Raw genomic sequence first — 63,802 nt, 5'->3', positions numbered from 1 at the left:
ATATATAACAATGTCCAGTCCATTAATATTTGACAAATTCAAAAAATGTTCATTACTTATTCTATTTAAAACAAGTAGTTCCTTTTTAAACGTAGATTCAATAATATCCCTTTTATCTTATTATATCCATATTCTCTTTTTTCTTTTCATAATAGATTCAATAATCTACCTTTTGTCATTTTTATATCTTCCCCTTTCTCTTTTTAGAGTAGATTCAATGATCTACCCATTTATCCTATTATTTCTTTATCTTTTTTCTCAGAGTAGATTCAATAATCTACCTCATATCTATATTCTCTTTTTTCTTTTTTAAATAAAAACTCTGAATCTAATCTCCTTGTTCACCTTTTATCCTGACCATTAACAATTAACAACGTGTAACCAACCATCATAAATAATGACAATATCCATAACTTATTAAACAACCAAAACCTCCCATCCCAGATCTTGGGAATGTGGGCGTCTTTTTCTTAAAATTATTCCCTGCTTTCTGGAGACGAAGATATCTTTAGAGAATCCTGAAAATAAATTTTTTGGGTTAATTGTCAAGTCCTGGGAGAAGTAGCTGTATCATTTGCTGTCCAGTCTCTGCATAATGGGAAAGTGCAGGGCTTGTCTCAAGTCCTTGCTTGAGTTGTCTGTGAATCTGGATCATCTCAGCTAGCCATGTCGAAATTGTCTTGATCAGTTTGTCCAAAGCCAATCTTTCTGTGGTATTAATCAGCTTAATGACTTTACCAAGTCCATGTGGAATCATCTTTGTGGGGTCCCGTCATCCTTTTGAAGATTTCAAAGTTGCTGTTAGGAGTGGTCAGGGTTCCCTGCAGATTTTTTTTTTTTTTTTTTTTTTTTTTTTTTTGGTGGTGCTTTCTCTGTGGTTTGAAGTAATCACAGTCTGATAAATGTCTGTCTCTCGAACCATGAACATTCCTCCCTAGAAGAGAAAATCTTCACAGCAATTTCTCCCACCATTTGTCTTGCCAAACTTTTCCAAATTGACCTTTGCCAATGCTTTCATGTCCTGGCAATTGTTCTCTGAGCAAGCAGCAGTAAACCCTTCATCCCAGGTAACAGCATCACCGCAGTCACTAACACGATGAAAAGGAGCCAGCAACTCAGAGGAGCAGCTGCTGCCTCCATGGTCCCACTGCCACCATTTGTGGCTCGGCCCCAGCCACAGCTTTTCCTTAGCAAGGCTCCCAGGCTGGCCTCAAATTTGGGATCTTCCTGCCTCTTCTTCCTTCAGCAAATCATACCAGCGTGCTCCACCACAACCAGCTGAAGGTAACTCGGATCTGACCTGGGGCATGCAAGGTCACAGGCAAGCAGCTTTTTTATGAATTCATGCCACAAACGTTGGGCACCAGATGTAGCACAAATTGTTAGAAGGTCTTATTAATAAAACAAACCCAGCTATTGGTGTAAATTCTGAAAGATCAGAGAAACAGAACAAGGCACAGCTACCTCACCTTGCCAATTCCTCAGCTGATCCTATTTCCTCAGATTGGATGCCTCTCAGCTGAACTGTGCTGCTCAAAAGCCTAAAGCTTAACCAGGCCTATTTCCTCATCCTCACACCTTAAATACCCTTCTGCTTCCTGCCATCACTTCCTGGAATTAAAGGCTCTTGTTACCACACCTGGCTGTTTCCAGTGTGGCTTTGAACTCACAGAGATCCATATGGATTTCTGCCTCTGGAATGCTAGGATTAAAGATGTGTGTGCCACCATTTTCTGGTCTCTATAACTAGTGGCTATTCTGTTCTCTGACCCCAGATAAGTTTATTAGGGTGCACAATATTTTGGGGAACACAATATCACCACAAGCGGTGTATTGTTTTCTGTGTATATACATCAACCTTCTGGGTAACTCTGCCATTCAAGTTCATGAGTCAGTAAACTAAAGGAAGAGCTGTGTGGTTTTTTCAGCTAGTTATAAAGAGAAGATATCAAGTAAAATTAAAATTGACCATGTTTTATGTGCCTCATTTTTCAATTCTTAATTTTAAAATAAAAAAGTCTCTAGTAGTAGTAAGTAGTTGTAGTGGTAAATGGTTTAAATGCAAATTTTGGTCTTGCCTTCTTGAATCCTGCATTTTATAAACTATATATTTTTAAGGATTTATTATTTTTATTTTTAAATATGTGTATGTGTTTGGGTATTTGCATATGAGTTTTGGTGTCTGTGGAGACCAGTGACATCCAAGCTGACCTCCACAGTTACAGGTAGCTGTGAGTCACTTGACATGGAACCTAGGAACTGAACTTAGGTCTTCTGCAAGAACAAAACATGTTCTTAATCATTGAGCCATTTTCCGGGCCCCGTGAATTATAAATTTTTAATAGGTCTGAAATTTTACTTGTAGTCATAAAACTCAGCTATGTAAGAGTTAATGAAGTTTTTGAAAAGTATATATTATTGGGTAGGGAAATGACTCAGTGGGTAGGAGTGGTTGCTCAACAAGCATATGGACCTGCATTTGAATTCTCAACATCCATGTAAAAAGTCAGGCATGCACAGCATTGTGTGCCTGTAACCCCTGTATTTGGAAGAAGAAATAAGCAGATCCTGGGAGCTCACTAGCCAGCCAGCCAAGTTACAAGGTGAGCTTCCAGGTCAGTGAGAGCATGTATCAAGGCAGTAAAGCAGAGGTGGACAGAGAAAGGTATCCAATACCCTGTTCCAACAGCCATAAGAGCACATGCCTGTATACTCAAGTGCATACACCACACACACACACACACACACACACACACACACACACACACACACCACAGCAAACACAAAAATTTTGAAAAACAAGGTGTCTATTGTAGAAATTGTAACATACAAATGAATTCCCAGTAAATCCACCAGCATTGGCTTTTGTTCTTTTCATCTTAACTTAATGATATTAATTTCTTGCCTCTCTCCTTTTCTTCCTTTCTTCTTTCCTTCCTTTTACCTTCATTCTTTCCTCCTTTCTGTTTTTCCTTCTTTGACTCTCATTTCCAAACCATCTGAAAATACAAATACACACATGCACACTGACACACACTAAATTATTGCAAAAAGAAACAAAACAAAATAACAACAAAAACTATAAATCTGTTCCAAGGGCTGATATAAATGTGAATCAATGAGAAAATTATATCATTAATTGAAATAATATGATATAAATATATATGTATGTGTGGAAATGTTTTTGTGTGCATATATAATTACATCTCAGTGTTGGTGGGACCCCACTTGGGAAACCACAATCCACAGATATTCATCTCATACAAAATGACATAGTATTTGCACATAAGTTCACATCTCTAGGTCACTTAATACCCAATAAATGCTATATAAACAGCTATCATTAACCTCAGGGAATGTTGATTTAAAAAATCTGTGCATATTCAGTACGGTTGAATTCTTTTCTGAATATTGACTTTTTGTCAATTTGCTGATTAATTCATGAATTCGCACAAAAACTCACTTTAGAAGGATGTTACTAATCTGTTGTTTTCTCAAATACAATCCATGTATCACTGCCATTTGAGGAGTGTGTGTGTGTGGGAGAGAGAGAGAGAGACAGACAGACAGAGAGAGAGAGAGAGAGAGAGAGAGAGAGAGAGAGAGAGAGAGATCAAATCAAAATGTCCTTAAGCGTATAGACAACATAAGAGCTGTGAGGATTTTTGGTCAACAAAAAGCCAATATCCACAATATCAATATTCACACCCCAGCACACAGAGACTACCTACCACAGGATAGACCATTAAGAAACAATGTTGGTATCTCAGAGTCGTTTTGATTTTCATTTCCCTGATGACTAATTATTGCTGCTCTCAGTGTCTGTGCTACTGGTGTTATAGTTAGGAAGTGGTCTCCTATGCCAATGCATTCTAGGCTACTTCCTACTTTCTCCTCTATCAAGATCATGACAGGGAAATAAAAAGAGAGAGAGAGAGAAAGAGAGAGAGAGAGAGAGAGAGAGAGAGAGAGAGAGAGAGAGAGAAGAAAAACTGAACCAAGTTCATAGGAACTCACGAACTTTAGATCAACAGCTGTGGAACCTGCATGGGACCAGAACAAGGCCCCCTGCATATGGGAGACAGTTGTGTAGCTGGGTCTGTTTGAGGGGCCCCTGGCAGTGGAATCAGAATCTATCCCTGGTGCATGAACTGGCTTTCTGGATCCCATTACCTATGGTTGAACACCTTGCTCACCCTTGAGGCAAGAGGGTAGGGGGCTTGGTCCTGCTTCGATTGAATGTACCAGGCTTTGCTGTCCTTCCCATTGGAGAACTTACCCTTTGGAGGAGGGATGGTTATGCAGGGTTGTGGGGAGAGGGAGAAGGGATGAGAGGGGATTCTGTGGTTAGCATGTAAATTGAATAGAAAAAAATTTTAAATAAAAAAAGAAACTTTGGTGGATAAATTAGCTTGTTTCAGTGTTTCAGTGATTTCACTGAGCTGAACACGTTTTTTTAGAAACCAGAGAGTAAAGTGACCATTTCATGATCATCATGACAAAGGGCTGTAAAGTTCCTTTAAAGAATTGTTTGGTATAAATAATACAAAAGACTCATTTCCTGCTAAAGTAAAAAGAATTGTTTGGTGTAAATAATACTAAAGACACATTTCTTTAGTGGTGGAAAAATCTGATTCCAGCAATTCAACAGGAATCAAAGGAACCATCCATCTGATAGATTAACAGCCGAGAGTAAAAACAAACATAAAATAAAATAATGGACTTGACCAGTAACCGTGCGCTTTATTGGAGAAGTGAGAGTACAGATACCCTTGGCCACAGGAAAGAAAACACTGGCTGAGATCAAAGCCCAGGTGATGGTTTCGCTTTTCACTTCTTAACATGTGATGTCAGGAGTGAAACACTCCCTCTTTCAGGCAGAGCCCAAGTCGTGGGTGAGAGAAGAGGTGTCTGCCACCATGGTTGAAGAAAGCCAATAGAATCCAGAGAGTAAGTGGAGCCACAGGAAATTGCTGTCTTGGGGTCCTGATGCTACTTGCTCTTGAGTGGGCACTTCCGCTGGCATGGTGGAAGAGCACATTGTACAAGTAGGCAGGGAGCAGGTTGACATGGATCAGGGCACCTCAGGGAAAGACACAGCTCAGGTGAAAGGTGGAGCCCCTGATGCCGCTGTGGTGAGCAGGAACCAAGACTTTGTAGTTCAGGATAAGACTCTGGGCACCCTGGTAGAGGACAGGGCTCTGGACACCTCACCGGTGGGCAAAGGTCAAGACACTCTAGTGGAAGGCATTGTTCAGGATATGGCAGTGGTGAGCAGGGCTCTGGGCAATCTAGTGGAGGACAGGGCTCTGGACATCTTGGTAAAAGGCAGGGCTCTGGATACTGTGGTAGAAGGCAAGGTTTGGGGGACCTTGGTGGCAGGCAGGTCTCAAGACACTGTGGTGAAGGACAGTGCTCAGAACACTGCAGTGGTGGGCATGACTCTGGAGATTGCAGTGGTAGGCAGGGCTCTGGACAATGCAGAGTTGGACAAGGATCAGGACACTGAAGTGCAAGACAGGGTTCTGGGCATCTTGGCAGAGCACAGAGCTCTGAATACTGAGATTGTGGACAAGGCTCAGAACACAGGAGTGGAAGACAGGATTCTGGGCACTTCAATGGAGGACAGGGCTCTGGGGACCTCAGTGGTTGGCAGGACTCAAGGCACTGGGGTGGCGCGCAGGGCACTGGACTCCTCTGTGGAGGGCAGGGCTCTGGTGACTCAAAACACTGCAGTTGAGGGCAATGCTCAGGACACAGGGGTTGGGGGCAGGGCGTTGGGGACATGGTTGGTTGGTAAGGCTCAAGACACTGCGGTTGAGGGCAGTGGTCAGGACAAAAGGGTGGTGAATGGGGCTCTGGGGACCTTGGTGGTTGGCAGGAATCATGACACCGTGATTGAGGGCCATGATTGATACACAGAGGTGGAGGGCAGGGCTCTGGGGATGTTGGAGGTTGGCAAGTCTCAAGACACTGTGGTTGAGGGCAGTACTCAGGACGAACAGATGGAGGGCAAGGTTCTGAGCACTTCAGTGGGGATCTCAGCGATTGGCAGGACTGAGGGCACTGTGGTCGACGGCAGTGCTCAGTACCCAGGGGTAGAGGGCAGGACACTGGGGGCCTCTGTGGTTGGCTGGACTCCAGACATTGTTGTTGAATGCAGTGCTCAGAACACTGGGTTTCTGAAGAGGAGAGCTCTGCACATCTCAATGAAGAGCAGGGCTCTGTACATCTCAATGAAGAGCAGGGCTCTGTACATCTCAATGAAGAACAGGGCTCTGTACATCTCAATGAAGAACAGGGCTCTGTACATCTCAATGAAGAGCAGGGCTCTGTACATCTCAATGAAGAACAGGGCTCTGGGCACCTTGGTGGTGGGCAGGGATCTGAGTACCTCAGTGGAGGGCAGGGTTCTGGGCACCTCAGTGGAGGGCAGGGCTCTGGGCACCTATTTATAAGCACAGGAGGTAGCTGGCAGGGCTGCTTGCATCGCTGTCCTTGGTAAGACATCTCTCAGAGGTCTCAGAGAATCTGAAAAACAAACCAACTATACTGTTCACAAGAGGTGGTCCTGCAAGCAGAACAGTTAGCTAGGACATCAATCCTGCAGTTTCCAGGCTGTTTCTTAACAGTCTATTCATCAGGCTTTTGTTAGTTAACACCTATCCTTCTGGTTTCTTTCTCTTTTTTGTGGTTTTTCGAGACAGGGTTTCTCTAGGGATTTTTGTTTGTTTGTTTTTCTGTGTAGCTTTGGAGCCTGTCCAAGAACTCACTCTGTAGAACGGGCTGACCTGGAACTCACAGGGATCTGCCTGCCTCTGCCTCCCAAGTGCTGGGATTAAAGGCGTGTGCCACCACCGCCCACTCCCTCTAGTTTTTCTTGTCTCATGATTTCCTGTGAGACAACAAAGGTGCTTTGTATTACAATTCTAGACAATCCTGAAACAAATATGAAGTTGTAGCACAAAGCCATGAATACCTTTTAATTGAACTGACTATGCCGCTGTCCAGGTATCACCTGAGTCTTTGTGTTAGGTGCCAAGGCCAGTGTCAGGAGACACTTAAAAAAATATGTAAAACTCAGACATAGCTGGGAAGGTTTCTGTAACCAGAAATGGTGCTTCCATTCCTCCCTGGCTTCACAAGGGTCTGGTCAGGCTATTAACAAACTCAGATATATTGAGTTGTCCTTCAAAGATCCAAACCCAGAGATCCAACACTGAGGGGGTTGTGTCTGGAATGGGTATGGAACTATTCAAAACGCTGTCACTTTGACGTGTCTCTAAAACCTTCCCCTCATCACCTTCAAGGTCATCTGCAAAATGCAGGTAAATTTATAGAAGAACCTCGTTATCTTCTTTCCTCTACCCACACATTAACAGGATGAATAGTCATCAATGCCCCCAATTTAAAACCCACCATTACCCAAAGACAAAGAAAAGCCTCTGCAGTTTGTACTCACCAGAGTCTCCAACGCAAATCTGCACCTGAGTGGTAAGAGGATAATGTCAGGGTAGTGGAGAGCTCTTTTATAAGGCCCAGGTGACCCAATCAGCAGGAACAGCCCAGGACTTAGAAGATGTGTTTATTTCCCAACCCAAAATACCATCTTCTTGCAATCTCAAAAATGACTTGCCACATTCATACTGATAACAAGAAACTTCCTTGTCTTACCTTCCTCAGGGGACATGTACAGTGATTTCCTTGAGACATTGCACCGGGTTCCCTAAGCCAATGCCAGGTGACATCAGAGAGCATGTGAAGTTCTGTGACAACTGGAACAGTTTCTACAGTTAGAAATGTTTTTTTCCTTTCTCCCCTGTACATGGCTTCTCAAGGGTCCTATAAGAAAGACCATTCAAAGACTATTCAAATTCTTGTGCCCAATATCTGCTTTTGATCTCTCTAAGGACAGAAACCTACAGACTTAGCTGTATTTTAACTTCAGTTACACTTTTTTGTTACTACCAATATTCCCCTTGTCTTGGCCTATTGATCGCTATATTTTTCTGGAAAGTTCATTGACTTGTGCCACAAAGTCTCAGTTTCCCTCAGGCTCATTGATCCTCAGTTAGTGAGCATCTGTTAAGTTCCATTAATGGACTTCAATGGGGCAACCTCAGCCCTCAGTATTGAAGGCCTCAGTCAACTCAGAGCTCCCAAGCTCCATGTTTTCAGATTTAAACAATGACTTCATTTAGGTTTTTTGTTTGTTTGTTTGTTTGTTTGTTTGTTTGTTTTGGGGGGGTTGTTTGTTTGGTTGGTTTTGGTTTTCAAGACAGGGTTTCTCTGTATAGCTTTGCGCCTTTCCTGAAACTCACTTGGTAGCCCAGGCTGGCCTCAAACTCACAGAGGTCCGCCTGCCTCTGCCTCCAAGTGCTGGGATTAAAGGCGTGGGCCACCACTGCCCAGCTAACAACTTTTTTATTTTTGTTCCTCTCCCCCCCCCACCCCAGGAGCTGAGGACCGAACCCAGGGCCTTATGCTTGCTACGCAAGCGCTCCTCCACTGAGCTAAATCTCCAACTCCAATGACCTCATTTTTATTGTCTTTGTGACCATGAATGACTTTGATCTACAAGAAACCCAAATTCATTTTCTTGCATATTCTTCAAAAGAACCTCTAGGTCTCAGCCGCATCATTTGAAAGCTGTAACTACAGCATGCTCCCTTCTTCTACATGAGCTGAATAAACTGACTCCTTAACAGCTTCCCTCCTTTGGAAATGTCATTTGGTAAAAGTTTAGCCTGCCTTTCACACTCAAACAATGAAGTTCTTCAAGCAATTTATCACATGTTAGTTGATGAGCATTTTACATAAATTCTAATATGATTATCACAGAACCTGTTATAACTTCTGAGTGTAACTTATTAAACTATGTAATATTAAGCTCCTTTAAGAGCAGTTCACACTGTTGTACAGCAGGGACTACTTATTACTCTCTCAAAGCTCTGCTGAAAAAAAATCAAAGAAACACATAACAGAACGCACAGTATGTCTTCCAGAAAAGTGAACTAAGAAGAAGAAGAAGAAGAAGAAGAAGAAGAAGAAGAAGAAGAAGAAGAAGAAGAAGAAGAAGAAGAAGAAGAAGAAGAAGAAGAAGGAGAAGGAGAGCTAATAACTAATCAAAACTAATTCATGATCTCAGAAATGTGAAACAGTCCCTGAAGAATGGCATTGTTTAGAATAAGTCCTTGCTCTGTCGTCTTCTTTCTCCTGAGTGAGGCCCCTCTGTGTGAAAGAATGAGTCTGATAAAACCTGCAGGGCCTGAATCTTTTTCCTGAGACAGCACAGAAAGACATCCCGCCTTGAACACTTTACTCAAGAATGCTGTGCAGAATCTGTAATCAGGCTCATGTGCTACAGAAATGTAACCCATGGCCTAACCTGGGGAGCTGAAGAATCAGGAACTTCCTTGGGTTGAGCCTGCCACTGACATTTTAGAGGGAGGACACAAGCTAGGGTGCTCCTCCCTTGCACTGAATCTCAGCAGGTTGGTTTAAGTCATGTCCAGAAACTGACAATCCAGAGGGGTGCCACAGGGGACAGGGATGGTCTTGGAGTGGTTGAGATAATAAGCAGCATTGTTCTATGTTGCTATCCTGCAGTTGGAACCTGCTGCAACAAGGAAACAGAGAAGATGCACAGGGCTTAGAAGAATTCTCACAACAAAGTTTTAGACCTGCTGTTTTTGCTTCAGGAATCTCTAGGAGATTCTAAATTTAGTTTTACCAAAAGCATGGTTTGGATTATTATTTATAATTCATTAACTAAAGGAAGATCCTATATTCTTAGGAAAAATGGTGTATAAAATTTTCAACTTTTCAAAGAGGGTCTACTATTTCATAATCTACATAGAAAATAACTGAAGAAGATTAACTCATAATATTCCTAATAAATACTTAAAATATTCCCTGCAAAACAAATCTTTAAAGTTGATGATCATTTACTAGAAGTCACTGATAGTGGCTGACCCTGTAGCAAATTAAAGCAGTCTTAAGTGATCAGAGTGGAAAAAAGCCAACTTCCACTAAGTGACTTTTTTTTCTTTAATTTCTTTTCTTTCTTAAGATTACTTTTGAACTTTTATTTCTAAGGTGCTTTCTTTTGCTAATTCAAAATGCTTAAATACCCAGAAACACAGAGACATTGAAATAAATAAATCTATAAATATTTCATTATCAGGACCATATAATACAAACACAATGACTAAGTTTAATCCATACTCTATTTTAACTAGAGTTGTAATTTTGAGAGAATTCCTTGAGAGTTCTCACTTTCCTAATGAGAGCATGCCTATCATAGTACTATGCGGACAAAATGTTCAGTGTGGAGCAAGTAAGATAACTGACATAACATTTAGCAAAATAACTTATGAAAGTCAGATATGAGGCTCAGGGATCGACTGGCCTGCTCCCAAAGTTCCTATTTTGCCTAAACACTTTTTGAAGGAAAGATAAAGTTGTTGCATGGGAATCACAAAAAAAAATTAAAAGAAAGGAACGTAGAGGAGCAGGAAGGGGAGGTGGAAAGAATAAGGAGGGGGAAATGGTGGTTTCCAGTGGTCATTTTTAGTCTACTTGCTTAGCATTTTTAGCCTGATTTCATGGTGAAAATAAAATTATCCCCATGTTAACCAACAATAAATCAACATTTTCTTATGAAAAATAATCTCTTTAAGTTACAGAGGATATAAAATTAACAATGGAAATGAACAGAAGTGATGAAGCATGTGTCTTCATCTTATTCCTCATCTTAGAAGATTTCAATTTCCCACTGAAGAGCCCATTGTAAGCTCTAAATAAGTTGTAGCTGTCTTTATCATGTTGAAATACATTTCTATACTTTATGTTTTAAATTTTTATTAAAATTGTTATTGTCACAGGCATTTTGCATTCATTGAAATGATTGTGTGGCCTTTATCCACGCTTCTGTTCATATGCAATACCATATCTATAGATTTATCTATCTGTGTTGACCCATTCTTGCATCCTAGGAATAATTACTACATACTAATATATATGATCCTTTTAATGTATGTTGAAGTGAGTTCACTAGATTTTTATTAAGAATTTTTAAGTTATAGTCAAATATTCATTATCATGAATATTAACTTTTGTGTTTTACATCAGCTCAATGCTGGAAGAGGCCAGTTACATTCACTACTCTTAAGTTTTTCCGAAGCATTTACAAGGATTGACAGTAAGACTTTGCCTGTTTGTTAAAGCTCACCACTACAGGCTTGAAAACCTGGTCTTCTTTTCTTTGAAAAAAATTAACCTCTTTGATTATTCATATGAACAATCTTCTATTTCTCCAAGATTCAGTCACAGTAGGTTGCATGCTTTAGTAATTTATTGTTTGTTTTGTCTAATTCAGTGGTATAGAAGTGTCCATAGTTGTCTTAAAAATCCTCTTTTTATTATTGTGATGTGAGTCATAATGTCATCTCATTCATTTTTTATTTTATTAAGTTGCTTCTCTTTTTTCCTTTATTTCGTTCTAAGTTTGTGGTTGTACTTATTTTAATCAACATTTGATTTTGTTGGTTTTTATATTTTTCCTAGTCTCTATTTCAAATATATCAAATTATAAACATTAAATATATACACTTCTTTGTGTAGCAATTGTGTAACAGTATAATTGCTTTGAAAATTACTGAGGGCAAGTCATCCTGGTATGGTCATTATGCAGGTCTTAGGTAGGCAACCTTATTGTTGAAATTCAGGAATCAGTTTTCTTCAAATAACTCCCCTGAGAGATTTTCTGCTCCCAAGTAGTCAGCACTAAGTGTGTGTGTGTGTGTGTGTGTGTGTGTGTGCAACAATACTAATTTTAAAAGGAAGGGTCTTAAATTTGAGAGGGAGCTTTGGAGGAATTGGAGGGGGAGAGAGACAGTTAGAAATAATATAAATTGGATATTCACATAAAAGTAGTATGAGAGCTGGTTCAGTGGTCAGGAGTGCATATTGCTCCTGTAGAGCTCTCAAGTTCAAAGGTCAACACCTATGTCAGGAGGCCCATACCCACCTGTACCTTCAGATAGAGAGAATCAGATCCCTTCTTCTGGCCCCTGTGTGTGCACGTGCACACACACAGACACACACACACACACACACACACACACACACACACACACACACACAACAATAAAATGAAACCTGTAAAAAACAATATGGTTGGGACTGGAGAGATGACTCAGTTGTTAAGAGCACTGGCTTTTCTTCCAGATAACCCAGGTCAATTCCCAGTACCTATGTGATAGCTTACAACCATCTGTAACTCCAGTTCTAAGGAATCTGATATCCTCTTCTGATCTCTGAGGGCACTGGGCACACATGTGGTGAACATAAATACATGTAAGCCAAACACTGATACACATAAAATAATAACTTAAGTTAAAAAGAAGTGTAATACATACCCAGGAATTTGTCATTTTGTTGTCATTGTTCAACTTTTAATGTGATGCATATACTAAGACAAATACTACATGATAATGATGCTGTCATATAAACACCAGACAACGGGATACTCCTTGGATCATCTTTCTTGCAGTAATAAAATACAAAATAACACAAATATAAGTGAGAGAATTAAGATTCTCCAAAGTGTTTAACTTGACTCAAATTTTATAAATTAACAGAGCTATAGGGGTCTCTCCCCCATATAACTCTTTCCCAGGCTCAGGGTAAGAATCTACAACCAGCTGAGGATCTAAAGTTAGGAATATCAACTAAATCTAGCTACACTGAGTGCTTTTATTCTTCTAAGTCAATTCTACAAGTGCTGTGGGAGTATTGAGATATATATATATATATATATATATATATATATATATATATATATATATATATATATCCTTAGAAGCAGTAATTCTTTGGCAATGCGATGTGAGGCTTGAAGTTTTCAGGATTGTAGAGAGAGGTGATAAAATCCACACATAGAGCAATAATTGTCAGCTTCCATTTACAACCCGAAGGGGGGAGGTGACTAATGGGAGTTCTCTGGTAGGGTCAACTAAGGGCTAAAATTATTAGGGGATTCTAAAAAGGAGTTTATGTGCTCAGACTATAAACTTAGAAATGGCTAGGTAAGTAGGTTAGGATTCTGTATGTCAGTATAAGTCACAAGTAAAGAAAAACTGTCTTTTTTCCTTTGGCACCACTTTTGGCTCAGCTTATCCTGGCTGCACCACTTTCTGGCAGGGTGGGGGAAGTTTAGTTGGTTGCTAGGCAACCTGTGTCACAACATATAGCATTTAGTTAGTAAAAGCACTTTCAACTCTGAGTTAATCACTAAAGGGGGACTCTTTAGAACTAGGGATAACGTCTGAGCTGAGATAAAAGAGGGAGAATTAAAGTTTAATTTGCATAAAAAAAACAAAGCTCAGCACCTATCATCTGCCTGGCCTTGCTGTAGTCTCTTCTTTAGCAAGTTCGTGTTTAAATTATCATTTATTTGATGAGTGAAGTTTTTAACTTGCTTTGCTGTGTGAAATTTCAAAGGGATGCTTTTTCAGGCTGGAACAATAAATGTCCTGTGCAGTTTAATTCTGGGCTGTGTGTATCCATCTAGCTAGGTTTGCAGTTTGTTTCTTCTAAAGACAACTCTTGTACGTAAGTACAGACATTAAACTCATGTGTATTTGAGAAAAAGAGAGAGAGAGAGAGTCCATGGCTCTTCCAGGTATTAGCTTTGCCAGTGTTAGCTGAATTCCTACTTCATATTTATTTGGCTCACGGCAATAAATTAAATAAAAAGCAGTATAACTATGTATTATTTAAAAGAACTAAAGAGAAACTCAGAAATAATGGAGAAGGTCCCTGCCTCATTTTCTTAATGAAAACAGTCTAATCCAGAGAAATATGAAGCATATAACATTCTACAATTCTGTCTGGGAACTCAATCTTACAAATCCAGTGAATCTGGTGTGGTTTTCTATTATAATGTATTTATTTAGATAAGAGCCACTAGGTAATTGTTCCTTAGTGATAAGGAACTCCTTAGTTTACTGACTATGAGCTGGCTGAATACACTACCTGAGTCCTTGACCATTTGTTCTGTCCACAGTAATTTTTGATAAAACTCTGTCTGTGTGATATTCTTCATATGTTTCACACAGGCATTTGATAAGATATCTGTGAAGTGCATTCAGATATAATTCTGGTTTTCAGATTTCACTGTGGCTTTAACTTGAGCTTATTTCCTGCTCTCCCTTACAGGCCTAGAATATCAGTGACACAAGACTCACAGTCTGTGTCCTCCATGCTGGGGCCCATACTTCTCCCTCAGGAGGTAGACACCAGTGTCCCAAATTGTCTTTCATCTGTCATAACATGAGCACTCAACAGGAAGATATGGTGGATATCTACCAAAGACCGAACAGCATGGCTACAAGGATGACTTGAACACAAGGTAAAATCTGCTTTGTCCCAATTAAACTAAAACTCCAAGCTAATGCTCAAGGCAATGAAGCTTCCAGAAGCACAGAGGAAATTCTTCCCTGAAATAGACCAGGGTAAGGATTTGTTCAACCATCTTCTGCTTTTACCTAAGGTAAAAATGATCATGAATACAAGTAATAGGAAATTGAACACAAGTGAATCTGAAGTAGAAGAATAGAAAATAGTTTTCTTTTTATTTTTGAGAATTTCATGTGTATATACAATGAAATATGATCATATCTGCTCCTTTGCCTACACCCAACTCCTTGGCTGTTGATAGCTGCCGGGGGAGGAACAAATATTTTTCATGGTATAGATCCCTAGTGAAAAAGGCTGGGGATGGGAATAACTTGATGTGTTATTTCAAGTTAAGCCATGGTTTTAAAAACAAAACAAAACAAAACACCTGTCAGCAGATATGACTTCTAGAAGACCAATCATCAAATTTGCATACCTTCAAAATGCCTAGAGAAACTATTTCTCATTGTTTTATGTGTAGCTAAACTTCTAATCAACTATGACACATGTTGCTTATAACAAATAAGCTCATGTCTAGAAATGCAAAGATCCAGTTTCATCTTCTCCCATGTAGCTTCTTGTTTAGCTCCAGCAAACAAAGGCAAAGCCCCTAAAAGATAAATGCAGAGACTTGAGATGGAAAACACTTGACACTGATTAAGAGAATAAGAGCCTTAAGTTGACAACTATTGGGTATCAGCCAGACTCCACTGCAACATGTTTGGAGGACTACGAAAGGGTTATTTCCACAAAGAAACATACAATATGGAAAATACAAGAGGTTAGTGTGCTTTAAGATTCAGTCAGGGGTAAGCTAGTAAATGACTCCCAAAATGCTGGAAAAGAACTGCCTGTATAGACATCATTATTTACAAGTCAGCCACAGAGAGAATACAGTTCACTCATGCCCTGACTTGTGATATTGGCCAACAGTCTGCTCTCGTGGGCCTGAAAGAGTCGGTTCCAGCATTTCTCTTGGTGTAATGAGAATGTGGTTTAATTCTCAAAAGGAAACAGAGAATAAGGAAGAAGAGAAGGAAGCAAGGTTGGGAAGAAGTAAAAAAAAAAAAAAAAACACAGCCTGCGATGCCTAAAGACAAACCCTATATCGTAGAGACCTAAATTAAACATTAATTTCTGCTAAAGTCATTTTTCAGTAGCCAGATCAAAACACTAAATTCATAGTTTAAAAAACAATATTAACAAACTACCCAGTTAAGCTCTGAAAACTGGTTATATACTAGATAATATGTGACACTATGCTTTTGGGGAGCCAGACATAATTTTAAGTGATTAGGTGTGCTTATAAATTTAATACTCAAAAAAGAATTCTGAAAAAAAAAAAAGACTTACTCTTATTATTCCCTGCTTAAATACAAGGAAACAGAACCACTGGGAGGATAAATAATTTAAATTCACAGTTTTTGTTTGCTGATTCTTTTATTCTTTAATGAGCCCATGTATTTATATAATGTATTTTGATTATTTTCATGCAAACCCACTACTCCTTCTAATTTTCCCCAGTTTCTGCTGAACTCCCTTTTTCTTCCCAAATAGTCCCCTTCCATTTTCATGTCTTGTTTGTTTGAGTTTTATGGCCCACTGAATTTAATTGGAGGTCTTTATGGGAACATTCGTGAGGGTTAATTACTGAAGCATGAACTTATCCGGGGCTACACCAGTGAAGAAAATGACTCCCATTCTCTAGCAACCGTTAACTGTTAATAGTCCTCATCTAGCAGTGAGGCCTCATGAGCTCATCTTTCATCCAAGATAGGATATTGATAACTTCATCTTGGGCAGATGTTGTAGAGATGATCACAGCTGTTGTCAGTTCACAGGTACAAGGGTCTTGTGTCCAGAGGCTTTCATAGCTCTCCCCCCACCCCGCTATCCTTCCCCTCCCTTTTTCTACAGTGTTTCCTTTTCTTTGGAGGGTAATTTAGATGCCCCATTTATGTCTGACCGTTCAACAGTCATTTACCCTCAGCACACTGACTGGTTAGGAGCTCCTGCATGGACAGTCGCCCACTACGAAAAGAAGTTTCTCTAATAAAGGCTGAGGACAATACTTTCTATGGATATAAAGATAAACATTTAGAAGGCAAATTGACATCATGACTATTTAGTAAAACAACAGAAATAGATCCCCCCAGAGGGCATCTGACCTCCCCAGCCACCGGCTTTTGATAAGGATTTACAGTATTAGACAAGACTTCCCTCCCATAGTACAGTCTCAAATTCAATCAGAAAAGTTTGGTTTACCACCATTAGCAGCCATACCACTGTTAAACCAGTGGATACATCTTACCTGTCAGGTTAGTATTGTGGCTTTTAGGATTCACATCTGGGTAAGACCAGATGACTTATCTCCCTCAGTAGCCATCTTCTAATACCATGAAGTACAGTTTTAAGAAACCTGTGTAGCCATGCAGAGAAATCCTGAAGGTAGGCTTCAAGGCTCAGCATCACAAAAACTCCACTGTAGGTCTCATTAACATAATTGTCTCCATTAGGGTTCAAATCTTCAGTTAACATATGCACAAATTATATTAGTTTAATACAGATGTGGTACAAAAGGCAAGTGTCGCTAATCTTCACTGTTTAACAGTAAAGGATGTCACCTGATTTGTGAAAGAAAGGGCCAAGGAACTAATATCCTTATACACCTATCATGTGGTGGAATGCCAAGGAAACTACTACAAAGGAAGTCTACTATAATACTTAAATCAAGGACAATTATATAGCTGAAAACACAATCATAAAATTTAGAGACGAGAAATGAGTAATGAGATTGGGCAAAGGAATTTTCACAGCAGAGAGGAAAGTTATTTTCTTTAAATCTGATGAGACAATAAATCACAAACTCTGAGGAAATTAGATACCATTGTAGAGTAGAATAATTAGAGGAAGAAATCTCTGCCTAACCACAAAACCCAAGCACACACAGGCCCACCTATGCACTGGTGCCGTGGTCTCCACATCTCAGAGCCTGCTCTCTCCCTCTGCTCATTCCTCGTTAATCCAGCTACCCAGATCCCTGGCATATTTTTGCCAGTTTGTAAGCAAACTGTGTCTCACAAAGAGCTGTCTTCCACTTGCTGATTCTTCTGCTCCACACCCAACTTAATACCCCTTCATGGCAATCTGCCTTTAGCCCCTAAACTCTGCCCAAAGAACTCTGAAGTCTACAACAGAGTTTAGTGAACTAACCCTGCCATTTCCGATTTTCATTTTTCTAGATTTTTTTTCTTCTGAAATTCCTATGCCTCTTACTCTCTCTACTTGCTGGGATCCACACCATCCACTACTATCCTGCTAATACTCCCAGCTGTTCTTCTCTATGTGTCAAATGAAGTGATTGGTCCCTGCCTCTGGAATCTTACCAGCTTTTATTTCTGAGTCAGAATTGCAATCAATCCAACAGTTTCAATAACCAGAAGAGTCTCACTAACTGGCACATCTACATTTGAATTCCAAAATTCACTTCAAACATATTCTCTTGTCCTCTAAACATCTATGACCTTTATTCTCCAAGCATCACCATTGCTGCTCCCCTTTTCCACAAACCATTTGCTTTCATGTATGGTCTATCTGGTTCTCTGTCAATCACCCAGGTCTGTGAGTTTCCCTTATTCATTTCTCTTCAGTACTTGTTCCTATCCAATCAAACATCTTACCAGGCTAGTTTGACAGCCTAAGTATTTCTGAAATACATTCTCATTTCTTCATGCTGACTACTACTAGTGATAGTTCAAGGCTATCACTCCTCTTCCTCAGTTACCATAGCTTCCTAATGTATCATTTTTTCTACAATCTTGTTTGATTCAGAGCCAGCTTTTTTCTTCATAGCAGTCTGGGAGCTCCTTTAAAAAGCCACATCAGGCTCCTTTACATACACACATGCAGTAAATGGCTGACAAGGACGAGTTCCGGTCACAGGTACATCCTGCCTTTCAGCCCCATATGTATTACACCATGCTTGTGGTTGCATTAGTCGGTACATTACAGTGGTTGCATAATGTCCAGCTCCTGTGTTCTCTTTGTCACAAACCACATTTTTTTTCTTTTCTCAGTCAATTTCTTTACCATAACTGTGACAGTCCATCTTCTTAGTGCTCTTGACTGTCTTACGTCTGCACAATTCTCAACAAAGGCACCACTCAGTGACAAAGCCATCACGCGGTGAAACCCCTTCTGGACTCCTCCTGCCAGGAGAGAAGCAGTCAGGAATCCCACAAAACCCTCTGAGCTCTGCGTCTCATGCCTGAGGAGTTTCCCCTCATCTGTTTCTCACTCAAACTCCAGCTTCCTTGATAGTAGCACTGTGTCTTTACCATTCTGAGTGGGGCTGGGGTCCTGGAAGGTGGCAGGTGGTGGGGAAACAGCTGTTTAATAACTGGGTTTAGTCTCCTAAATGCTGTTTTCCCATTCAAGCTTCAAAAAAAAATCTTACAAGTCTTGGGGAAGAACATTTTGCTAAATCTGTGCTAGAAAAACACATGTGAAATATGCCTTGAGAGTCTCTCTGTCCTCCCTTACCCAGGCCCCAGCCCCTCACTTGACACACAGGGAAGCTTCTTGTTTTATTGAACTAGATAAGGAACAGATTAAAAGACTGCTTAAAATACAACATGGATTCAAACTAAAAAAGTGCAAGAACTCAATTGGTGTGGCGTAGTCGAAGAAGTGGAAATGTGAATTATGAAGCATGGGAGTCAACTGGCATAAAACAATGAGTGATTCTGAAGCATTTAAATAAACAATTTGGAGAAGATCTGAGAGGAGAAGACAAAAAGGGAAGGAGAGGGGGGTCCCAGGGAGATGCTTTGCAAAGATGACTGATACCTCTCCATTATGTAGCACTGGCTATTCTGGAACTTGCTATGTAGACTAGGCTGGCTTCAAACTTACAGAGTTCTGTCCACCTCTGACTCCCAAGTGCTGGGATTAAAGACCTGTGCTACCACACTAGTAATGTGCACTTTAAGCTTCTTTGCTCCAACAGAATCACAATGTGCCTTTATTCACAGACTATCAGTAAATTCTTGCTTACTTTTCTTTACCTCTCCACATATAAGGTAAGAAAATAACACTGAGCTTCATCCAAAGTGTATATTACAAATGATTTCTCAGTGTTTAGCACCATCTAGTACTTTGATTTCCTTGTTATACTCATCAGCAAATGTTGATTGTTCAGGCTTATATGTTTCCTGTGATGTTTTTATACAAGCATATAGCATGCTGTGAGAATGTGCATCCTTGACCTTCTCTGGGTCTGTCTCCACTCCTTCACCAAATCTCCTTCCCTTTCCTAATAATCTGCCATCTACTATCACATCATATTTTTTCACCTTTTCAAGTTTTAGTTTCCATACATGAGAGACAATTTTTGGTACTTGTCTATCTGCATCAAGTTCACATTTCTTACTGTAATGGTCTCCAAATCTGTTTCCCTGAAAATTTCATGAATTAATTCTTCTCTGCAGATGAATGAAACCCGTGTATACATACCACAATTTTTTATCAACATTTATAAATGACACATAACAATAAGTTTCATTATGGAGTTTTCATACATGTATATAATTTATTTTAATCGCTTGCCTCCATTACCCTCTCTTGCCCCCTCCCTGTCCCACTGATCCCCTTCCTCTTTCCAACTAATCTAATCTCCATTCCACTACTTTTATGGTAATTTTGATGATTTGATGAGTTTAATTAGTGATGTCTTCCTCCATAATGGGTGAGGGGCTGTTTATAGGAGCATGGTGCCATAACAGTGTCTACACCGTAGAAGAAAATGTTTGTCCCTCCTCCAGCACTATTCACTGCTTAAACATCTTCAGGGAGGGATGGGCCTCATGAGTTTGCCGCCGCATCCCTCCTTCATAACAGAGTGCTGGAGGACCCTATAGAGTGTGAGTCTCGTGCAGTAATCACAGCTGTGAGATCGTTGACTGCAATTGCAATCGCATACCTAGAGGAAAGTATTCCACAACAGTAGCGAAAGGAATATGGTATTGGCAAAAAAAAAAAAAAGTACCATCTAGGCCAGTTTAGTAGAAGAGAGGATCCATAGAGAAGCACTAATATCAAGCAGCTGATTGTCCACAAAGGTAAGAAAGCAAACATTGGAGAAAAGTCAGTCTCTTCAACCCCCTGCCTTCCTCTGGCTTTTATACCAAATTCTTTCTGTTACTTTTCTACAGTGTTATCTGAACACTAGGGCTGGAGTAGGCATTGATATAAGTGTCCCGTTTAGGACTAAGCATCCAACAGTACTTATTCTCAGCACTCTCATCAATTATAAGTCTTTGCATATACATCACGGTCTCTTTATCCATTCATCTATTGATTCTTAGGTTGATTCTGTTCATTGGCCATTGTGAATTATGCTGTAACAAACACGGCATACAAGTATCTCTTCTGAATACTGATTTCATTTCTTTTAGATAAATACCCAAGAGTAGGGTAACTGGAATACCTGATAGCCCAAATATTAGTTTTTGATGACTGTCTACACTTCAGTTTAATGAAAATACTATCTTATATCCACACTGATAATGTGTAAGAGTTTCTTTTTCTAGACATCCTCTTTAACATTTGTTTGGTTTTTTTCTTCTTTTTTTGTTAGTCATTCTTTCTGAAATTCTCAAAGAAATCCAGTTTCCTTTTGCATTTCTTTGATGACTAATGATATTTTGAATAATTTTTCCTGTAATTTAAGCCCTTTTTTTAGAAATGTGTGTTCAATTCATTTGCCTGTATTTTCTCTGTGTGGTTTTGATGTTAAGATTTTTATTTGTTTATACATACTTTTTCCCACTAATAGCTGATGGATCATCTCTCTCACTCTGTTAGTTCGTTTCTCTTGCTGTCCAAATCTTTTAACTCGATGCAGTCTCATTTGCTAAATGCCCTGTCTGTTGGGCTGTTGGAGTCCTATAGACTAAACTTTCCCTGTGTTAACATCCTTAAGCGTTTCTATGTTTTCTTCTAGTAGTTTCAAAGTTTGAGTCCTCATTAAAGTATCTGATTTTTTTTTTGCTTTTTTTAATTATATTTGTGTTTTAATTTTACACATCAGCCATAGGTTTCCCTGTCCTCCCCCCTCCCGCCCCCCCCCCCACTTTTCCCCCATCCCCTTCCCTCCATTCCCATCTCCTCCAGGGCCAAGACTCCCCTGGGGATTCATTTAAACCTGGTGGATTCAGTACAGGCAGACCCAGTCCCCTCCTTCCAGGTATTTTAAGTTGAGTTTTATGTACAACAAGAGAACAATTTGTTGAAGAAATTGGCTTTTCTCAAACACATGCTTTCTCACCTCCGTGGGCAAGCAGCTTGCTATAGATGTGTGTACTTTGGAGGCTCCTCTGATCAATTCAATGTTCTTTTTGTTACTATAGAGACAGGATAGAAAAATAGGGAAAACTGGGGGAGAGGTGAGAATGGAGATTGCCTCACCCTGTGATCCAGTAGAAGGCTCATGGCAGCAGAGAGGAAGAATTCCACTTGCACAATTGACAGCTGCTTAAGGCCTTCCTTCCCAACTGTAAACATATAATTTTCTAGGAATCTCACCAGAAACTTCGTTTGCAGGAAGTGGACATGTACCAAAGCTTTTGTGCAAAGCCAGTGGCTTCTGGTTTTACTTTATCACATTATAATTCCATCCAGGGCACCTCCAGAGCCACTGTATAATCTCGCTCGTTAAAATGGAGGGAGAAGAAAAGCGAAGGTTTCTTAGCAGTGTTTTTGGGGTGTAACTTGAGAGCTTTCATAAATGGAATATATGGCTAATATTAAAAGACAGTTGCAACTCTCCCATGAAGAGCCTATATCCACATTTGCATAGGTCTCATTTCCACAACCCCTAGAGAAGTCCACATTCATTCTCAATGGTATTCTCTTCTCTCCCATGAGTGTTGCTCCTTCTCCTCACTGTCATACTAAGACCTATGTTATTAATTTACCTTTTTGACAGTGTCACATTTGTCTACAGTGCAATGTGATCACATTCACCTTCCCACACTACCCTCTTCCATCCCTTCCCCACTCCCGTCAATTCTCTTCCCTCTTCCCTCTTCCCTCTTCCCTCTTCCCTCTTCCCTCTTCCCAGCTAGTAACCCTCTTACCCTTGTGTAGTTTTCCTCTTTTTGGTTCAGAATCCATGCAGGCAGTCACAGTGACTGTGTGCTCTCGATTACAATAGACATGTCATATCATGACACCACCGCCCAGCATTCTTTGGTTCCACTGTCTGACCATCCCCTCTTTTGTTATGTCCCCTGGGCTTCAGAGGGGATGGCATCCGTGTCTCTTTTGGAGCCAAGCACGTAACAGTCACTCTCTCAGCACTTTAGCAAGTTATGAGTCTCTAGTTTGATGCCTCCACTGTCCAAAGAGCTTTCTCTGAAAGGACCCCTGAATCAACTAAGCAAGGCCCATTTGAACTCATGGAGACTGGAGCAGCAAGCACAGGCCTGCATGGGTCTACATCAAGTCCTCTGCATGTGTACTATAGCTTTTAAGTTAGTATTTTTACAGGACTCCTGACCATGAGAACAATTGGGTCTCTGATGCATGTGTCTGCTCTAGAGACTTTTCTTCTCCTGTTGGGTTGCCATGTCCAACTTCAATATGATGAGTTTTGCTTCATCTTATTATATTTTATTTTTTCATGTTTGGTTGTTATTTCTTAGATGCCTGTTCCTTTCTAATGAGAGACATGAAGGGGATGAATGAGAGGGGAGGAGTGATGGAGAGGAACTGGGAGGAGTAGAGGGAAGGGAAAGTGTAATCAGGATTTATTATATGAGAAAAGAATCTATTGTTCAATAAAGAAAAAATGAAAAAAGGGGCTTCTTTAATAAAGCCTGGGAGCTGTACTAATCTATGGCCATAAACATAAAGGTTTAGAAAATAGTGTAACTACATGTCCATTTGGTTCAACATCAATAGTAGAGTCCTCCACAGAACCTTTGACCTCCCTTGCCATAGTCTTTTGGCAGTGCCAGGCTTGTATTCCCTCTCATACCATGGGTCTCAAACCCAATCCAGAAGCAGTTGGTTTCCCCCAGAACATCCACACCACTACTATACCAGTCAGCATATCTTTCCAGGCAGTTCAGTATTATTGTACACAGAGTCTTCAGTTAGATGTGATCACTGATCACTCTTCGTTTCCAATAGCATTCATGGTAACTTTTGGCATGCTAATTGAGTATGTGTGGAGGAAGTGGACAAAGCAGGAATTTGGATATGATTTATTTCTTCCTATTGCCTACATCCTCTGCTTACAATTTAAACTACTATATTGAATATCTGGTTCCTAATCAGAGAGTAAATGGTTTCTGTCTGTCCCCTCTCTGGATGATGATGGTCATGAGTTTGTAATGCATACCTTTTATAATCCCTCTGTTCTTAGTTTATTCGGGGTTTTGTGAATGGGTGTTGAACTTTGTCAAAACTGTTTTCTGTGTCTATTGCGATAGTCATGTGATACTTATCCTTGAGTTTCTATTTAAGTTCTGCTACACTAAATCTATGTAAGTATTATGCTCACTGGTTTGAATCATCATCCTTTTCATCCCTGAAACAAAACCAGTTTGCTGTGTATAATCAGTTTAATGTGCTACTGAATTCAATTAGAAAGTTTTATGTTGAAGAATCTTGAAAACATGTTCATTACAGACATTATACTCTGCTTTTCTTTATGTGTTGTATGCCTACGCAATTTGGATATCAAGGTAAAACTGGTTTCAGGGACAGCATCTGGAAGAGTCCCTTCTTTGTTTATTTTATAGAACAGTTGAGAAGAATTGACACTAATTCATTTTGGAACATCATGCAAAATGCACCGAAGAATCCATCTGGTTCATGGTTCAATTTTGGTAAGTCAGATATGTACAGAAATTTGTCCATGTATTTTTTATTCTTGAATTTATTGACCAATTGCTTTAGAAATATTTCTTAATGATTTTGTGGATTTCAATGGTATTTGTAAAAACAGCCTTTTTGCATCTTCTATAATTTATTGTGGTCTTCTCTTTTCCTTGGTTATTTTTCTAAGGTTTTGTTAATTTGGCCTGTTTAAAAAAATTTTTTTGATTCATTGATCCTTTGCTTTACATTTTTGGTATATTTCATTTATTCCTTCCCTAACATTTTTAAAGTATTTTTCAATGCTAGGATTGAACCCTGAGTTTTGTGCTGGCTAGGTAAGTGTCCCCAACAAGGGGACAGACAGAAACCATTTACTCTCAGATTAGGAACCAGATATTCAATATAGTAGTTTCAATCATAAGCAGAGCATGTAAGCAATAGGAAGAAATAATGTGCTGGCTTGGTAAGTGTTCTAGCCAAGTCTCCAGCCCCTATTCCTACCCCTATCTCTGTTTTTACTTGTTCTAGTCCTTGAGATGCGTTATTGGGTTCATGGGCAATCAGTCCAGTTATTTTACAATGCTTTCATTAGTTAGTTGGGTTTTGTTTTGTTGTTTTGCTTCAGATGAAAGTAATCATATCTATACACTTAGTATATCTAAAGGTTTTAATATGTTGTGCTTTAAGTTTAATTTGATTCTAGTAATTTAAATTTTTCTGTCTGGATCTGAGTGACCTGTGCTACCTACCTGGGTCCATAGTGTTGTCAGAGTCGGGGCTACTGCCTAGGGCCATATCTGGGTCTGTGGTCCTATAGCAGCCAGGGTCTTTGGCCAAGAGGGTCATGTGAATTCCTGGGGTCTGGGCCTCCACCTGGGGTCATGTTGGTGTCTGAGGGCCATGCTGCCACCAGGGCCATGCAAGTCTAGGTGACTTGTGCCACCACCTGGGGCCATGGTGACATCTGGACCATGACTACTGCTGAGGACCATGTCTGGGTCTGTGGTCCTGCCACAAATGGGGTCTGTGTTGAAGTCCATGGCCTATGTTGCCACCAGGGACCATGTGGATGCCCAGAGTCAGGTCAGCCAACTGAGTCCATGTTTGTGGCTGAGGGCCATGCTACAGCTGGGGCCATGCAGATTGGAGTGGCCTGTGCTGTTACCAGATGCCATGGTGATGTCCAGGCCAGAGCTGCAGCTGAGAAACATGTCTAGGTCTGTGGCCCTACTTCAGTCAGGGTCTGTGTTGATGTCCCAGGTTCCTCTTACCATTAAAAGCCAAGTGGATGCCCGAGATATGGGACCATGTTAGTGTCCAAGAGCCATGCTGCCACTGGGGTCATGCCAATCTGAGTGGCCTGCACTGCCACCTGAGGAAATAGTGACATCCAGATATGGCTGCTGCCGAGGACCATGTCTAGATCTGTGGTCCTAACACAGCCAGGGTAGGTATTGAAGTCTGAGGTCCGGGTTGCCACTAAAGGTCATATAGAAACCAGGGGTCAGGGCCACAACCTGTGGCCTTGTTGATGTCTGGGTGCTATGCTGCCACCAGCAACATCCTGATCTGATTGGCCTGTTTCCACCCAGAGCCAGTATGTTGTTCAGGCCTAGGATACTGTGGAGGGCTATGTCTGGGTCCGTAATCCTGCTGCAGCTAGGGTATGTGTTGATGTCATGGCCCATGTCACCTTAGGGGTCTATAGGAAGCATGCAAGATGAAATCAGAGGGCCGTGCTGAGCTGGCCCTGACTTTTGCTGGCCCTAGGATAGCTGGCCCTGGCCCTTGCTGGACATTGCAACATCTCTCCCCTGTACTTGGGAGAGGTGGCCCCACCCCTCACCACAGGGAGGAGGAACTGACCCTGATGGCATGGGAGTAGGCAAGTTGGCTCCACCTCTCCTCTGATGGGATTGGCCTCAGTGGCCTGGACTGACCAGCTCAGCTACCACCCAGGCCCACAGCCTGGCCTGCAGTTGACTCACCCTAACATCTACTCATAGAGGACCTGCTGGAGCTTGAGAAGGGACTGTTCCTGTGGAACAATACCCACAGAATCTCCATGACTTGGGGCGGCCTCAGGATATCTGAGAGGAGTTTCAGCGAGGACCAGCAACCAGAAGCCTTAAACCAGATCAATGATCCATTGCAATGAACATTTGCAAGTAAAACTGATTGGACAAAAGGGTATAGTGTGTGACACATGGTGGCTCCCAATGCCACCAGGCTGAATGAAGAGGTGTCAAAGAGGTGCAAGAAAGATGGAGGATAGAAGAGGTGGTTTTTGTTTGGCTTTTTGTTTTGTTTTGTTTTGTTTTGGCTTTTTGTTTTGTTTTGCTTGGTTTTGTTTTTATTTGTTTGCTTAGTTGCTTATTTTGGTTTGGTTTAGTTTGGTTTTTAGTTTTCTTTTTAAGGGGCACTGAAGGGGTGAGGGAGGATATGGAGGAACTGGGAAGTGAACAGAATTAGGGTACATGATGTAAAATTCCAAAAGATTCAATAAAGAAATTATGTTAAATAAAAAATATTCCTGTCTGACTTCTTCAGTGGTCTACTCATTCAACAATGGATGCAGGCCACTATTCAGGAAGTTCTTTCCTACACCTACATCATTTAAAAGGGGTCATGAATTTAAAAGGGAGTGGGGAGGGGCATATGAGGAATGGAAAGGAAGAAATGGAATTAAATCTAAATCTCAAAAGTTAAAAAAGTGGTGTCTCAGTTTCCATGTCTTTCTACATTTCCTATTATTTCTCTTCCTGTTGAATTCTAGATTCATCCATTATGATCTGACACAAATCACAAATTGTTTCCACCACTGTTTATTTTTTAAGCTTCTTTGTTGCCTATTATTACACATACTGTAGGAAGAATAGCATCTTCCCCGTGGGGACAGAAAGAATGCTTTCTGCCATTGCTGCATGGAATTCTCCATAGGTATCTGTGACATCCATTGAACTATGCGCAATTTAACAGTGATGCTTCTTAGTTCCTTATTTTTGATCTGGGCTGTCCATCTAGTGCTGAGAGGGGAGTGTTATGGTAGCCCATTGTGATGTACTGAAGCCTACCTCCCCCATAACATTGAGCAGTGCCTTCATTTTATAAAACTGACTTCTCCAATAGGCTCATATGCATTCATAAATGTCATATCCTTTTGGTTATTATTCCCTTTATATAAAATATAGTCATTTTCTCTGTCTCTTCTAATGAGTATTGGCTTGAAGTCTGTGTGCATGTGACCATAGCTATTCCTGCTGAGTTTTGGATTCCATTCAAGTGGAATACCATGACATCCTTTCTTTTCAGTCTGTCTTTGCCAGTGACATGAGTTTCTTCCACATAGCAAAATAATAAGTCTTGCTTTTAATCCAAGTGTCTAGTCTACATCATTTTTAAAAAGATTTAATGTATTTTCACTTTATGTATAAGAGCATTTGCAGACATGTATGTAAAGTGTCCCATGTACATGCCCTGTCTGTGGAAACCAGAAGAGACAATTGGATCCCTTGGAACAAAAGTTATAGACAGCTGTGAACACCTGATGCTGAGTACCAAACCCAGATCCTCTGCAAGAGCAGCCAATGCCCCTAACCACTAAGCCATCTCCTCAGCCTCTAGTCTACATCTTTCAGTTTGAAAATTAGTAGCATTTATATTCAGAGTCTAGTCTAGTGTCTGTTTCTTTGTTTTCTCTCTTCCACTTGTTTTGAATAACCTAAGTCGGTTCCTTTCTCCCTTATTCACATTAGGTGCTTGATGGCTTAAGAATAAATGGTGATTGATTCTTTCCTAATTCTCACTTGTTTATAAGCCCTTTTAGTGATAGTTATTCTTTGCTGCTCTTTTCATTGTGTTCAGCTTCCCTCCTTTCCTGGGTACAGGATTGCGTTAAGAGTGTTCTGGGAGCTGGAGAGATGATTTTCTGGTTCAGAGCATTGGCTGCTCTTCCAGAGCACCTGGGTTTCATTCCCAACATCCACGTGGTAGCTCAGTATCCAATTTCCTCTTCTCCTCCTTCAGGCACCATACACACATGTAGTGTACAGACATACATGTAGACAAGACACCAATACACATAAAATTATTATTGTTATTAGCAATATTATTAGTTTTTAAGTAAAAAAAAATAGTAATTCTGGAGCAGCAGTGATGAATACTTACATTCTGCTTCTCTTGGAAGGTCGTTGCTTCTTGTTTGATTTCGAGGGGTAGCACTGTTGGCATAGCAATCTACAACTGTTGCCATTTGTAGCCTTTCAGTGCTCCAAACACATGATTTCCAAGCTCTCCGGCCTGTAGAATTTCTGCTGAGACATGGATGTTATGCTGATGGATTTGCCTTCATAAGTGTGTTGGTAATTTTCTTACAATTTTCAATATTCTTTCCTCGTTCTATGCTCTTGTTAATTTATTTATGATGTGTTATAAATTGATATTTTCAGTGTCTGAGTCCACACGGCATTTGTGTTCAATCCCAGTGTCCTTTGTGTTGTCCTTTGGAGAATCTCTTGAGCAGCTACCCTCCACGCTTGAAGTGGGAGAGAATGGCAGTGGGCTCTACACCATTAACTGCCTGAGGGTTCCATAGAGGTCCCTTTTGGTCTCACATTTCTTCCCTGTTGGTATTACCCTCTGTTTCCTTCCCCAGAAATCGTATAGCCAGCTTCTCAGGCACCTGGACTTGAAGCAGAAGTGACGTCATTCCCTTAGCACCAGAGGCTGGCTTTCTACTTCACAGTTTAAACAGCCTGATTCAGTGGCTTTCCTTTGGGGCCCAACTGACACCAAAGTTCAGTGAATTTTGTTACAGTGTAGTAATTTGGGTACAGTCACCTGAAAACAGGGATGTAGGGGCTTCTGACTCCCAGAGCAGCTGTCTCAGAGAAGGTGGTGCCCACTATAGTATCCCCAACATCAACTTAGAAGTGCAGGGAATTTTTTCAACATCAATTGGCTATTTAGCTCCCAGATCCAATCCTGTTTAGACTCCACTTCTGCAAGGTGCCAAATTCTGTGTATGAAATGATGCGCTTCAAGCAGTCCAGAGCTGCTCACCTGGGCTCTCCATCCTTCACCTCTACCTCTGCCCTCAGCCATGCTGCTGAACAAACCATGCTGTGGGGCTGTGCCTCATCTTCTGCAGTATGGTGACTAATATTAATTTTAAACCAGACCGGATTTTACAATCACCTAGGAACCTGTGATGGTATCTGTGAGGACATTTCCAGAGCTTTAATATAGGGGAGAAGGCCCACCCTGAATGTAGGAGGCACTCCATGAGCCAGAGTCCTCACAGGCTAAGAAAGAAAAAGCCAAGTGAGCAGCAGACGCCAGAGGAGATGACAAACTGCCTCACGCTCCTGCTGCCACATCACGACACCTCATGCCCTCAAACTTCTTCTTTTCAGTTGGTTTTGTGAAGTATTTTGTGACAGCAATGAAAAAAAAAAAATAACTAATCCAACATGTAAGGGCTGTGTGTGTGTATCCTTCATCCTGCGTCTCAGTTCTTTCACATTTTACGAATATCTTTGAATGACCACATGTAGTTTTAAGTACTGCACAGAAGAGATTAAATGTGATAGTCAAGAATTACATAAATATGAATCTTGTGCTCTTAGCATCAGCATATATCCATCAAACTTATATATCGAAGTTGTTACTGTATCCTAAAGATACTCTCATTTGCAGAGTATCCCCCTCAGAATCAATTCTTTGTTGATATTTTGTACATTTCAGTTATTGCCCGTGGCTGTAGCAGGGTGATGAAATTTTTAGGAGTAAGAAGAGCCAGTGGGCACTGTTGTTTCAGAGTTCTGGAGAATTCTACTGCTACTGCCATGGTGGAGCAGGGCACGCACAGGAGGGTAGGTAGCATATAGCCATGATTCAGAGCACTTGAGTAGAGGACAAGGGTCAGGGCACCTCAGTGGAGGGCAGAACTCTGAACATTTAGTTCTGAATACAGGAGGTGGCTGGCAATGTTGCTTATGCTATTGTTCTTGGTAAGCCATTTCTCCTGGTTCTCACAGAATCTGAAGGATAAACAGCAAAAGTTTCAGAAGAGACAGCCCTGTTAGTAGAGCTATTAGCTAGGGCATCAACCTTTAATCTGGGAGATACTTTGGGTTTTAATCATGTATAATTTTATAAAGCTTCATTATTCTTCTACTTAAGATAGTTTACCCCCAGTTCTTCTGTCTCTCATTCTACTAGTTTCAGTAAACAAAATTGCCTATGGGGAAGCAGCAGGTTTGGTTTTTTTGTTTTGGTTTGGTTTTTGGTTTTGGTTTTGTTTTTTTTTTTTAAGAAATACTATGAGGAGGAAAAATGTAGATACTAAAACTTGAGCCAGTTCTGAGACAAGTTCCCAGACTTAGATGTCCATTGCACTGATCCAGGAGTAGTCCTGAGCTAGGGCCTTGAACACACATTACATTTAACTGGCAATGATGCTGAGTCAGGGCTTTAAAGCTAGCTAAACTGAGGGAGCAGTGGTCCTCAGCCCGAGCCAGCAGCAGTCCTGGGTCAGGGCCTTAAATACTCTGTAAGAACACAAACCCCCTTTTAGGGAGAGTACACACTGAGTGAGGATTTCAAAGCTGCCTCCTTTTAGCATCCTATCTTTGACACTATTTCCCTCATGCAGCTAAAATTTAACAGCAAAATTCATTATCTTCTTTTCTCTACCCACAAACATTAACAGGCTAAATAGCCATCTTTGCATCCAACTCAAAGCCTACCATTACCCAAGAAAAGCCTGTACAGCAGTGTTTCTCAACCTGAGCATCAAAATTCTTCTGGGGGGAGGGGAGTCAAATGACCCTTTCACAGGGTTGCATATCAGCTACCCTGCACAATAGATATCTACACTACAATTCATAACAGTAGCAAAATTACAGTTATGAAGTAGCAACACAAATAATTTTATGGTTGGGGCCACTACAACATGAGGAACTGTATTCAAGGGTCACAGCATTGGGAAGGCTGCTCTACAATGTGTACCCAGAATAGTTTCCAACACAGATCTGTAGTAGTGTGGTAAGAGGATGTTGTCAAGGTGGTAGAGAGCCCTCATAAGGCCCAGGTGACCCAGTCAGTAGGAACAGCCCTGGACAACAATGATGTGTTTATTTTCTAACCCAAAATACCACAACTCAGAAATAGTTTTTCCTTCCCCTGTACATGGCTTCTCAAGGATTCTGTATGTAAAACTATTTCCCATTCAATTTCATATGCCCAATATTTGCCTTTGATCTCTCTAATGGCAGAGAACTTCAGGCCTTGTCACAGGCAGTTCATCAGCTTGAACAAGGCCACAAGTCCTCAGTCTCCTGTTTGCTTTTAGTGCCTCATTCACACAAATTCCATAATGGGCTTTAAACCTTACACCTTGGTTTCCTAGGTTTAAAAAACAAGTCATTCTTGCCCTGTCCATAAGTTCCACCTTTGCCCTGTCCATAAGTTCCACGTTCTGAACTAGTTAGCAGGGCCCTAGATGTGATGAGAGACTTATGGTCTACTGAAAACACAAACTTTTCTTCACCATTTTGTTTACAAATAGATCACTGTCTGGGATGCAATCACTTTGGAATTCCTACTCATGAACCCTAAATATGATATGCAACTTTCCCTTGCATACATTTACTTCTTAGCAGTCTTCATTTTTGAAATGACATTTATTATGATTTTATGCATCCTAATCAAGGAACTCGATAAGGAAATTCTCACATTTAATTGATAAGCATTTTACATAAATAAACCAAACATGATTGTCACAGAACCTGTTATAACTTCTTAGTGTGCCTTATTAAACTGCAGTAAGAAGTTACCTAGCATCATTCTTACAAATTGGAGGAAATTCGAGCACCTTAGCTATGCAGACATCTAGCACCCCTACTCTGTAACTTAAATACTTCCTAATCCTTTAAAGGGAGTTCACATTGTTGTACAGCATAGACTATTACTCTCTCAAAACTCTGCTAAAAAAAAATCAAAGAAACACATAACAGAACACACAGTATATCTCCCAGAAAAATGAACTAAAAAAAAAGCTAATATCTAATCAAAACTAATCCATGATCTCAGAAATGCCGAACAGTCCCTGAAGAATGGCATTGTTTAGAATAAGTCCTTGCTCTGTCGTCTTCTTTCTCCTGAGTGAGGACCCTCTGTGTGAGAAGAATGAGTCTGATAGAACCTGCAGGGCCTGAATCTTTTTCCTGAGACAGCACAGAAAGACATCCCGCCTTGAACACTTTACTCAGGAATGCTGTGCAGAGTCTGTAATCAGGCTCATGTGCTACAGAAATGTAACCCATGGCCTAACCTTGGGAGTTGAAGAATCAGGAACTTCCTTGGGCTGAGCCTGACACTGACTGCCAGGAACTTATAGTGAGAGCACAGACCTGGTTGTATTTCCCTAGCACCATGAGACTCAGCAATCTAGTAGTTTGAGACTATCTCTCATGGATGCCACAAGGAACAAGGATGCTCTTGGAATGGGTGTGACACTTTATAATATTCTTCTGTGTGTTGAAATCCTGAAACTGATGCTTCTGCCAGGAACATCCAGTGAACATGGAATTTAGAAGAGTTTTCACAACAAAATTTTAGACTTGCCTCTGAAATTACTAATAGATCTCAAAGTACTGCTTGGATTATTAATTATGGCTGATAAATCAAGGGCAGGGAATGTGAATAACTTATGTACTATTTAAAGATTAAATAAGTCATAGGTTAAAGAAACAATTGTCAGCAAATATAAATGCTGGAAGACTCATGAATTTTACATGCCTTCAAATACACAGAAGTATCCCTTTTCTTGTATTTATTTTTACATGCAATCTGTGTTGTATTAAGTGCCTTCATTCACAAACTGTGTATCTAAATTTTCCAATTATATTTTTATTTTCTCTGTATACCATGCTTTCTACAAAATACTATGACCTATTTAGGATAGGGATTATATCTTATTCATTCTTGATCCTCAGTGCCTATTATAATTTAATATCAAAATATATGTTGATCTTCTAATATCTGAAATGACTGTAAAAGGTCTGACCACATAGATAGCAGTGGCAAATAGAAACAAATGAGCTTTAATGTCCCATTGAGTCAATAAGAGCACTACAAAGTAGAATCCCTACAAAATTCTCAGGATAAAATATGAATAAAATTCATGAACTTGATCTTGAGTTATCGCTGGCTAGTACAAAAGACAAGATTTGCTTTCAGATCATAACAAATGAGTTTAGTATTTAATCTTGGGTGATGCATGAAGCTGCTGTAGCCCATGAAAAAGTGAGATTGAAGAAATTGCATCATCAGACTATTGTCTTGGTGAGATTGTATTTTTTTTTATTTTAAAATGGGGGTTGGGAATTTATCTCAGTGGCAGAGTACTTACCTAGCAAGTGCAAAGCCCTGGATTCGGTCCTTGGCTCCTAAAAAAAAAATGGAAAATGGTTGGCTATGCATTACAAGAAGATCACCTAAGACCAAAGCACATGTCTTTGTAGATATCTAATGTTTCTACTATATTACCCCTGCCAAAAAAAAAAAAAAAAAAAAAACCACATCTACCTATACAGCTATTTGTACTACAGGTAGTAGCATCTTGGCTATTTGGTGCCCATCTATTTGGATGCCCTATGATAATTTTTCTAGCATATGTGATTGCTGAATAGTTTATAAACACCATGTATCTCCCCAAAATGCAAGTAATGTAATTGCTCAGAAAACATTAGAAGGCACTGACACTTCAGGATTTCTTTAGATCATGTCATTGGACTTGGGCATATGAGATATAAAGGAAATGAAGTCCTTCTCCATAATATCATCACCAGGAGAATAGGAGATGAAGACAAGACATCTTCAAACTCTGGATATGTCATAGTTTATGCCAATTCCTGAAAAAAATTTGAATTGAGGGAGGTGTTTCATCATCTTTGTGAACCCTTAGATGCAACCCTCAAATTTTCTGAACTTAATGTTCTAGTCCCCTTGTCCTTTGACTTTTCTCCTTCAGCATTCTACTGCATCCTCCCTTCACTGTGTGTGTATGTCAGCCTGTTGTGGGCTAAAGTCTTGGGTCACATTTCTGAATACCCACTCAACATCTCTACCTCAATTATTATAGGAACTTAATGTACTATGTTCATAACAAAACCTATTGTTCTCTTTTATAAACCAAAAACATGTCAAGACCAGTTATTGTGTCTCTCAAGCCTAAAATTTCTCATCATCTGAAGTATGCCTGTGCTTATTAGCCTTCATCAAATAGTACCAATACCATTTTCCAGTGAAATCAGATAATATTGATGCTATTAGGAAGGAAATTTTCTAATCTATCTTCTAAGGCTTGAATGTTTTATTCCAAGTTCATATTAGAAACTTAACCCTAGGGCAACAGCTGACATGTGGGACATTTAAACAGTGATTCTGTCATGAGGGCTTTGCCCTTGTGAATGAAGTAACGTCATCATAGTGGAATTGGTTTGGTTGTTTTAAAATTAGAGTTCTTAAATAAAGAGTAGCACAATTCACCATATGATGCTTTCTGCCATGTCATGATACAGCGAGAATTACCTTCCAGATGCACTTCCTCCATCTGCCCAGTCTTCAGCAGCATAAGCTAAACAGACTTCCGTGTCTGTAAAGTATGAGTTCTGAAGAATTCTTTTATATAACACAAGACTGACTGAGACAACCATTAATAGTAATAGTTCAATCCTTCCTTATTCAATTCATCTTACTTTCCAAGCTTATGAAGTATCTTAGCTAACACCTGTGTTTTCCAATTAACAGTAACCTTTTAAATGACTTTAAAATAATTAAATACGCTCTTTGATAAACAAAACTTGATGCATAAAATTATTCACAACTCAAAAGACAGTAGGGAGAGTTCAGTGCTCTTATGCATGGAGAATTCAGGGGTTGACTAGCCAGGGACTGCTGCACCAGAGAAGGAGGAGAGGTGTGATGGAGACCAAAAGTGAGGACTTACAGCACCTCCTACATCCCTGAAGAGATGGTGCTTTTCCAGCATCACTAACCTAACACTCCCAGTGCACAGAAGCACACAGAAGCGGTCTAAAGAAGAGAAGAGAGAAGGAAAGTGGCTCCACTCTTCAAAAATGATGAGTTTGAGTGACATACAACCAGCCTGTGGAACACCTTCAGTCTACAGAAAGAACTTGGCAGGTTAAGAATGAATCCTCCCACGTACTTCTCACGCCTCCCCCAAGAAATTTTCTTGCAACTCATGTCTTTTTATATTTAAATTACTTTTGAGCTGGGCATGGTGATGCATGGCTATACTCCCAAACAGGGGGATCAGAAGTTCAAGCTTATCTTCAGCTATACAGCAAGCTCAAGCCCAATCTGGGTTATATAAGATCATGCCTCAAAAACAAGCAAAAATTACTCTTGAGAAATCCCTTTTGTTTCTATAAACCTACTTGATCCAAGATAAAAGTCACCTGGACCCTCTGAAAACAAAGCATCCTTGAAAAGCGTAATGAGAGTCAGTTCTCCTGGCAAGAGACCAAGCATATTTCTGCACTTCTTGCTGGAATATTTGTTTTAGTCTTTTTCAAGATGCTGAATCTCAGTTGTTGCTATTCTGTCTCTGCGTCTACTTTGTGTGAAATGGTGAGTGGTTCATACACTCACCTCTTTGCTGTTCATTCTCCCACCCTTCCAGATGATTCATGGTGCAACTCTCCTCACATAAATAATTAAATTGTAATTGCGAGTCCTAACCTAACATTCAAGACTTCTATACCTGTCTTTCCAGTTCAAACTGCAACGATTCCTCTGATTGCCCAGGCTTCCTGGCCAGGCCTCTGCCTAGACCTGCCAGATCCAGTCTCTGCCCATTCTCCTCCAACCTTCTCAGCTTTTAGAGTATAAGTGAAAAGATAATAGAGGAAGCCAATGAATGAAGCCTTATTGCCATGGAAACTCATTTCTCTCACATACCCACTAATACTGCCCTTATGTTTGTGCATTTTTAGTGTTTATAACAATCTGACTTTCATTATCATGGCTTTTATTATACTAGAAATACCTTAATAGTTCCCAGTTAGTCCTCATTTGTTCTTGTGAGGTACTGTAACAAATGATTTTACTTTAATTGTCTCATCTAAAAATATTTAAAGTTCAAAAAAATGAAAGGATGATATAAGCACATTAATGATGCTATTTTTAAAAGGTGAAATACACTAAAAGATTCAAATAAGAAAATAAACAAGTAGTGAGTGGACTTAGGTGGGATCTAGTAAGGATGGTACAGATTTTAATAATGGACAGTACTTAGTTAACAACGCAATTAAATCAGAAGGGCATAACTTGTGAGAGCACCACATTTAGGTGTCAGTCCCCAATGACATGGCATGATGGCATATGCACCCAGGAATCAGCCATTTAAAATGTGAAGTCTGAATGTGAGATCATCAAAGAAAATAGACTTAGCGTTTATAATAAACCATACAACTAACTAACTTATCTACATCTGATTTTAAGCTTCAATTTATAAAGGGGTTTGGTTTCATTTCTGAACAATATTAAAGTATTTTAGAAGCATGACAATCAAAAGATGTATGATTTTCTTCAGCACGTCACTGTGTTTGAAATTGTATTTGTAAGTCAGAGGGCCAAAGTACTTGACAACTGTGTCAACTTTTAATTTCAGTTTAAGTTGGTTAACAGAATTTAATTAATCTGAGTTGCCAGAGACATCAATCATTCTTTCACAGATCCTTGGAGAAAAAGAGTTTAAATTTCTAAAACTAGACTTAAATTAGTAGCATTAGCTGCGTGAATTCAGAGTTCACAAAAAGCAGTGCACATACTTCCAGTGTACTTCAAGGGTTGAAACTCTCCTGTCTGCATTTTTGCACAAATTCCCACAGGCAATGAGTTTCCCAGAACGTTAGCAAGTGAACAGCATCCTTGCCTGACCCTTGTCTGGGTAGTCCTGCGACCACCTGAAATACCAAGTGTCTGGCTATGCACAAAAACTAGAATGCAAAAAAAAAAAAAGAAAAGAAAAGAAAAGAAAAAAAAAGAAAAAAAGTCAATAGCTGCTATATAAACATATAAATGATAGACTGCATGTAAATGTTGAGGATTTCTGGGTTACAGGAGCCTTAGAACCACTCACCAACACATGAAGTCACCCACAGACAACCACTGCCCTGTGAGATAAGACAGAACCTGATTTTTACCTTCCATCTGCTATTAAGAATCTCTGACTAATAAAGCCATGCCTGAGCCATAGCTGTCATGTAGACATCCTGGTCTACTTCTCAGCCTGTCTCACTAAGCTTTCTCTAATGACAGTTTGTATCCACCGAGTCTGCAAAGTCCACTTACGGTGGAACGGCACTATCTGGTCCAGACTCGAAGGTTTTACTTTTACTGATTAGAAAGTAAATCACCTACCACCTGTCTGCCACTTACCATTTCCCACATTGTTCTCCCATTCAATGTCCCTGCCTCTTCTGGCATAATCATGACACTTGGCTGACCACCCCAGAGGAAGGAAAGGGCTCTGTGCCCCAATACTCCCAGGCTGACCTTCCTACAACAGAAACCTTACTGGTCTAGAAGTACCTGCCACACTGGGGATTTCCATACAAGGAAGGTTGAACAAGTCATTTCAGAACCCAGAATAAAGCATGAAACACGAAACAGGAAACCCCCTAAGCTTTTGGCAAGCTCAGCTTTGACTACACTTAGAATCATCAAGATACAAGATTAAGGCCCTTGTTTTACTTTAATCCTCAGAAGCAGGAAGCTGAAGAAAAGACAATGGTCATGGTGTCTTTGCCAGCTAGGGGGAGTTTTCTATGCTCTGAAGCTAGTTCCCATCCAGTCAGAAGAAGGCCGGTGGTTGAAGTCAGAATGCCACCCCAGGGTGGACAGATAGTTCAGAGGTAAAAGCACTTGCTGCCAAACCTGATGACCTAAGCCTGAGTTCTGTCCCTGATACCTCTGTGGTGGAAGGAAAGAATGGACTCCCAAAAACTAACTCTCTCTCTCTCTCTCTCTCTCTCTCTCTCTCTCCTTCTAACACACACACACACACACACACACACACACACACACACACACATTCTAACTATTTCTAGTAAACTAGCTCGTTCTTTGAGAATTTTGTACAATGGTCTTTCACCATATTCTCTTCTCTCGCCCTAACTCCTCCCAGATTCACCTGAAATCCTTACCTACCCAACTTCGTGTCCCTTTTTGTTTTAAAACCATCAAGTCCAATTTGTGTCACCCATACATTTCTTAGTTGTAGGCTTCCACTGCAGCATGATCTGCCTGCTAGAAGCTACTATCTTAGAGAAAAGTGACTCTCTCTCTCTTCTCTCTCTCTCTCTCTCTCTCTCTCTCTCTCTCTCTCTCTCTCTCTCTCTCTCTCTCTCTCTCTCCTATCAACTAATTGCTAGTAGCTCCTTGGTTTGGGGTGGGACTTGGTGCCTTCCTCTCCTCTCCATGCTGGAATTTAGTTGTGCTTGAATTTGCAGAGATCTTATGCATGCCGTCACAAACATAGGTGGGAGCTTTAAGCTTTAAAAAATGTGTATGTGTGCCTGTTTGAGTGTATTGTATCATGCCCTGCAGATGCCCACATGGGTCAGAATAGGGCAACAGATTCCCTCATACTGAAGTTACAGCATTTATGAATTGCTCATTGTGGGTGCTAGAAACTGAACCCAGTAAGAGAGTAAGCACTGTTAACCACTAAGCTGTCTCTTCAGCCCCAACAGTGAGGTTTTAGACAACTAGAGTTCTTAGGTATACAAAAAAGAAAGGATATCAAGACAAACACAGCACAATTCTAAGATTAGCTTTGGAAATGCCAGGTCTTTGGTATTGAGTGATAGCGACACCGTGTGGCCTGGCTGAGATTGTTCCATATCCAGATCACTTTTCCATCACATGCTCTTTCTGTGGCAGGAATTATTGCTTCACCTTGACCAGAGTTCAAATCCCAGATGTTCAAAGATGTTTTCAAGTGGTGACACTGACCTGAAAATTTGAGGGAAGGCTTGAGACCCACTCAAGCAAGAAGCACTTTTGGGACTTCCTGGCTTATGGTGTTCTATTCTGCCTAGATCCTGTCAGAGCCTATTCTTTGGACAATGACTTAGAAGAGGGGATTTGTACAATATCAATTAGAAAAGTAAGTGTGTGGAAGCTCACCTATAAAGAAAAAAAGAAAAATAGCAAGACCTTAACAGGAAATCTGAAACAGGGAAAAATCCCCGATAAGAATAGTCACAGGACCAGAAACACATTTTAAACTGATGTCTGCTCTAAAATACCTTCTGATACATGATCTTTCAGCCTCTCCTCAATGTCTGCCAGCAATGGAGAGCATCAAGCATGGAAGGAAAACAATGGTGTCCTTGACAAAATTACTTAGAAATATTTTCTTTGTTTAGAAAGTGGCTTCTGTTCTTTTATGAAACCCTGTTCTAAAATGTAAGATAGTTGTACCTTTTCTTCATGCTATTTACATATAATTGTCATATCAGCTCATAGTTTCTGCCCACCAAGTTAGGCACCCACACGTTTGGCCCACCAATAGTACACACACAGGAAGCTCACAGCCCACATTACCTGAACAAACAGCACAATGTCTAGAGAACCTTACCCAGCTGCAAGGGCTGCTCTTGACCTGGAATCACTGCTCCCCTGAAAGTAGGAGCCCCAAAAGAATACCAGAACGCAAAACAGTTCAGACACAGTCAGACAACAGTATTCTTTACAGTTGGTCAGCCTAAAGAAGTGCCCATTCCTCATAGCCCCCCAGGTACTTTTTGAGGGCTAGGAATCAACACCCAGTACAGAAGCCTGGGCAGTGTGAAATAATCAAGAACCCTGTCTTCAGGGCCAGGGACTTCCATCTCGGTTCTGCTCATCGCCAGCAATTACACCCTAAGTATGTCACCCAAACTTCCTGTCCTTGTTTTCATTACCTACCACACATAGGCAACAATTGTCCTTATCTCACAGGAGGTCTAGATAGCCCCACCATTGCACCCTCCTCCTGAGCAGGCACTGGATATGCTCCATTCTAGTAAGGCAAGCTGTGGCTCAAGGTAGCTTTTTGCTCCTGTAGCAAAACATTAAGGGGCTGACAACCCCAAGAAATGGAAAAACAAATCATTTATTCAAAGATAATCTGGGACAGATTAATGGGATTATATTGCTAGCAATCCACTGAGTCTATTTGATTCTGTCTCATATCAAAGGATAGCTTTATTTTAGTATTTACCTAGCTTAGTGAATAAATGCGTGTTTATCTCTAAATTTTATGGGCCAAATAGTCAGACAAATGTTGGATGAGCAATTCTGCCTCAGATAATATGGATTGGAACCCTTCTGTGTTATTCCCCTGACTGCTGGCTGATCTGAAAGGTTCAAGATGGATTCACACATGTGTCTGAAACCTTAGCAAACACAGCTGAGATACTGAACCCAGTCATGCTTCCACTCTCTCCAGGAAGTAAGGAGCTCTCTAGCTCAGTGGCCATGTGTCTTACAGAGCAGCCTGCGATGCCAACAGCAAGTAGGAACCAGCCTTGTGTCATGTCATAGTCTGTTGGTCTAGAGAAACTCCGAGGACATAGATGCCAACCTCTCACTGAAGAAATGTCAAATAATCTTTGGCCATCTTTACTGTCATAAATGCACTCCACAATGCCAAACTATGACGTCTTTACACTGTCATACTCTCTGTTGTCATATATTCACTTTTAGCCCTATCCCTGCAAAACCTAAAATGCATCTCTGCTATCCATACATTCTGAACTGTCACTACCTCACACAGCAGAATTCTGCTCCCAACATAATCTTCCCCATTATCCTCCCAATAATTTCAACCCTACCCTCTCTAAAGCTCATCTCTACCTTACTGAAGAACACACTCCTAGAGAACCTCTAGTGACTACTTAGGAAGTAGATACAATGCCCTGGCCCACAAGAAGATTGACTGAGTCCAATTCATAGATGTCACAGATAATGAAAGAAGCTGCAGAAAGCTTAGATGCATAGCTAGACCACATCTACTGACAGCAAAGCAGGACAGGGCTCAAATCTCAAGTGGGCGCATTCCAGATCTTTACCTAGGTTAAATAGTTTTACATTCACAAATACAAATTACTAATCATTTGAATAACTTGTAGCCTAGCAAAAAGTATTAAATAATTCTTGAGCAATTAGAAGAGGTAGAACGGAGATGTGAACTAAGTCCATTGGGCTGGGAGCATACTTCCAACTAATAACTGCAGCTGTCTGTGCTTGAACAGGTTGTCTGAGGTTATACGTGCTGTAAGTAATACAGTCTGCCTGACTCCAACCCTGCCAATACTAGCTCTGCGGAAAGCTCTGTGTAGAAACTCAGAGGCCACTGAGTTGCTTATGCTGGAAAAGGGACAATTTTGAGGAGAAAGCAATTCCTAAAAACCTTGCAAGGGGGTGTACAGATTGTTTTTAAAAAAAAAAGAGGCCATATTGAATTGGGGAGAGTGTGTAGATATTAAAGGAGGCAGATTTCATCTTTATATAAGGCAGAAATTGTTTTATAAAACAGATCTTTGGAGTGGGATTCTGAAGACAGCTGCCACCTTGACCCTTGACCCTGTAAGCATTATAGCCAAGACTGAAATCACATGTTCAGAAATGTTCCAGAGGCTTCCTAAGCTTGGGGTGGCTACACTGAAACCTCCCCTTCTCTTTGGAAATCATTTTCCTTGATTCTTCCACCAATGGCTTCCACCACTCATAGAACCCTTGGAAGATTTAAAATGGTGTGTTCCTCATCCTGAAAGAATGATTCAGGAAAGACATACTCTGCAGGCCAGAGGCAGCATTTTCCTTTTAACAATTTAATTTTTTTGTAGATGAACTCAGAAATCAACCAGTGAGAAGCCCCAGTGACCCAGATCTTTCGGAATAGTAAAGGGTTGTACATGTCTTCTAGTCTATGATGAACGTTTGATGTACCCCATACTCTATATAAAAGTCAAGGTGAACAATGGCTTTACTCAGATCTTATTGTCCTCTTCATTTTGCCAAAGACCCCAGGATCAGTGAATCACAGCTTAGGACTATTTCATAACAGCTAGTGTTGGATCACTTGGAAGCTTACTCTGGATGATTAAAATGGGCTTGTCAAAGGGCCTTTGGGAGGATTACGGAACTTCCAGGAGGCCTGAAGAACAAAGCTTGAAGCTAAGTATCAAAGAATCCTGTCCGTGACCACACCACAGAATTGGCCCAGTACGGAATCTGCTGCCAGCATCCCTGCTCCCCTGCTGCTGCATCTTTGTCCAGAGCACACCTTTTCATCCTCAGCCAGGGGCCAAAGAGAGCCACTCTCCTGCCAGGAAAACATACCCTGCAGGAAGACTCTCCCAACTGCTCCTTTCTGAAAGAGATACCTGAGTCAAGTGCTTTGTCCTGGCTAGTGGGTACTTACGGGGCTTCTTTTCTGATCCTACTGTGGAATACAGGAGTCTCTAAGATAGTCTGTGTGTGGTGAGATGTTCAAAGGATACTGGGAAAATTATACATTTTCCCATAAGCACAATTTTTCATTGATTTTTAAAGTTAAGCAAGTTGAAGCGAAGCCTTCAATAGGAGGAGGAGAAGGAGGAGGAGGAAGAGGGATGACCATCTCTGGTAGTAGACTGCACTCTAGAGCCCAGAAGCTCCAACTACACTTATCACATTTGCCATGATTTGGACTGCTGTGATATTGCTGTAAGTATTAGACCCAGAGGATTATTAGAATGATCACAGGAATACTGTGAAGTAAATAATTCTAACTCTCTCTCCCCTCTGTCTTCCACTAACTTTTTCTGTTTCTCACACGCTACCCTCATTCAGGTTCCATCGTTTCTCATCTGGACTGATTCTAAGAGGTTGGGTTTGGTGGCACACTGCCTTTAATCTCAACGCTTAGGAGGCAGACGTGGACAGATCTGAATGAGTTCCAGGCCAGCATGATCTACATAGCAAGTTTCAAACCAACCAGGCATACATAGTGAGACCCTGTCTCAAAAAAGAAAAATTCTTAATTTTTTTAACTTTTATTTTATTTTTCAGAATTTCACACAAGTACTATCTTCACATCATTTCCATTTTTCCCTCTCCCCAGTCCATATTACTACTCAAATTCATGACCTCCTCTTATTTAAAAGTGTGTGTGTGTGTGTGTGTGTGTGTGTGTGTGTGAATGCAACCTACTGAGTCCATTTAGTGTTGTTCATATGTATATGCCTTTAGGGCTGACTACTTGGGATTGGAAAACCTATCTGGGGGCTTGTTCCTGGAGAAGACTGATTCTCGATGTCCTGTAAGTCACTCACAGAAGCTAGAATGACCTTTCACAGATATGATGGGATTATCCTACCTGAGTTCCTTCCCCGAGTGACTCTCTCATTTACAAGCATGGTGGCCTATGCCTGTAATTCTACCTCTCAAGAACTGAAGCAGAAGAACTGCAATTTTGAGGTCATCATGTACTATTCTTTCCAAATATATAACTAAATAGAATTTTTTCTAAGGAAAAGAAAAAGAAAGCTTCTTGTTATGCTTGGAGAAATGATGGCTAGTGTTTGCTATCCTTATATCTACTCAACAGTGGACATGCTCACTATCTAACAGTTCCCAGGACATCTGAGATCCTCTGTAAATGTGCTGCATGGGTTTGTACAATGGAGTCAAGAAGAAGAGGAGATCCAGCACCGCCAGAGAATCACAGGTGGGCAGTGTGGACCTTGGAGGGCTGTTCTACCGTCCTAGACTTTCATCCTCCATGGCAGCTTTAAATTGCCCTCTTGCTGCAACTTCCTCTGATTACCCTCTTAGTATTCCCACTCCCTCTGTTTTCTCCAAGAGGTTATTTGTTAATAATTAAAATTATTTCATAAGTGTTTGATGTAATCCACCAATTAAGCCATCTAAACCTGAGTCTTTCCATGGAGAAGCTTTGAACTATGACCAAAGGCCTCCTAACTGTAAGTAGGAAGTGTGCATTCAGAGAGAGACTGCAAAGGCATGATTTATGGGACTTTGGGTGAGGGGTGGGCAAATCTGAAAGCCATAAGGCAGGAGAGCAGGAGGGCAGGCTGGAAGGTGAGGCTAAAGCCACCATCCCACCCAGAATGTATTCTCTCAAGAAGCCTCACTTCTGCTTCTAAAGCCTACCAACTGGTTGACTCAGACCAACTCTGATTATCCAGAGTTTTCTCCCTTACTTCAAATCAATTTATGCCATACTTTAATTATATTTGCCTCCACAGAAACATGTAAATTAGTGTTTGAACAAAGAGGGAACATTGCCAGTGGTCATAGTGAAAGAACATCTCAGGGTTATCTGTGTGTTCATTTTTGCTAATTGTGTTTTCAAGAAATTTGTGCTGTCATAAATTGTAGGATTTATTGTTATGAAGTTGCTTATAGCTACTCATTATCCTTTTGTGAAATAATAGTGTTATCTATCATTTATATTTTATCTCCACTGTTAATATGTACAACAATTTCTTCATGTGTGGAGAAATACTCAGGCTATAAACCAAATAATGAGATTTTAGCCCCCCCCCCCATTTTTATTGACAGTTTCATAGATTTATATTTCAGTCATTTTTACCTTGTCCATATCCTACTGGCATCCATCTTAATAAATCCCTCCTATGGTCACACCTTCCTTTTGTGTGAGGGCCACTGAATTTAGAATGGAAGGGAAAGTATTCCCTGGGAGTATGGGCAACCTATTTGTGTGGACAACACTGAAGGCAGTGACAGCCTTTGTCTGCCAAATTAATTTCTTTTCTTCTTCTTCTTCTTCTTCTTCTTCTTCTTCTTCTTCTTCTTCTTCTTCTTTTTTTTTTTTGGTTTTATTCGGGACAGGGTTTCTCTGTGTAGGTTTGCACCTTTCCTGGAACTGACTTGGTAGCCCAGGCTGGCCTCCAACTCACAGAGATTCACCTGGCTCTACCTCCCAAGTGCTGGAATTAAAGGCATGTGCCACCACCGCCTGGCCATATTAATTTCTTAAGTAATGAAAACAGTAATAATAGTTATCATTTTTATAATTTTAAAACCTTAGAATTCATCTTAGTTAATCTCTCCTCCATACAATTTCTCTCCAAGTCCTGAATACTGCCTTAAGAACGTCGTCCCTTCTCACCGCTCTATTTCCAATGTTCTTACGATAATGGAGCCTCCGTCTCTCACTCACCTGAACAAACCACAAAAGTTACCTCACTTGTCTCCTTGTTTCTGTCTTTTCTCTGCAGTCCCTTGTCAGAGCAGCCTCATCATTCAAGTGAAATATAGTGTCCTGTCCTCCCTGAGTCAAATGACCAAATACATTCAAAAGCCTGTCCCACAACCCAGACATGAAAAATATGTCTGAGCAGCTAGCCAACCTAAGTATTATTTATTGAACAAAATCCACTACTGTCACTACTTCATCTAGTCACCCTTGATAAATCAAAGAGCATAATGTTGAGAGTCTGTTCCTAGAACCGATATTCTGGTGTACTGCCTTGAATGCCAGTCTTTACACCAACACCATGTTGTCTTAATTCCTGTCACATTGGTGTCTGGTAAAGTTCTCAAGAGGGAAAGGTACAGCCTTAGATAGCATAGTTGAAGATTTTATCTTACAAAGATGGTCCTCTAGAACTGGTGTTACCCTCTAACGGGATTCTTTTATTAAACTGAGAAAAGCCATTTGGTCTACCAGAACACAATGTGACTCATAAGACCTTGATATCATCCAATAAGAAAGGCGAATGCTAAGGTACTGTGTCAGTAATAATCCGAGTGTGTAGTCTTGACTATTATCTAGGCATTAATCCTACTCACAAGGGCTCTACTCCCATGACCTCACCACATCCCAAAGGCTCTCACGAAAAATAGCATCAGCTTGTGAATTAAAATTTGAGCATGTTAATTTCAGTGTAAGACATATTTGGTCAGTACCAGCATCTGCCATTCTGCCACAACTGATCAGCTGTAAGAACCAGCTTTGTCAATATCTCACTGCAGTAGTATCTAAGGGGACATGACCAACTGCTAGATATAATCGTATCAGGCAGTGGCCCTCCTTTGATAGTTACCTAATCCTGACCCTTGTATTCTTAAAGAGCACTGACCCTAGGATCAAGCCCAACATAGATAAACCTCTAAGGTAGGGTATGGAGTGGAAGGACAACATCCCCGGAGGTCAAGAGAATGAAAGCACCTGTTCCATGAAACTAGCTGGAAAATTAGAAGAAACTGAAGGGATGAGGCCAGGAAAGAAAACAGATTTAGTTCTCAATATGTATGAGAAGACTTAAAACCCAGATAAGATCACTTCGTCTTATTAAAGGGGCCGAACACTCGTGAATAAATAGAAACTACAAGCAGAGCTCCTATCCCACTGTGCACTGCTTGCTCTCCCTCCCTCGGATTCCTCTGAGCAGGATCTCCTCTGAAAGGTGGAGACCAAGCAAAGCGAGCAAAGTGAGTCTCCAGATGATTCTCCTACAGAGGCCAACTGGCTTCTGTCACCCAGGCCAGCTGAGCCTGTCCTTAGAAGAAACATTTTCTTTTTCTTTTTCTTTTTCTTTTTCTTTTTTTTTTTTTTTTTTTGGTTTTTCAAGACAGGGTTTCTCTGTTTGTGCCTTTCCTGGAACTCGCTTTGTAGCCCAGGCTGGCCTCAAACTCACAGAGATCCACCTAGCTCTGTCTCCCGAGTGCTGGGATTAAAGGCGTGTGCCACTATCACCGGGTGCAGAAACATTTCTAAGTCTTCTGCCTTCTCTTTTCTCATTCTCAGATTTCCCAGTACAACATACATCTTTCCACTTCTTTGTGAGCTCATACTCCAGGAAGGTGAATCCCATTGCACTGGTCAGGGAAAGACAGTAGTCCACAGGCTTCAAAGCATCTAAAAAACAGATACTGAGAGAAGAATGAGGCACAAGGAGGATGGACAAGCAATGGGTGGGGGTCTGAATCTGAGGCCACTGGTCTGAACTGACCTCTCTGCACTGTGCTTCCCATCTTGTACACACCAATGACAGTAAAATCCAGAGATTTTTAAGGACATCGTTAAAGGGCTCCCAACAAATGTTTAAATTGTCATTAAATTTCTGTTGTTCTTTTAGTAGTAGAAATTTCAGCATTGCTATCTACCCACAGTCAGTCTTTATCACTTCAAACCCTCCTCATTTACCTACCATGCAGATCGGGGGTCTAAATATGCAAAATTCTGCACTCCATGGGGAAATCTGATTAGAAGCCAACAGCCCATCTCTTCAGACAAGAGGGGCCTCCTCAGTCAGACAGGAGGGGGCTCCTCAATCACAAAACTGCTCCTTGGATAACTGAAAGGTCTAACCTGTGCCCCTTTGCTCTGAACCCAGACAGACTAGGAAACGCTGGCCATTTCCTGAGCTCTGGACAGTCGGTTCTTCTGAGCACAGACATCAAGCTTGTTCTTTGCATGGAAAATTCTAGTTTGGTCACTGATTAAGGACTAGTATTTTTTAGGCTTTCTAGTAAAGGAGCAAAGGATGGGGAAACATGGCCCATGGCTCTGAAGGGGGCTGCTGTGCCCCTCGAGCCACCCGGTGCCACTAGGTATAGAGAAAACAGTAAGTCCTTGTGTGTCCCTGACACCAAGGCGGGGTGGATGCTGGGTGTAAGTGGTTGAAGGTGATTACATTTCCTCGCCTTTTAATCCTTTTTCCCACTTCATCTTGCACCTCCTGCCAGTAAATGTGTCCCCGGCTCAGGAAGGATTAGAGTCACCTGAAGAAACCATTTTTAAAGCATAACAAAAAACAAAATTTCAGAACGTGCTTGGATGACAGCAAGGAAAGGATGTGTTTCCACAGGTCTTCCTGTGGTGAGACTGAGTTACGTCACATCTTCCTTAGCTCACACCACCTCCCAGCCCTCTTGATCCTCTCTCAGAGTATCAGCAGTCTGAGTTTATGGGGATGTGGCCCATTGACCGGGGGTGCCTGGCTAATGTCTCCGGGGATTCTAAGCATGTCAGGACACCAAGACCTCCCTTTCTTTCTCTGACACTTTGACTCTCTTCTTTTACCCTAAGTCTCTCTCAAATTTTCCTTGTTTTTAATACAATAAACCTTATGTCATTTTTTGTTAGAAAATTGGTCTTTGTTAACATTTGAGGTTAGATTCCTTGAGGACTTAGGGTCTGTAAGATCTGATCCTTGATCTGCTTACTATAGACTTTCCCAGGATAGTCTACCAGGTAGTAAGAGGTGACATCCAGGACTCCACAAGTATAGGGTTGCATGTGGGAAAGGGCCCCCAAGGATGAAAAAGACATGATGGACAAAAAACATTAGTGACCAAAGACAAGGTTCTCCTCTTCCTCTTGGGATGCACAGGCTATGTTGCGAGGTCCTTTGTGTGAAACCGTCCTAAACAATGTAGAAGGGGTACAACGTCAGTTCAAGGACTGTAGTTTAGAGCACAGTGGTATGAAGCTGGTGGAGGGGTTTAACTCGGGTCTGGAGATCAGGATGGCTCCTGGAGGATCCACAGACTGTGTCCCTGAAGCGAACCTCCTTTCACTCACCCTCCAAGTTGCCTAACGTGTGGTACACTAATCAGTGTCTGCTCTGTGGTCCCTCTGCTCTGCTTCTTTTTAAATCTCGACCTTTCCTTGATCCCAGGTGGGGTCTCTGTTGTCACTCTCCCCTTTCCAGCTTTCAGGATCTGACGTATTAGGAGTATTAGTAGGGGTTCTCAGTACTCTCTGGATTAACAATCCTACATCCACTTGACTCCGTCAGGGCTAAAGAAGCTGTGTGTGGCGCTTACTCGTACAAAGTGTGATGGGGCAGACACCTGCTCAGCATACAGAGCAGCCTTATAAGCCCTAGGAAAAGCTGCAATTCCCTAGTCCTGCCCAGAAACTCCCTCCTTCTTATCTCTTCACATCCACAAAGCCCTCCGAGTGATCCAAGCACACGTGGGGGAAACTCAGTGATAGTTGAGCCCTCCGTTCTATCCGTCACCCGTACACACAGAATCAGCTCAAGGGAAAAGTAAATGCTCTGATCCACCGAAGACATGTAAGGCTGGTTTCGGGTAAAGGGGGAGTTTGGCGGGTGTTTTCAAGAACTGGGATAAGGAAATGGTGGGGAAACCCCTTTGACTTCCTGTCCACTGCTAAGCCCAGGATAAAAGGAATCACCTCCTGTGGTCCAAAATGTCCAGTATTTCCAGTTGCAGTTCCTTCTACCACAGTGCCTCCCTATGGTTATTTGCACTCACTACAAGGATGCAGAACCAGCTCTGCCTCCAAGGAGTTGGACAATTTTGAAGTTTCCAGAAGAGACTATGAAGGAGAAGGGAGAAACTTAAATAACAGGAAAGCTTCTTTTTCCACAGTCCTTTGCATTGCAACTGCACATTCTTTGGTGAAGGCAGCAAGACCATCTGTTTCTACTTACTCTCTTATAACCTCACAAACCCACAAGTCCTCCAGACTCTGAATTTATTCCAAGATGACTTACGTTATGTTTCTCTGAGTCAGACAAATTATATATATATATATATATATATATATATATATATATATATATATATATATATATATATATATATATATATATATATATATATATATATATCCCTGAGTGGCCATGTCTCTGCTTTCTTACAGAGAATACAGGAAAGTCACAGAGGGACAAAAGGGCCTGAGAGAAGGAGGAGTGGAAAATCCCCAGAAGGAGCCTGGAAGAAATCAGGGGCAGCATGAGGATGAGATGGAGACCTTGCTCTCAAACCAACGATTCAAAAAAAGAAGAAAAAAAAAAAGTCGGGCGGTAGTGGTGTATACCTTTAATCCCAGCACTCGGGAGACAGAGGCAGGCAGATCTCTGTGAGTTCGAGGCCAGCATGGTCTATCAAGTGAGTTCCAGGAAAGGCACAAAGCTACACAGGGAAACCCTGTCTCGAAAAAAGAAAAAAAAAAAAAATTCTCCTTCTCCCCTCTAGACTCCCATCCTCAGCACCTGGGCTGCTACCTCCCAGATCCACCTCTTTGATAGGCACCTGGCCATACAAGGGAGGTAGGGAGGTGGGGAGGTGGGGAGGTGGAACTGCCGGCTGAGATGAACATAAAACAGGCCCTGCAAGTCCGTCCTGCAAGTCCATGCAAGGCCGTGGAATGCAGTTCTGGGGCCAGAACTGTAGGCATGAAGCCCACTCTGGCAGGAGGAGTGATCTCCGCCGCAACTCTCTGACTGTTTGGTCTAAGAAATACTTTCACACTACTAAAATTGTTGAGGACCTCGGAGATGTTATTCTTGTGGGTTATACCTATTTATGTTTCCTCCATTAAATTTCAAACTAGAAAAACTTGGCCATATTAGACACATGCAGATAGAGCGTCAGTTGTCAGTCTCGGTGTCACTTTGCATAGCTTAAATGGGCTTAAAACTGATAGGTAAGTAGTAGCCCCACTAATCCACGACTCCGTGAGCAGAGGTGCCTCTAGCACCACCAGCTGGCGACTGGTGGTATGGCATGATCGGAGCCATCTGCGTTGTCTGGCACATGACTAGAGAGGCATACATAGTAACAAGATTCCTTACCTATGAGAGGTCCTGCAGGTTTCCTTCTGGACCACTGACCAAGGGAGCTTTGTGGGAGGGAGAAGGGAAAGGCACAGCATCCATCCCTGCAGGTGACTGGAGAGCAAATGCCTGCATAAATTTATATGCCAAAGTCTAGATATAGAAAACCCTAAAACAATACAGAATCCCCTCTGCCACGTCCCTGATTCCTTTTTTTTCCCACAACCCGCCCATCCCCAGCCATCACCCAAAATGAACAAACTTCTGTTATATTTCTCTATATTGTAACTCTATCTAAATGTCAGTAACTACCTACAACCCTACACTATGTTAGGCATGGTGTCTAGTCCCAGGTACATGCTCGGTGACTTTAAATGAACTTCACTTTATCATAAAGGTCAAAGCTGGTGTGTTAATGTTGATAGGAATTTCATCATGTGCACCTGGGGTGGATGGTTGTTTTACATATGAGACATCTATTTTGTCTCCTCAGATAGAAAAACAAAGAGTACCTGCCGCTACCTGTCCTCTCTTTCTCCCCTCCCACTTCTCCAGAGGAAGTGACAGCAGGCAGCTGCATTTCAGAGACCTTACCAGAGCATGCTGTAACCTTTCTGTGAGTCTGTAAGCATCCCGAGCACACCAGACTTCCTCTCACCCTGCAAGGGCACTGTGCCCTGACCCAAGGATAGCACATAGAAACAAGGACACCAAGGGCCTCGATCATGGTTCTCTCAGGATCTGGGCTGGAGCCTTGTCTACCTTCTCTCTGTATTATTGCCTCACCTTGAGCCTACGCTCAAACCCGGGTAGCAGAAGCCTGGAGGAGGGTAGGGGTGATCCCGACTTTTAGCCAGCTCAAAAGGTATTCATTAACCTCCAAGAACAGCTCAGATGTTAAAGTAGCCAGGGATAGGACAAATGAAGAAACTTGTCCATATGTCTAGAAAGACAGAATTTCCACATAATTAAAATTGGCCCAAAGAGAAATTTTCTATGTGTGATTATAGTTTTCTCCACCTAGAGGCCTCCAAAAGATTGGGTGACTCTTAACTGAATACAGTTGAGACAGAAAGTTGACAAGCAGGAAGTGTTGCTAAGATGGGGAAGAAATGATTGGGGACTCCTTTAGCTACAGATCACTTCTTCCCACACATCCCATTTCAGCTCTCTGGAACACAAGACCGCATCTTCATAAGGGACAGTATTAAGACAGGTAGTCTCATGCTTCCTCCCTCCAAACTCCGTTCCTTAGATGTATAGTTACAGGCACAACTGTTTCCTGGCACCTCCCAGTTCACTTATTCTCTGGTTCACTGCAGTGTAAGCATGATCTTCTTAGGAAGAAGAATCCAGAACCAGGGCCACCTGTCTGTGGGCACACATGGGCCACACTGGTACAGCCCCAGACAGGCTCCAGTTCTCTGGGGACACAGTGGCCTGTCAGTCATGGCAGCCAGGGAAGAGAGAAGATCTTAGTTTACAGATGAGGAAGTGGGTGGGAGGAAGGGATTTCTCCCATGTAACGCTCAGGAGTAAGATTCTCTACCATGGCTTCTAGCAAGAATCTTAAAAGTTCTTATTAATAAAAACAAACCCAGAAGCCAGGTATTGGGGTGAATGCTGAAAGATCAAAGAGAACAGGCCATAGCTAACCTAACCTCAGCTGATCCTGTTTCTTCAAATTGGAAGCCTCTGTGTCTTCATCCAGAATGAATCTCAGCTGAACTGCTGCTAAAAGCCTAAAAGCTTAACTAGCTCTAGTTCCTGGTCCTCACACCTTATATACCTTTCTGCTTTCTGCCATCACTTCCTGGGATTAAAGGTGTGAGTCACCATGACTGGCTGTTTCCAGTGTGGCTTTAAACTCACAGAGATCCAGATGGATCTCTGCCTCCCAAGTGATAGAATTAAAGGTGTGAGTGCCACCATTTTCTGGCCCTATGTCTGTCTAGTGGCTGTTCTGTTCTCTGACCCCAGATAAATTTATTAGGGTGCAAGATATATCGGGGAACACAATTATCACCAGAGTGGCTGCCTTGACAGAGTGTTTACCTCCTGCGTCTTTTCCAGATCCTCCCTACCTCCCCACCCACCAAAATCCACACCTTTTCTTTCTCTCTCTCATTAGAAAACAGAAGAAAAAATAGAAAACAAACAGGAACAAAAAAAGGATGGAGTGCAAGAAACACGTACAGATGCAGAGTTACACACAGAGATCACACAGAATGACACAGAAAAATCTCATAAAAAAAAAACAATCAGACGCCATAATATATAAACAAAAGACCAGTAAGGTAGGAAAAATGCCCAGACAAAGCATTATGGGTCAAAAATCCTCCAAAAATACCACTAAGTTCATTTTGTGTTGACCATCTCCTGCTGGTCATGGGTCTGCACTTAAGTGAAGTTTGTACATCCATGAGACTCCCTTGGAGAAAACTATTTTTTTTCTTTTTCTCCCTTTCTTCCTCTTTTTCTCCTTTCTTTTTTTGGGGGTTGGGGGCAGGCAGTTATCAATTGGAGATTGCTTCTGGGTTAGGTATGAGGTGGAGGCATTATCCAATTTCCCTCCTAAGACTGGGACCTGTGTAGCTGCCATGGTCTCTGTGAATTCATGTGTGTGTCGGTCAGCTGTGCCTATAAAGTCTTGTTTCCCTGGTGTCCTCTACCTGCACTGGCTCTTACAATCTTTCTGTCTCATCTTTTGCATAGTTTTCTGAGCCCTGAGGAGAAGGATTTGACGGAGACATCCCTTCCAGGACTGAGCATCCCAAGGTCTCTTACTCTCTACACATTGTACTTCCTAGTACCATGAGCACTAGTCATTAGCGGGTGAAGGCTCTAGGTGGGCCCTAGACTGGCTTCTTCATGTTCAGTGAGCTACGTAAGTGGTGTCTTTGCAATAGGCCTTAACATCAGTTTGTTGTTCTCTATTCCCTGTTGGTTTAAATGTTTTTAATTGAAATAGAATTACATCGCTTTCTCCTCTCCATTTCCCAACTACCCTTCTTCAAACTCCTCATGTCCTCTCCCACTCTGGAGTTGAGAGCCTCTTCTTTATTATTGTTACATGCATATATATGACTTACATACATATATATGTATGTGTATGCACAAATATACATAAATACAACCTGCTGAGTCTGGTTTTGTTGGTTGTGTGCATATGATTTCAAGGCTGACCACTCTGGATCAAACAACCAGTAAGGGGAGAGGCTAATTCTTCTAGCAGTCATTGCTTGCCTATAGTTCTTTTGCTAGGGGTGGAGTCTCATCAAATTTTCCCTCTCCCATGATAGCACGTCCACTGATACTGTTGTGATGGTTTTGTTTATGTAGCCGGTTCTAGAAGAGACTGCTTCATGGCAGGCTTCTTCACATTCCAGCTCTTACCTTCCACCCCTCCTCTGTGATGCTCCCTGAGACACAGATGCAGGAGCTGTGATGTAGATGTACCACATGGGGCTGGGCTCCTCACAATATGTATTGATTGGTGCATTCTATCAGTTGTGGGTTTCTTTTATGATCTCCATTTGCTATGAAAAGGGGGCTTCTTTGCTGAGGGGTGGTAGTTACACTTACCTATGGGATAAGATTTAGAATGTAATATTAAGGAATTGTGCTGGTCTTAGAAAGTGTGGTAGTAAATATTTTTCTAACATCCATGACCTCCATATCCCTTGGAAGCTGGCTACGTTTCCAGTACCCAACATTATTTCCCTCCTGCTGAGAGGGCCTTAAATCCAATTGGATCAATTGGATGGCAATTGGTTACCAGTGGCATGTGAGTGACACTTATTGCACCTTTATGCATGTCTTGCCATGCTGACAGTTGGCATGGTTAATAGATGTTGCTGCTGGGTAGGACTTTTTGAATTACTTCCCTCCCTTGGCAGCTTGCATAGATAGTATTTCTGAGAGCACAGAAGCTGGACTGCAGGAAAGAGTCTTTCAGGTCAGATCCAGCTCCAAATCATCTCAAGTGTTTGGTGTTTTCAGCAACAGATGCGTACCCTGAACCCCTTAGGGGCAATCAAGGGGTGCATTGGTAATCTACATTGTTTTGGGAGTACCCTGGACTATCCTGACCAACCGTTGCAAAAGTTTCTCATGTCCAGTACTGGTGTTTTTATTAATATACAGTTCCTATGGGGAGCTTTGTCAGCCCAAGTGGCTTAACGGCTTAACTTCCTTTAAGGTGTGTGTGTGTGTGTGTGTGTGTGTGTGTGTGTGTGTGTGGTCTTATATGCATTGTGAATAAGTTTAAGTAAATATAAAACAGCATGATTCCTTGAGACTTTCTCAAAAAATAAAAAACTTTAACATTATTTTCCCCTTTTCTTCCTTCTCCTTTATTGCCCTCCCTGTTACTTTGGAGCCCCTTCCCTGTTACTTCATTTACCACTTCATATCACCTATATCCACCCTTTCCCTCCCCATGTTACACACACACACACACACACACACACACACACACACACACACACACACACACACACACACACACACACACACACAAAACCCCTTTGTAGTTTTTGACCTTGTGATCCTGACCAGGATTTTTCAAACTCCTCCATCTCTACTGCTGCCCCCTGCAGGCTCAGGGAGGTAGCTACAAGTGCAGAATGCTGATTTGAAAATCTTGGGTAACACCAATGACTGAAAGAACTTACATGTTAGTCAAGAGTGAAATGGCGGTGCTGAGTATGTGGGAGCTGACAGGGAGAAGGACATGCTTTTGAAACACTAAAAGAGTCTGCAAGGTGTGGCTGGTAGTGAGGGTTGAGGGAGGCCTTGGCAACAGAGCAGATAGAAACCTCTACCCAGTGTTTTCAGGTTCTTCTAATAAGTGGAGTATGAATTTAAAATGGAGACAAAGCAAAGAATTGAGGGGTAATTTCATTGCACAGTATTAATATACACTCAACACACAACACCAGCTTCTCATGATAACTTCACTTTACAGTTTCCTCTTGGTGAGTTTCATGTTAAATCTAGGGAATATGGAACATGGTTCAATTTTATGACATTTTTGAGGGCAGGTAGTTGACACAGAATATTAATTTTGTGTGTATATCACAGTACATTTTAGAAGGCCAGACATGATGTCTGCACTTGAAGCTTTTTATTTGACAGTTATCAATCTCACATCTAAACACAAATTCTTGCTCTTTACATTGCTTCTTTTTTATCTTTAATTTTGTCCATTTTGGAGATGGGGAGATGGCTTGGGATCTGAGTTCAGATTCATAACATCCATATAAAAAGCCAGGCACATTGGTGAGCACCCGTAATTCCCATGATAGGGGGAGGGACGGACGGAGACAGGAAGATCTCTGGGGCTTGCTGGTCAGTCAGTCTAGCCAATTTCTGAGCTCCTGGTTTAAAGAGACCCCATTTCAAAAATTCAGGTGGATAAGCTACTGAGGAAGACAACATATGTCAACTTCTAGCCTCTACATGCACACGTGTGCATGCGTGTACACTCCTATACCCAACACTTTCATGAGCATTTCCCAGTTGGTCCGTGGTTCAGGGATGAAAGAGTACTGGCCAATTAAGGAAGGGAACGGTGTGTTGATGCTCTCTGGAGCAACAGAACTGATAAGGTGAATAAATATAAATGCATTAAAGAATGTATTACCAGGAATCCACAAAGATGACTCCACTATAGACTACTGGCAATGGTCGAGAGGGTACCTAAGCTGACCTACTTTGGTGATCAGATGGCTGAACACCCTAACTGTCATAATAGAACCCCCATCCAGTGACTGATGGAAGCAGATGCAGAGATCCAGGGCCAAGCACCAGGCAGAGCTCCAGGAGTCCAATCAATGAGAGAGAGGAGGAATTATATGAGCAAGAGATATCAAGACCATGATTGGAAAAAGTCCAGAGACAACTAGCCAAACTAGTGGAAACACATGAACTGTGAACCAATAGCTAAGGAGCCCCCATGGTACTAGACCAGGCCCTCTGGATAAGTGAGACAGTTGTTTAGCTTGAACTGTTTAGGGGGTCCCCAGGCAGTGAGACCAGAACCTGTCCTTAGTGCATGAGCCAGCTTTTTGGAACCTAGGGCCTATGCTGAGACACTTTGCTCAGCCTTGGTGCAGGGAGGAGGGGACTGGACCTGCCTCATCTCAATATACAAGACTGAGCTGAATCCCCAGGGGATACCTTGCCTTGGAGGAGGTGGGAATAGAGGGTGGGTTGTGGGGAAAGGCTGAGGGGTGGGAGGAGGGAGGACAGGGGAATCTGTGGTTGATATGTGAAACGAACAGAAAATCTCTTAATAAAAATATTATTTAATTTAAAAAAGAATGTATTAAATCAGCTTACCTTGAAATAGCAGCAAATGTTGTATCACATCTGAAAGGCTGAGAACCTGGCATTGCGGAGTCTTGAGACCAGGTGCCTCGCATTAAGAGAAGTGTCACACTGACTGTCTCCCACTGGAGAAGCCAACACCCTGGCAGTGACTAGATCCTAGAGGCTGGGTGTCTCAGAAGCCCCAACCTGGAGTTGAAAACCCAGAAGGTTCCTGGAAAGCCACAGTTCCTTGGTCAGTATTAGAAGCCTAGAAATGCTGGTTCTGATAACAGGAGTCAGCAGCAACAAAACACCAAGGCACCAGAGGGAGCCAAAGGCAGCTAATCCTCCTCTGCCACAACTAGAAGGTGCTGCCCCAATCAGGGTGTGTCTCACATCAATTAAGGCAATCAGGACAATTCTTCCCTTAAAGTTTGCTGCTCAGGTAAGCCCCTATAAATATCAAAAACAAGTGACATAATTCCAACATATGATAGTATCAAGAAGACATTTTTACTCCAAAAGAGACAAAACAAGCCTATAGCAAATAAACAAGTGTACTAAGCAAGATCAAATCCAGGAGAGAAAACAGCAAACCTTGCAGCTCCAAATACCAGCATCTGGAACTTAGAATGCAAAGATCTGGGGTAGCAAAGCCCTTGCGTAATATTTTAATACCCATAATTTAAATAGGATATTATAGATTTACAATACTTGACCATTAATACTATCTCTAAAGACGCTGCATTACATGATAAAGAAATGAAAAAAAAAAAAAAACAGAAGAGGTCTTCTTAATGTATGCATAAGCATATTCTTAACAAATAGAGCAGGAACCTTCTTCTCAATTACAAACCTCATTTCTATAACTGGTCACTTGGTGGTTTTTTGTTTTGTTTTGTTTTGTTTTTATAGTGACCTACCTCTACTATCCATTCTGTATTTTCTCTACCCTCAGCAAGCAGTCCATTAGGTCCTCATACTTTCATTTCTAAAAGGTCTGGGTCATTTACCCTTTTCTTGGATTGGGCTGATGCAGTTTCTCACCGACCTAAATCACTTGACAACATTAAGAGAAGCCCTAAAGGAGAAACATTGTGGAGAAACAGCCAGATTTCCCCCGGTAGTCTGGACCAATCACATATCAACACTGTTGCTCCTTTCTTAGCCTATTGACTCAAGGGTATCAGAAGCTCAAAACAGTCAGGAGGAAGGCCTAATTTCCTGTTCAGTGGAGTGCATCCTATAGAAGCAAGCCCTCTTCTGGAACATATGTCCACAGAACATAAGGTCACAGGAACAAGAATCAAACGACCCTGGTGGAACACTAGGGGTAATAATAAACACTGCCTTTCCTACTTCCACCCCTTGGTTTCTGGACAGTAAATCTTGGCTATGAGAGAAATTGTACCATATATTGGACACTGGTTCAAAGCATATACTGCCTTCTCAAGAACCTTGTCCAGCCACCAGCCCACAGCCACCTAACTGTTGCTGTGATAAAACACCATAACAAAGGCAATTTATGGAAGAAAGGGGTTTTTTGTTTTGCTTTGTTTTTTTTTCTGTCTTACGGTTCCGGTGACATAACAATCCATCAAGGTGGGGGTGCAGCAGGAGCAGGAAGCTGTGAGACCCTATCTCTAACAGCACTCATGAAACAACAAACTGGAGGTAGGGTTCACCCCCAGTGACAATATACTTACGTCCTAAAGCAAAATCACAGCTCCTAACCACCACCACCCCAAAACAGCACCACAAAGAGGAAACCAAGCATTCGAACGTGTGAGCCTATGAAGGGCATTTCTCATTCAAAACACCACAAGTTCTACCTTTAAAAATGTTATTCCACTGTTCTATCAAGTCAGCCTCTTCACGATTGAAGGGATCACAGAGAAAAGCTGAGGCTTGGCATTTTTAAAAGCTATGGGGCTTCTAGAGTTGTGTTTTATATGATGATATTAACGTGACTCTGAGATGAAAACAAGAAAGGAAAGGTTATGGTTCAATGGCGACATGTTTGTATGCCAAACTGACAAGGGTTCAGTTGTGCCGGTCAGATTTTTGTCAACTTGACAGTAACTAGAGTTATCTGGGAAAAGGAAACCTCAGTGAAGAAATCGCCTCTGTCAGTCATATCTGTGGGACATTTTTTACGTTGTAGGCAGTGCCACCCCTAGGTGGGTTTGCCTGAGCAATGTAAGAAAAACAGCTAGCTGAGCAAGCCAGAGGAAGTGCGTCAGTAGCTAGTGATTCTCCATGGTGCTCTCTTCAGTTCCCACCTTATGTTCCTGCCTTGGCTTCCCCTGATGATGAGCTATAAGTTGTGAGCTGAAGTAAACTTTCTGACCCAAGGCGACCAATGTCTTATCACAGCAAAAGAAAAGTTAACTGAGACAAAGGGTCTTTGATACAGAGGGAACAGGTCACAAAATAATTCAGTTAGTACATTTCCTATATGCATTCCCATGGTCTTAGTCGACCATTTCTCAAATGCCTACTTGCCCACCTTAGCTGTGTTTCCTCTTATAACTAGATACAAAGAATCGGAACAGGAGGACGAAAGGGACCACCAGTCGTTAAATACTTTGATGCATCAGGCAGATGGCTGCCTATTACAACCAATTTCAGAATCAGGTGACAATCTGGGTTTTTATTCTCTTTGCTCTTTTGAAATTAATTTAGACTTTAATAGTTTCATGCATATATATAATACATTCTGGTCATACTCATCCTCTTCTCTCTCCTCTCTCTCTCTCTCTCTTCCCCTTCCAGGAAGCTCCCCTCCCACTTCAGTGTCTTTTTGTTTTTGTTTTGTTTTGGTTTTTTGTTTTTTGTGGGGTTTTTTTGTTTTGTTTTGTTTTTTTGGTTTTTGAGACAGGGTTTCTCTGTGTAGCTTTGCGCCTTTCCTGGTACTCACTTGGTAGCCCAGGTTGGTCTCGAACTCACAGAGACCCGCCTGGTTTTGCCTCCCGAGTGCTGGGATTAAAGGCGTGTGCACCACCGCCCGGCCCTTGTTTTGTTTCTGCCTTTGCTTTGTGACCCACTAGGTTTAACTAGGGCTGTCCGCATGGGCCTAACTGTGGACCTATGCACTGGGGAATGAGTAACTTGTCAATGACTGCATCACTAGAAATAATGACTTCCTCTCCCCCCAGAAGCTGTCCATTGCCAATATCTACCCGGATTGTGGCAGAGTCCCATGCTCCCCCACAACATATGGATGACTGAATGTTTATGGGCTCAGTCTTGTGTGGACCCTCTGCAGGCAGCTGCAGCTTGAGTGTTAGGGCCATGTTATGCTGATAGGACAGCTCACAGTCCTTCTCTCCCCCATGCTCTTACTTTTTTCTGACCTTTTTTTCTTCAGCATTTCCTGAGCCTTGGAGGGATGACATGGATGTCTAATCAAAGGCTGGCTTCTCAACAGCTACTTGATCTCAATATTTTGGCCAACACTGAATCTAAATTAACCACCATGTGCTACAAAAGAGAGCTTCTTTGATCAAAGCTGAGGTAACTCCAGTCCATAGGTTCAAACATATAGATTGGCAACATGTCCATTTAGCAAATCAAAAGTAGTAGGTTCACTCCTAATGCCTATGAACTCCTCAGTCACATGCCTTTGACTAGGTCCATAGTACAAGATATGAATTCCCTCCTGGAGAATGGGCCTCAAATACAATCAGAAATCATTTATTTGTCCCCTTAACATTTGTGCCACTACAGAACCAGGAGGCACATCTTGCATGGCAAGTTGGTGTTATAGCATGCATGGTCCAGGACTAGGAAAGACCACTGCTGACTTTTCTCCCCCAGTTGCCTGCCTAGCAAATGCTGGCACTAAGAAAGCTAGCCCAAAGAGCAAGCTTCTAGCTAAGTTCCATGTCAGATTTGTTGCTGTTGTTGTTGTTGGGGGGGGGGGGGGCGTGTTATTGCTACTTGTTTGATTTTCATCTTTTGAGTTAAAGTCTCACTAAGCAGCCCCTCTTATCCAGAATATGCATCCTGGGCAAGGGGGTCACAATTCTCTTATCTCAGCTTCCTGCGTACTAGAATTACAGATTACAGACATGTGGTACCATACCAAGAAACATCAGAATTTCTACCTATGTCTCAATCAAGCCAGTGTTACCAAAACCAATCCTGGCAGTATTCCTCAAGTTCTTGGTGACCAATGGGCACAGAGAAGCTGAGCAAATGGAAGAATCTCAAAATTAGCTTCCTTGCTGTGGAGAAAAGTTACTAAGGAAGAAGAACAAAGGAAACATCTACAGTTCAACTTCTTCACCAAAACTGTAACCAAAAGCTAAGTTTCATGCCATGAGGATCTCCAGGGATTGGCCAGCCTTCAAATATTCACATATAGGGATGGCCAGTCCTCTAATATTTCCCCTGCATTCTAAAAGCAGTCCAAGTCAAGTGTGAGCCACAGAAATAGATGGAGAGCTACATGGAGACAGTTACTTAAAGGTACTGTCTGGATTTGGTATTTACATGTCTTTGGCATTGTGTTCAAAGAACTGAAGATGCAAATAGAGATTGCAAAGTGTCAAGAGCTGTTTTCAGAAGCAAAGCAATAGCAAAGATAAGTTTCCCTGCATTTGAGCAGCAGGGGTACACTGAATTTGAGCAGCAGAGGTACACTGCATTTGACCAGCAGGGCCTCTGATTGTTGTCTGGGGCTTTCCTTTATGGGGTCCAGGAGAAGGAGGAGTCAGTTACAAAGGGGCATAAGGTCAGTGGTTTTCTGATTGTTAGGCTTAGGTGATACCACCTTCTATTTACTACACAAGCCCTTTGCCATGACACATCTAATTTTAATCATACACACACCCCCCCACACACACACATATATACATATACATATATATATATGTGTGTGTATATATAAAGTTTACTTCTATTTCTATATATACATACAATTATGCATAGACATATACGGTAAAGAGGAGTTTCCTTAAAGGTTCATTTTGGAGATAGTTCACCTTACTGTCTGTACAGGCTCTACAAACCGTGTAGACTAGATCAACACTCTGTTTCCCATTCAGATTTGTTCCAGATCCTGTTTGAATGGAAACTGACCACAGAAGGGGAAGTTGCCAAGGGATTATTAGAAAAAAGGAACATTCCACTGTTTGCAGCAGGTTGTATATAACTCAGCTCCATGTAGGTGAGGGTCCTGAGTTGCTAGGCAAAGAATACTGATAGAAGGAGGTATGCATGGCTCAAGCCAGATGGAATCCTAGATGTCTAAGCTTCCCATACAAGTGCATGTTTGGGGAATACTATACAAGCAGTGGTCTTTCAAAGAGAAAGATGATATGGTCCTTGGGGTGAAAGATTGGAGAGTATCCTGGGATGATTCAGGTATTTTAGAAAAATGACTAAAATTCAGTTTCAGTTCCTATATGAATAAAGACATCAAAGACACTAGTTTAAAGAACAATAACAATGAAAAGATGGCTCTAACATCAACAGGTTAGCACCTCTTCAAAGGTTTTAACATGTCATAAAACTGTCATTTGATCACTTTCTGAGCCGGGTAGTGATGGCACATAATCCCAGCACTTGGGAGGCAGAGTCAGATCTCTGTGAGTTCGAGGCCAGCCTGGTCTACAGAGTGAATTCCAGAACATCCAGGACTGTTTCACAGAGAAACCCTGTCTAAAAAAATTGTTCCTGAACACTTTCTGAGCCTGTGCACATATTGTGGGCAGGAATCCTTGCACTGGGGTTCAATGTAAGTGCTGCTGATCTTCCTAGAGGGGTTGAACCTTCTCCTCGCCTACTGAATCCTACTTTTGAACTATTCTTAACTATCATCCTCCCCACAGAATGCAAAAGTAAGATGAAGCTGGACCTGCTCATCATCTCTACCTCCCCTCCTGTCTCCTGCAGATAAGTTCATCCAGACCAGAACTAAAGTTGTACAGTTACAACCATCCAAGGTATGTCAACTGGCTGACCATCTTGAAGAGCAAACATGATTTAATAGAAGTAAGTCATGGCTGAACTAAGTGAGCCAACGATGTTTAACCTAGGAGCCTACTGTAATCTCAGGATCAGGGTCTGGGAAAAGCATCCTGGTCCTCTCCCTGCATCCAGAACACTTTCCTCCTCACATCTCCTGCCACCCTCGCCTTCTCAACATGAAACCTGAGTAAATACTCTGAGGAGTACTTTGTCTGCTCTTTCTTCCCTGAGAATGTCAAGCCAAAGAATAGCAAGCAACCCTGAGTTCTTCTGGATCCCTAAAGTAAGGCCCAGAGCTTGGCAGGCAGGCAGTAGGTGCTCAGGTGATGGGTGTTGATTATTCAAATGTTTCAGAAAAGACTAGAAACACCCCCCCCCATGTAATACAAAATACTATCTGTGAATTAAAAGATCACAGAGTTAATTATGTTTCAATCTGAAAATCACAGGGCTTTCCCAGAGTCTTTACCCATAGCATGACAGTATTTTTCCTGGCATGGGATCACAGA

At 41.4% G+C, this 63,802-nt stretch overlaps 1 protein-coding gene and 1 long non-coding RNA gene across 3 annotated transcripts; both read right to left on the bottom strand.

Moving 5' to 3' along the window:
• Positions 1-4,723: 4,723 nt before the first annotated feature.
• On the bottom strand, positions 4,724-8,218 carry LOC118585838 (keratin-associated protein 16-1-like). Of its 2 annotated transcripts, XM_036190796.1 has the most exons (3): positions 7,675-8,218; positions 7,463-7,487; positions 4,724-6,531 (listed from the first exon to the last, which is right to left on the bottom strand). In XM_036190796.1, exon 3 carries the CDS (start codon positions 6,508-6,510, stop codon positions 4,993-4,995), a length of 1,518 nt encoding a protein of 505 aa, XP_036046689.1. In that variant the 5' UTR covers positions 6,511-6,531; positions 7,463-7,487; positions 7,675-8,218; the 3' UTR covers positions 4,724-4,992. The 2 variants fall into 2 exon arrangements, with proteins under 2 accessions (XP_036046689.1, XP_036046690.1); XM_036190797.1 differs by having other exon boundaries at positions 7,463-8,218.
• Positions 8,219-27,949: 19,731 nt separating this feature from the next.
• LOC118585188 lies at positions 27,950-33,796 on the bottom strand. Its single transcript, XR_004945160.1, has 3 exons — positions 33,767-33,796; positions 28,519-28,661; positions 27,950-28,371 (listed from the first exon to the last, which is right to left on the bottom strand). It is a non-coding gene; the product is annotated as an uncharacterized LOC118585188 (long non-coding RNA).
• Between the last annotated feature and the right edge of the window lie 30,006 nt (positions 33,797-63,802).

This window comes from Onychomys torridus, chromosome 6 (genome assembly GCF_903995425.1).
Source record: "Onychomys torridus chromosome 6, mOncTor1.1, whole genome shotgun sequence".
Lineage (NCBI taxonomy): Eukaryota > Metazoa > Chordata > Mammalia > Rodentia > Cricetidae > Onychomys > Onychomys torridus.
This window is presented reverse-complemented; position numbering and strand designations above follow the sequence as displayed.

Coding starts and splice junctions, on each gene's coding strand:
- LOC118585838 (XM_036190797.1), bottom strand. CDS start 6,510: ATGTCTTACCAAGGACAGCGATGCAAGCAGCCCTGCCAGCTACCTCCT.